A 61365-nucleotide genomic window follows, 5' to 3' on the forward strand; every position below is an offset into this window, starting at 1 on the left:
TGGAATGGCTTTGAATTGGCAAAAATGGGTGGAAATGTTGTGAAGTTGGATGAAAAATTGATATAAACTGTCAAAAAGGGTTAACTGAGAAAGAAAAAATAGGCAGAAATTGGTTAAACTAGCAAACGTGGGCATATCAAATGGTGAAATGTGGTTAAAATGGGGAAAATGGCATAAAAAATGATTTTAAAAAAATTGGTTGATAGCAGGAATAATGGGTCAACAGAGGCAACATTAAGCTTAAGTAGCAAGACTTAGTTCAGAAGTGGCGAAAACAGGCAGAAAAAAGTTGTGGAAAGATTTGAAAAAATGGACAAAAATATGTGTAAAATGGAAAGAAATGTGTGGGAATTGTGGGGGGAAAATGACCAAAAGGAGTTAAAATTTGACAAAATTGTTATGAAGGGGCAACAGACAACAAACATTTGTTCAAACAAACATTCTCAGTTTTTTAGGGCATCTGGAGACCCCCTCTCAGTGTCTCGTGACCCCCAAGGGGGTCCTGACCCCAAGGTTGAGAACCAGTGTAATACAGAACCATGCTGCTAAGCTGTATGGGTCACCTGGCTCCAGATATGCCAGTGGAAAGATTCAGTTGGTTTAGCTTGGTTTCAGCCTGTAGGAGGCAGTCATTACACATTATTTTAACATAAACATTTAGAATTTAAATACTTTGGACATTAATGGTTCAACAAAATTACTTAACACCCATGTACACAGGTGTGTAGCCGAAAAACAACTGTTTGGGGGTTCAATGAATGTTTAAACAATAAAAACTGACGATGATGGATATTCTGCCATAACTTGATTTTTCCTCAGTAATCTTGTTTGTGCCTGTCTCTCCCTCTCTCCACCGGTCTGGTTGGCTCTCTCTCTCTCTCTCTCTCTCTGTGTGGGTGTCTCTCTCTCACTCTGCTCTCTCCTGTTCAACCTGCTGGTATCACCACTGGCAGCAGCGATGCAGAGGAAACACACTGAAGCGGCTCCAGCATTAAAATCCAAACATCAGTGAACAGCGGTGTTTCATGTTTGACTGCGCGTCTCTCTACTTTAACAATCCTGGAGCTGAGGGGGATGGTGTCGCCCTCTGAAGCCGGATAATCAGACGCAGAGGCCGGCGGCGGCAGGGCGCTAGCTGGCTGGAGTTGAAGTCAGCCCTCCTGCGTGAATCTCGGCCTCCGTGCAGGAATTTATCCGGACATTTTTTGTGGGATAGCCCGGCCAGCTTTGAGGTGGTTCTCTTGGCTGCGGTGGTGAACCATTCTGGCTTCGGTTGTGCTCAATCCTTGATGCCCCGGAGGCCCGGAGAAGGCGAGACTGCGGAGCCCCAGAGCAGGGCTCGGACACCGGGGAAGTAGAGGAGGTATGTTGGTTATGGGAGGAATTCCATTTGTAACCCCCGTGTCTTTGTGTGATAGGTGAGATTAAATGTTTACATTACTGGGAATTCATCGTTACTTACACCACACGTATAATTCAGCGTGAATCCACATGCAAGATCATATTAGGTAAATGTTTTGTGTTGTAGAAAGGGCTAGCTGGCTTAGCTGAGTAGCATTCCATTGTCACAGCCGTTGGGGCTAGCTAGGCTAACAGGCTAGCTTCCTTTCAACCGAGAAAGGGGAAAACATCTTAACTAAATACGGTGGAATTTAAAAAATATTTCACTCTTAATTAATACTAAGCGACCAATCAAGTAACAGTGCCTGATAAAGTATTTTCTTCCCCTTTAACGTAGTGAACGGTTGTCGCCTCGTTAGCATGCTAATGCTAACAGCAATGCTATCAACGGCAAGGAAAAGCCTCATTTCCCTGCGAGCACAGGCAGCGATCGGCTAGCCTGTTAGCGTTAGCTACTACCTGATTGCAACACTACAAGGAATCTCAAAATGTCTCCTCTGACACTGTCATTTTGTTTTTCATTTCACCGGCCAAACAGAGATGTGAGGACGGCATTCATGGGATAATTTATCCCTGTTGTTTTAGATTTGTGTTTCATACATTAGCAACAACTTTATCTTTATTATTATTAGACGCGTGCATGAAACGTGCACGCGGCTATGAGTCGGAGGGGTTGGTAGTTTGAAGTCCAGACAGTGAAACTGAAGTTAAACTGTTGATTTAATACACTTTATTCACAGTTTAAAGTCCTTGTCTTCACTTTCACGCGTATTTTTACTTAATCTGTGTATAATTTTTACTACAACGTTAGATATGATACCAGAATATGAAACTTAGATGTGATACTAGTGATAATCAGGTGCTATCAGTACCTGCTTTATAACAATGTCAGTACAGATAGTCCAAAGCTGGGTAATTTCTGGGGTTTTCCTCAACCATTTGGGTGGGGGGGGGTAACTAAATGCATTTACTCAGATTACTGTAATTGAGTACTTTTTTGTGCATTTGTACTTTTTAATATCAGTACTTTTATTTCTACTTAAGTAAGTTATAACCACAGTAACTGTACTTTTATTTGAATACAATACTCCTGTACTTCTCCACCTTTGTTTACTACGTAGTAGTACATAGTGAGAGACTGATTCCTCATCACATCCCAAAACAGTAAAAACTAGAGTGTTTTTATGATCTCATGGTTAAAGATTTTGGAGCTGATTTTAACTCCCAAAGTGTAATTTTAACTCTGCTCTGAGTGAAATGGTCTTCACTCAGTACAGTGATCCCTGCTGGGGTTCTTTTGCTCGTGTTTCTGGTGGATTGTTTTTGTTGATGTTAGACACAATTGCATCATGAGTAAAGTTATCCACACAGTTAGAATTTTATGGTAGATGTTCCTAAAGGACGCATAGTTCATATTCTTCATTAGTATGCGTTACCTTGCTATGAGGTTGACCCTCTGCTCTGTTTTTACCAGAGGAAACCCACTTTATGTCAGATTTTCAAGTTACTGCAGCTCTGTCAAGTTATTAATTATTTGAGTCTTTCAGAAGTTTAACTACAAGTAGGGAGGGACAGCAAAAATTCCATCAGCTAAAATAGTGTTCACAGTGCAGCTGGTTGAACGGTCCCCCAGATCTAGAAACAGCTTGCACCGTCAACTAAAGGAAACAGACCTATTACTAAGACTAATAGGGATTATGGCAATGGGGGAATTTGCCAAAATGTTGAAATATCCCTTTAAGGCTGGACCAGTAGACCTATGTCTGCTGAAGTTTTTCCCTTCGTCCATCATCATTCCTTACACTTTAAAGTGGGGTTAAAGGACTTAAAATGTCTTCCTTTGTTCATCCTCAAACTTTAAATTGCATGTTTTAAGGACTCGAGTTTTGAGTCTGATCTACATTTAAATATCTGCATCGATAGCAATATCTGATAAAATAATTTAATAGATATCAGCAAAAATTCAATGTCAGACATCTAAATGTGATTACTAACCATTTTCCTTATGCCCACTTACAATGGTGATATTTAGTCCAATGATCTTCCAGTTGTTTGTGTTATGTAGAGATAAATAACTTAAAGGTTTATACCTAGCTATTCTGTTTTGTTTTGTTTTTTAAGCTAGCAGCTTTCTGTATTGTGGAATATGGTTATAATGTCACAATTAGGGATGCCTGTTATTGGATTGGAGTAGCTAAAACTGAGTTTATTTATCAGGACATGACACAGAAGGTACCTAGATGAAGAATCGACTAAATATTACCATGCAGAATTAACATTTAAGTAACTAAAGGCTTGAGCATGCCTTGAATTTTAATCTCATTAAGTTATTGTGGAACCAATGATGCTGGAAATGAAAGGAAATGTAAAATACATGTTCTTAATAAAGGGATATCCCCATGTTAACTAACCTGGCATGTAAACCACTCATACACAGCGGTTGGGAAAGGGGAGAGTCTTTGAAAAAAAACTCAGAGGGTGATTGGATGAATGTTCTGTCTGTCACATCTTTATGGGCCAATCAGAGCAACAAAACATGTGATGTAGCCGCTGCTGAGCTGCACCCCTACTGAAGGAGTAAACTCCATAGAGAACTGCATAACACGAGCCATGGCAACTGTAGACATGTCAGTACACGACTTTTGTTGTTTCTGAAAAGAAAACAACTCACTGCTGTTCTTTGTTCTTCTTTTAATGAAGAAATGTTGTCAAGTTCTGATAACACTGGCACTTTAGCAGCATCCACACTAAGCTCTTCCGCCATTACTCCACCGGCCTCTTGTTGCTGCTTGTTTACGTCACGACTCCGCCGCGCCTGAAAATACAACCCCTAGTCGCTGATTGGTCCTGCCACTTTCTAACCGGGCCCGAACGGTTCAGATGGGAGCTTTGCAGGATGGATTCGCCACTGAGAAACAGAAATGGGCGGATCCATCTGTTTTGCAAGATTACATGTTAACATGAAACACACATTTTGCCATGAGGTGCAGAGTAACAGCAACGCAAAGCAGAAGTAAAAGCAGAGCAAATTTCAGACAGACTTTAAATTGTAGGAATGAGGATGAATAAAGAGCATCACTTCAGGCGTTGGTCTGTTAGTCCAGCCTAAAACTCCACAAACTTAATTGTTCCTATTGCCAATATTTACAGCTGATAATGGTTTTATAGCCAAATACTGGCAGAAAAGGTCATAATTGCCAATACTAATAATTCACTGTTTAAGCTAATGTCTACTGATACTGATATCGTACTGATAATATGGTGCATCCCTAAAAGAAATACACTAAACCCCTAATAACTGATACAAATGACTGTATGACCTCAGTAAGTTCAGTAGTTCTGTGTAATTCTGAGGTCTAACTCTTATATTGTAAAGGACTTTGATCGAAAGTACTGGAGGTTCTTCTTTAAGGATTACATTAAAATGGATAGGTTGATACTGATCAATGTTCTGTGAGTCATGCTTTGGAGAAAATGGACAAATATATGTAAAAATAGCCATGTAACACCCTCATGTAGCTGGATTAGAATGGTAGTTGTTTCATAAGCAGATGTTCGACAGTTTGGCAGCTGAATGAAGCTTTTTTGAAAAAGTCAAATCTTTGACTTTATAGGCATATCTTACTGTAGATATTTCTCATATTTGTGAATATTTATTCGTTTGTGTTGTAATGAAGCAGGTTTTTTTTTTTTAAGATTTATTTTTGGCCTTTTTCATGCCTTTATTTGATAGAGGAAGGACAGTGGATAGATTCAGAAACAGGGAAGAGAGTGGGGAGAGACATGGGGTAAAGGGCCACAGGCCGGATTCGAACCCGGGCCGCCCGCACACATGGGTAGCACCTTAAACCACTTGACCATCTGCACTCCATGAAGCAGTTTATAGAGAATATTCAGTCTCTTCCTCTCTGTGTTTACATCTTCTGACGCACTTCATAACAAAGTCCATTCACAAATCCACCAATTAAAGTCGACCTTTACCTACAGTACAGAACTACACGCCCAGAGAGAGAGTCCAGATGTGTTTTTATTTTCACTCTTTCTTCTGAGTCTTCAGGGAAATACACAGACTTCTGTGTCAAACAGGGAGACCATTTACTGGTTAAGCGCTGCACGGTTTATCAGCTGTAGATCATTAATACTGTAAATTGCTCAGCTGTCAGCTGCTGTCTGCTTACACAAAGATGGTTTATAATACAAGGGAGAGGCATCGCTCTGCTTTGTTTCCTGACGACAATAACAAAGGAGTGGTGATGAGTAATCTAATGACAAACAAGCTCATTGCATGTTTTAATTATTTACCTTTTTCCATTCCAATGAGTACAACACCCACACGCCTCAGCTGCTGCAGCTATAAAGGAGAAACAGAGTGGATTCTCTACTTTTACTTGAGTAAATTTATAGACCAGTACTTGTACTTGTAATTCTAACCAGAGTAACTCTACTTTTACATGAGTACAGTAAGCTTGTGATTTTTCAAGCTTTGCATAAGGCTGTTAAGATGTTTGGACTTCCATACTTTTTGCAGACTTTTTCAAAGCAAGGGTAAATGATAATTCATAGTGGTAAATTAAGGGGTAAAACAACAACAATGGTCTTATTTTGATGGCAGTAGCTTTAGTGTTAAATGCATTTATTTGAAAATGTGTATCATTATCCATCTTTTAAAGTTAAATTGGATGCTAGACACTAAATCACTGGACAATAGAATCCCAGATTATTTAAATAATATAAAAGACACCCATGAAATAAAAATGTGTGAGGTACTGTTGAAACCTTTAGAGATAATTGCAATGATTTTTTTTAGAATGAATAAAAGGAAACTACATACACTATATTGCCAAAAGTATTCGCTCACCTGCATTGACTCACATATGAACTTAAGTGACATCCCATTCTTAATCCATAGGGTTTAATATGACATCGATCCACCCTTTGCAGCTATAACAGCTTCAACTCTTCTGGGAAGGCTTTCCACAAGGTTTAGGAGTGTGTTTATGGGAGTTTCTGACCATTCTTCCAGAAGTGCATTTGTGAGGTCACACACTGATGTTGAACAAGAAGGCCTGGCTCTCAGTCTCTGCTCTAATTTATCCCAAAGGTGGTCTATCAGGTTGAGGTCAGGACTCTGTGCAGGCCAGTCAAGTTGATCCACACCAGACTCTCTCATCCATGTCTTCATGGACCTTGCTTTGTGCACTGGTGCACAGTCATGTTGGAACAGGAAGGGGCCATCCCCAAACTGTTCCCACAAAGTCGGGAATGGAATTGTCCAAAATCTCTTGGTATGCTGAAGCATTCAGAGTTCCTTTCACTGGAACTAAGGGGCCAAGCCCAGCTCCTGAAAAACAAGCCCACACCATAATCCCCCCTCCACCAAACTTTGCACTTGGCACAATGCAGTCAGACAAGTACAGTTTTCCTGACAACCACCAAACCCAGACTCGTCCATCAGATTGCCAGATGGAGAAGTGCAATCCGTCACTCGAGAGAACGTGTCTCCACTGCTCCAGAGTCCAGTGGCGGCATGCTTTACACCACTGCATCCGATGCTTTGCATTGCACTTGGTGATGTATGGCTTGGATGCAGCTGCTCAGCCATGGAAACCCATTCCATGAAGCTCTCTACGCACTGTTCTTGAGCTAATCTGAAGACCACATGAAGTTTGGAGGTCTGTAGCCATTGACTCGGCAGAAAGTTGGCCACCTCTGCGCACTATGCGCCTCAGCATCCACTGACCCTGCTCTGTCATTTTACGTGGCCTACCACTTGGTGGTTGAGTTACTGTCATTCCCAATCGCTTCCACTTTGTTATAATACCACTGACAGTTGACTGTGGAATTTTTAGGAGCGAAGAAATTTCATGACTTGTTGCACAGGTGGCATCCTATCATGCTGGAATTCACTGAGCTCCTGAGAGCGAGCCATTCTTTCACAAATGTTTGTAAAAACAGTCTGCATGCCTAGGTGCTTGATTTTATACACCTGTGGCCATGGAAGTGATTGGAACACCTGATTTCAGTTATTTGGATGGGTGAGTGAATACTTCTGGCAATATAATGTATATTTTGGCAAATTCATGATTATGTCCCTGCATAGTCTTTGGGTGTTTAAATTACAAAATTTGTTAAAAAAAAAAAACCTTGAATAGATTTTAAAGTCATAAGTTTTTACAAATAAAACTGGCTAAAAGACACTGCTCCACATGGAAAGACATGTTTTACATCTGTTTGGAGAAGGCAGAATGAGACATCTTTATAAGAAAAAGTCCCATTTTTCTGCTTCATTTCCTCAGAATTTCTGTCGATAAACTCACAAAGAACTGCTCCCACTGTGTTAGTTGTTTTAGTTGTGACTCAGGTTTCATTCAGACGAAAATCTAAATATCACCGATGATGAAGTTGATGACGCTTTCAATGACACAGAACCATCTAGGAAAGTTGAATCATGAAACTGAGTGAGTCACTGAAACACAAACGTTATCAGAGCGAGTGATTGAATGATTAATTTGTTTATGTAATGTTTACCTCTGTTCAGAGTTATTTTTGTGGTCCATCAGCAGAGGATCAAATAGATAATTTCATTAATTTGAGAGGGATGGATAATCATGATGATTATCAGTCAAAGAAAAGTAAACATACCAGACTTGTTAGAATGATGATTTTCACACAGTCTCTCTTCAGCTGAGGCCAGAGGCATCATATTTGCAGGTACCATGCATCTGTCTATATTTTTTGTAAAGTCTAGGGGTCATTCTTGATGTATATAGACATTTTCTGATAATTGCAGCATTCCGATCCATTTAGAGCTTTCAAGTACTAACTTTTCTCCATTTCCCATTCACTCCTATGGCTGTGCCTCACTTCCTGATCCCCCATGCAGTATTCAGGATCATGTGATTGCAAACAACCTATGAGTCTTTACACGATGTTCACTCTCACTTAGTGATGAAATAGATTCTATTTTGGAGGTCAAAGGTCATTAGGTCTCCTGGTCAAACCTTAGTTATAACATTTATAGCACCAAAACAGCCAAGCCCCTCTACTAGACCCATCTCTGTACTTTGACTGTCCATCAGTTCAAAACATCACAGAGGCATGTAACTGTCAGGTGGTAGTCCTAGTCAGTGTAGTTTATTATAGCAACATACAGAGCCGTGAAAAAGTATCTGTTCTTCTTCAGATTCCTTTTTTTTTTTTTTCGCATATTTATCACACTTAAATGTTCGGTTCATCAAACAAATTTTAATATCTCACAAAGACAACCCAAGTAAATCCAAAATCCGGTTTCTAAATGATGATTTTATTTATTAAAGGGAAAAAAATTCCAAACCTATCAGGCCCTGTGTGAAAAAGTAAATCCCCCCTGAATCTAAGAACTGGTTGTTCCACCCTTTGCAGCAATAACTGAAATCAAGCGTTTGTGATAACAGGTGGTGAGTCTTTCGCATCGCTGTGGAGGAATTTTGACCCACTCTTCCTCACAGAATTGTTTTAACTCAGCCATACTGGAGGGTTTTCCAGCATGAACTGCCCATTTAAGGTCACACCAGGGCATCTCAATTGGATTTAAGTCTGGACTTTAACTTGGCCACTCCAAAACCTTAATTTTGATTAAATTGAGCCATTTAGAGGTGGACTTGCTGGTTTGTTTCGGGTCGTCGTCCTGCTGCATAACCCAAGAGCACTTGAGCTTGAGGGCAGGAACTAATATCCGGACGTTGGCCTATGGGACTTTCTGGTAGACAGCAGAATTCATGGTTCCATCAATCACAGCAAGTGGTCCAGGTCCTGAAGCGGCAAAGCAGCCCCAGACCATCACACTGCCACCACCATGTTTGACTGTTGGCATGATGTTCTTTTTTTAACTGCTGTGTTATTTTTACTCCAGATGTAACGGGCCGCACACCGTCCAGAAAGTTAACTTTTGTCTGGTCAGTCCACAGAATATTTCTCCAAAAGTCTTGGGGATCATCAAGATGTTTCTTGGCGAATGTAAGACGAGCCTTTGTGTCCTTTTTTGTCAGCAGTGGTTTTGGCCTTGGAACCCATGATGTAATTTTTTCCCCAGTGTCTTTCTTTTGGTTGAGTCATGAACACTAGGGCTGGGCAATTAAATTAGATTAAATTGCAATATGGCCTGTCACAATTTTCAAATCGCAGAAGGTGCAATATTTCTTTGACCTGAAATTTGTGTCAAAATAGCAGTTTTAAACTTTATTGCAGCAGAGATGCTATGCATTACAGATCATGCAATCATTCAAGTGCCAGCGTTTTTAGAATAGTCTATAAAAAACATCCTACCTTGACATTTGTACTGTTTTCATATTAAATATGAGGATGACAAAAACCCTTCAATGCAACAATTATATCCAATTTGCAGTATGAGTCCAAATCATCAGAATTAGATATTTACAAAGAATTTTTCAGCCCTAGTTTAGGAATAAAAGAGAGTTAAGGAATAATCGCATATCAAATCGCAGTATTGGAGAAAAACATTGCTATTAGATTATTTTCCCATCATTCAGACTGTAACAAACACTGACCTTAATTGAGGCCAGTGAGGCCTGCAGGTCTTTGGATGTGCTTCTAGGTTCTTTTGGGACCTCCTGGATGAGTCATCATTGCACTCTTGGAGTCATTTTGGTTGGCCGACCACTCATGGGAAGGTTCACCACTGCTCCCAGTTTTCTCCATTTGTGGATACTGGCTCTGACCATGATTCGCTGGAGTCCCAAAGCCTTGGAAATGGCTTTGTAACCTTTTCCAGACCGATAGATTTCAGTCACTTTGTTTCTCATCGTGACATGATGTGTTTCTTTCTGAGATCTTGTAGCCTGGTTCACTTTGTCTGACAGCTTCTATTTAAAGGATTTCTTCATTCAGCAAATCTGGTGGTAATCAGGCCTGGGTGTGGTCAGTGAAATTGAACTCAGCTTTCAAAGAACTGTAGTTAATCACGGGTAACTCATGATTTAACAAGGGGGGCTATTACTTTTTCACAAAGAGCCAGAGAGGTTTGGATTTTTTCCCCCCTTAATAAATAAAATCATCATTTAGAAACTGCTTTTTCTGTTTACTTGGGTTGTCTTTGTGAGATATTAAAATAGGTTTGATGATCTGAAACATTTAAGTGTGATAAATGTGCAAAAAAAAAACAACAAAGGGAGCAAAAACGTTTTCACAGCACTGTATAACATTCAGTACCATTAAAACTCTTCTCTACCTGTAGGATTTTTTTTCTCGTGGTTGTTTAAATCACTTTATAGATTGCTGAGAATATTCAGGATATACTCTGGATGTGACATTTCAATTATTGTTTATTTATGGGTAACACTCATGCAGAGAAAAGAGTTATCGCCGAACCAGATCTCTAAACTTCAATATAATAGAAGTGTAAAAATCAAACGATATTTATGTTTTTTAAATGCTATGGCTGTAGGAGCCATGCTAGGAGGCCATAAGATATAATGTACAGATCTCTCCAGGAGATGTCACTGTTGGGTACAGGTAGAGCACATTTAGGTAGGAACCTTAATCCAGGTGTCAGGTGTTGCTAGACGGAGGAGCACATACCGTTTTTCGACCGCCATGCCGGTAAACACTAATAATGGTTGTGAGTCTTTGAATGGAAGTTTATGGATTTATTGGAATCTCGCATGTGAAGAACATCGAAGACCACTGTTGGATTACAAATAAATCTTCTGTCAAAGAAGGAGAATGTCTCATTTCACAATACGCTCAGGATCGGTGCCACAGTGAGCGCGTCAATTAGTAAATTATTCCGTCTATGTAGCACCACTGGCTTTAAGTTTAGATTTATCTCCTTTAATGGCAACAAAGTAAAAGTCTTAACTGTCTATTACTGAGCATTCTTTTGTGTTCAGTGAACGGGTAGACTCCTTCACATGGTCTTATTTTCACACAAACATTGGCAGCATTTCTCCACTGAAACATTGCCAGTGTTCCTGTCAAAGTTGGGCTGTGCTCTCTTTCTTTTCAGGCGGCTTTTGGTAAAAGTTGTGACTGAAGATTGAACGCTTTCATTCAAGTTTCATGACTTCTTGATACAGTCAATTACAGACATGATAAACTAACTTGAATACTCAGTGTTTACTTTGAAAGAGCAGGTATTGAAAGTAAAGGTTGTGGAGTAGTTTGTCTCTAAAAACATTTGTGTCTCTATGGATACTCATCTAAATACTGTAATTAAATCAGTGTAAAATCAAGTTTGAAAAATTGTCCCTCTTGGTATCAAACAGAGGCTGTTAGTAAAAATCGCGTTTCTGCCATTAATCATGTTATAGTTTTATCAGCGTGTCGGTCAGACGCTGACCTCTGTGTCTGAATGATTCTTCTGTTTGTGCATCAGCTGATCTGCAGCTGTCATGTTGATCTGGTAAAGCTTCTTCATGCTTTATTAGTGCGAGTTTGTAAAACAGATCAGACTGAACATGCTCTCTCCTCCTCCATGTTTCCAGAGTTTTCTTTGGAGCTTTTATCAAATAATTCCCAGAATATCAGCTTAACTAAAGTGTTCCATCCATGAGTCACCACTGGTGCTGTGATATGAAGAGAGCGTCGTGTTCTTACAAATAAAATAACAAACATGTTTTTCAGCACGGCGGCGTATACCTGCAGAGTTGAGACACTCAGGTTCTCAACAATCTCCTCAATAAGTAAATGATACCTGTGTTTGTCGTAAGTCTGCAGTGTGTTAGTGAAGCGTATCAGCACTGTCTGATCAGCGTAATGTGTGTGTGAGCATGTGATAAAGCGTGTGTGTGACCTAATAACACTGCAGTCTGATCCCAGACTCTGAACTCTAACAGAGGAGAAAGCAGCTCATTTCGCAGAAATATTCCACTCAAATTTATGATTATTCAGAATGTAAAACATGTTATGAGAATGAACTTTGTCCTGAGTTTAGAGTCAGAAATGTTGCGTTTTGCAGCAGTGCTGGGCAATTAATCAAGATTCAATTTCAACTTGACCGCGACCGTGAAAACAGAATAATCAACGACAGTGCTGCATGCCATGTTGCACTCTTTTATCCATAGGTTTTTTTTTCTTATTGTAGCCTCCCTTCCTTTACAGCACAGCTTTAAAAAGCTGCATTTTCATGAACATTTCTGCTGTTAATTATCAGAGATGTACAATTATCAGAATTATATTAGCAGATATGGCCTTAAAAGGTCAGATAACTGTTCCAGCAGATATGAAAATTGTTACAACAAATATATTGGCATATCTGCAAATATTCTGTCGTGTTTTAGGGCTTATGTCTGCTGTCAGTGCTGCAAAGTGACAGTGCTCACAGCCTTAGTTTCAGAGCACTTCCCATTGGCTTTTATCACACAGTTTGCTTTTGCTTTCCTCTGGAGTAACCTTAACATCTTTTTTAAATAGCTCCATGTGCTTCCTACTCCTTTTCAAGGAAGTGCCACCAAGAAAACATGAAGACAATGTAAAAGAATCCTGTCCTTACATAGGTAGCAGTTGTAGTTGTGAAACTTTAGCATTGAAAAAACAGGTTGGATTGGTTTCTGTCCCGCTATTAACAGGATTTCTGCCCATTGTTTTCAACAGGGGTGCATGCTGTTGGAATTTTGCTGATTAAGAAATCAATACAGATATATGAATGTAGCTAAGATCTAAAACTACAGTCTTTACAATGCATTTTAAAGTTTAAGGTTGAACAAAGATACTAAAGTTAAGGGAGTAAGGATGAACAAAGAAAGACTCAAGATGGTGCATGTCTGTTGGTCCTGCTCACGTTTATTTACACATTTAGCCTATATTTATAGTCTGTATTGGCATATATACAGTCATGCAAATGTTTTAGGCATATAGTGCACCAAGGATTCTTCACGGGCCTGATGTGCCACAGAGGGGGACAGGGTACAGCCAGGGTCAAGCTGGGGACATTTCTGCACACATCGGCGGTTTCCGGGCCTTTGGGACATCCACAGCAGGACGAGCCTACACTAAGGCAGAACGATTATAAATAATAATAATCTAATAATAAATAATCTAATTGCGTTTTTTTTCCCACAATTTTGCAATTGCGATTTGATATGTGATTATTCTTTAACTTTCTTTTATTTCTAAAGAAGGGCTAAACAATTCTTTAAAAGACTCCTCTTCTGATGATTTTGACTGGTATTGCAAATTTGATATGAATTATTGCAGGGTTTTTGTCATTCTTATATTTAGAAGGAAAAAAGTACAAAAACGAAGAAGGTAGGATTTTTGTAGACAATTCTAAAAAAAAATTGGCACCTGAATGATTGCATATGTCAGACATAACATCTCCTGCAAAAAAAAAAAAGTTGAAAAAAACTGGCATTTTGACACAAATTTCAGGTCAATGAAATATTGCACCTTTAGACATTTAACATTTAGAACAGTCAAATACATTTTTTTCTCACACATTCAAAACTTCCACGAAGGGCAAAATGATGTCGGGGTGGGGATGGGGGCTTGGTAAGGTGAAATTAAAAAAAAAATACACCATTTTGCACAGTTTCCAACGCAGGGCTGATTTTTAGGGATGGAGATCGTTAATTTTTATTGATATTGATACCCTTATCGATACCCCTTATTGATCCGAGTCCTTATTGATACCGCTATCGATACTTTTCTATAGTTTGGTGGAAAGACAAAAGGAGGACAAATACTTACACTCAAAGTGGTCTATTCTGAGTAGTGCTTGAGTTAAAAAGACTCACATCTATTTTTTTTTCAAATACAAGCACATTCTTCATATTCACCACTATATTTATTGAAGTTTCTCATCAAAAACTAAATTTTCCCATTTTATGTGACATTTAAACATATCATAACATGTAGAGTCTTGTCGTCTAATATACTGACGTTAACTAAATACGTCATATTCTCCATCCTCCAGCTCGTTAAGTTCGCTAACTAACTTTAATTCTGCTGTTTCCACCATGCAGTTCTACATTGGATTAATACTTTTAACAAACAGGACTTGCTACAAAGTTTGGGAGCACTTTTCAGCATTTAACTGAGCAGCTGAAGAAGAGAATCAGCTGGAGAGAGTGAAATGAGTGTCTATTACTCCCAGCGCATGCGAGTATGATTGCATGCGACTCGCAGGCGTTTTTTCCTCAATTCGACAGATGAAGGTACCACACTCTGTTGATGGACAATATTGAGGTGCTTTTAGTTTATGTTCCCCTTGAAAGAACTGATGTATTTTTTTACACCAGTTGCATCTTAAAATGACGTTGTGTCACAGAGCCTGTGTGACTCGATAGCAGTATCAATAAGCTAAAACGTTATGGATTTTCTGGTGTTATAAAAATACAGAACCAGGTTTCGATCCCTATCCCTACTGATTTTGTGAGATGACTTCCAGGTAAATGTAGGGCCAACACTACATCTAAACCAGGCATCATGACTGATAAAAGACTAAATATGACAGGATATATCTTGCACAGCCTACCTGCATAAGACAGGTTTCTGTAGATATAAATAAAAGCATTTGTGTTGGTGTGTATGGTTGGAGTTTTAAACAAACGTTCTCCACTGCAGAAGGGATGTGTTTTTAGTATCCTTAGTGTGGATTAATAATCATTTTTCTGTTTGTGTGTCTCTGCAGGAGTTGGTGAGTCTGATTGGACCCCTCCCATCATGAACCCTCTGAACCAGATGAAGGCTGGACTGGCCAACAACCCGCACAGGTACCACACCTAACAGTGATGTCACAATATTCAGACACACCCTGAAGTACATTCCAGCACCGCCACAGGAAGAGTGCAGTCTTAATCCACTGAAACTCAGCAGGAATGAAACACAGAAGCTTTAATGCTGATCATGAAGACTGAATGAGGAGGAGTTTCGTGTCTTTTTTTCCTAAGTGGATCTCAGTTCCAAACCTGCTGTTTCTTGTTAAACCCTTCAAACCAAATCAGCATTTAGTTTCTGTGTAGTTTTCCTTCAAACAGATACAGACATATGTTTGAGGTGTCATGAATTTAGAAAAAAAATCTAACCCTCAAAGTGTGATCTGTGTGTCTGCAGTGATGGTTCGTACCCTTATGACCCTTCCAGCTGGCAGCAACAGACCAATCAGCCAACAGGATCCCTCTCTGTGGTAACCACCGTCTGGGGAGTGACCAATCCCTCAGCCAGTCAGGTATGACATCATCAAACAGGAAGAAAAACAGGAAATCCTTTACAGTTACACCCATTTAGTCCGGCTGTTATACTTAATTTTATTGTGTTTCTCTTTTATGTGTAAGGAGCTGATCCTCTTAAAAATTACTTTAAGATGTTTTATTAAATATTTTATCATAATCATCCACATTTGAGCTTTAGAGAGTCTTAAACCAGAATTTTGTGTGACCCGAAGTGTATGTCTGAAACCATCAGGGTCTGGGTGGAGGTGTGATGGGACCTGGGGCGAACCCAGGAGGAGGGCCTATGATGCAGGGCCCTGGGGGTCCAGGTATGACAGGGGGGCCTGGAGGCTACATGGGCCAGCAGGGCTATGGAGAGCCCAGCAAAGGCTACATGAATCAGGGCATGTACGGCCGGACGAGTGGGGGCTACGCTGGAGGACCAGGGGGGTACACGGGGAGGTGAGTGACTGTTGGTTAGATTAAATTTTAAATTTATGAAGTTTAATGGGAATCATGGGATTTAACATGATTACAGTATAAAGCACAAAACTGATGAGCTGCACTTAGAGTTATAGCTTTTTTGCCCCAGGTGGCCTTTACCTGTACACTTTCAGGAATTTTCCTGGCTCAAATTGAATCAGAGGGAGTATCATGCTAATCTTGCTCACTCTGCACTTTCTACAGGAGCAAGCTCCCCCAGAAGAAACACTTGTACATTTTAAAAAATAATAGCATTAATCCAGTGCACTTCAAGAGCAGAACTAAGAGGCAAAATATATGAAAAATTGTTTGTTTTTTTAAACAATTTTGTGCTTTTATAATACTTAAACCAGAGATGCACTGATTCCCATTTTGACTGGCCCTTTCTAATTTCCAGCTTTGTCCTGTCCATAATAAAACATTGGTTGTCAATTTTTTTTAAACAAAATCCTAAAAATTGGTCTGATAGGGTGTAACTAAACCCCTGTTTTTTGCTGTTCCTACTGACGTTATGAGCAAACCTATATCCATGTCCCTGAGTCAGAGTAAGTGTTATTTTTGTCAACTACAGCTATGACTGAAAATGATCATCGACAGCCTTTTTTTCCATGACAAAAACTAGACTAAGACTAACAAAACTGAAAAAACTGACAAAAAGTAGGTTTAGTTTTCATCAAGATGACTAAAACTAGACTAAAATGTAATTTAGTTTTTGTCGGAAATTCAAAATTCATGATATTCCTCCCCTGTGGGTAAATCTGTCAAAAAACAATGCAGCTGTATTTCTTCTGCCTCTCATCTGTAGAAAGCAGGGACCCCAGGTTTGGCAGAGTGCATAGAACACACTACCATGATTTGGTACCAGATTTAGGTAAGAGAATAAATGCTTGGACTAAAAGTAAAGACTAAAATGTGAGGACTTTTTATGGACTAAAACTAAACTAAAATTAAAAAGGATAGAAATGACTAAAATATGACTAAAACTAAAATGCATTTCATTTAAAGACTAAAACTAAGACTAAAATTTAAAATAGCTGATAAAATTAACACTGGTTAAAGCTGTCAAATGTTTACAGGCTGCTGTGTGCTGGGAGAGTAGTCTTCACTGCAACTAGTATATCTGCTAAAGTTGTGTTTGAAACACTGTCTTGTTTGTCGCAATTCAAGAAAGTCTGAATTTTGGCTTTAGACTGCAACAAAAGCACAAAGAATACCAAAGTCTAGAGAGTCTGAAATCAATAATGCAGGAAATTGCCAATGAATGTACAGTAGGAAGCACAGCAAACATTTTGTGCAGTTTTACATGAGCGACAGTTTGGATTATTTGTGCAACACCTCCTTATTAAATAGCCTACAACTTAAATACAGTAAGAGCAGCGTTAATTTTGGCAGCTATTTTTAATTTTAGTCTTAGTTTTTAAATAAAATGTCTTTTAGTTTTAGTCATGTTTTAGTCAACGAAAACTCCAAAACACGTTGGTCTAGTATTAGTCCAAGCATTTATTTTCTTGCCTAAATCTGGTACCAAATCATGGTAGTGTGTTCTCTGCACTCTGCCAAACCTGGGATCCCTGCTTTCTACAGCTGAGAGGCAGAAGAGATACAGCTGCATTGTTTTTTGACAGATTTACCACCAGTAGAGAAATATCACAGATTTTGAATGTCCGACAAAAACTAAATTACATTTAATTCTAGTTTTAGTCATCTTTACAAAAACTAAACTTACCTTTTGTCAGTTTTAGTCATCACAGATCTATTTTTGTTAGTCTTGGTCTAGTTTTTGTCATGAAAAAAAGGCTGTCGACGAACATTTTTAGTCATAGTTTTAGTCGACAAAATCAACACTGAAAGGGTAGCAGGTGGCCTAGTGGTTGAAGGCGCTCCCCATGTGCGCGGGCGGCCCGGGTTCGAGTCCGGCCTGGGGCCCTTTGCCGCATGTCTCTCCCCCACTCTTGATCCTGTTTCGGACTCTATCCACTGTCCTCCACTATCCAAGAAGAGCGCAAAAATGCCCAAAAACAAATATTAAAAAAAAAAAAATCAACACTGAATAAGACTTGATTTTAATAAAATATCTCATTCAATAGTGCTGCTTGTTAGAATAGAGTGGTTGGTAAAAACTACTTCTGGCTGGTAGTTATTTGAATCCAACAGTGGCAGGTAGAGTTTAATTCCAGCCTTGATGCAGAGTGGGTGGTATCCAAATAAACATGCTGTAGCTTTAGGCTTTCACTGTATAAAACAAAACAGTACTGGAGAGGATAACATTTAAAACAAACAGCATCACTGTAATATAAACAAAATCTTGTCTACAGTTACCCATCGAACCCTGGAGGCTCCCGAGGCTCGGCTGACTTCACTCAGGCTGCTGCTGCCGCCGCTGTCGCTGCTGCTGCTGCCACAGCAACCGCTACCGCCACGGCTACCGTTGCCGCCATCCAGGAAAAACAAAACCAGGAAATGAGCTACGGACAGGTGAGGAGAAAAGAGAGGCTACAGGTAGTGCTCCCTCTGCTGGAGACTTCAGGTGATATCAGGAGTTTATTAAAATTAATTTAGATTGATTATTTATTCATGTTCACACCTGTGAGACACCATCTGTGCTGCAGGTGGATCAAGTTTCACCTGGAACTCTGTCAGTGATGATTCAATGTGTTTCAGATGGGAGGGCCGGCCTATAACAATCAGTTCATGGCTCATTCTGGCCCCAGAGGGCCCCCTGGCATGGCTCCTGGAGGTATGGGTCCTGGGCCTGGACCTAACAGAGGACCCCCCCCAATGGGCCCCATGTATGGACCTGGAGGTGGCCCCCAGAGGGTCGCTCAGCATCCAAACTATGGCCCTGGACCTCAGCAGGGCCACCTAAGGCCCACACAGGGTCTGAAACGGCCGTACAGCTCTGACGTGAGTAAATCACTCAGGAACATGAAAATTAGAAAATAAATCTGGTTTATGTGATGATATCATAATTAGGCCATCTACACCAGCTTTGTAAACACTCTAGCTGAAAGGTAGTTCCAATATTTTCAAGCCTTTTTTTTTAGTTCAGGGGATGGAAGCTGGTACATCATTAGCCTGGATAAAGTTCTGCCTGTTTTTTTACAGTCCACACAGAGTGTTCTTTTTAATACAGAAGTTTTCAATACACAGTATAAACAAATTTAGCTGTCAAGGCAGCAGTGGGCTAATACATTAATTTACGATTATTTCTGATCATTATCAGATTCTTCACGTGAGTCAATCTGTGTTAAAATTGTTGAAACAAACATTTTCAAAAAACTAAATATGATCTTTTGCATTTCACTCCAAATATTACTCATATTACATGACACATTGTTTAGATCTGCCAGCTTTTTATTATTGGAGATATTTCTATACCAAATGTGCCTACCATCTATTAAGACCTTAAAAATATGGAATAGTATCATTTATGTCAGATAGATAATTCACATATTCCTCTTTTTTCCTCTCTATGGTCCTCAGTCATTCCCAGGAATGTCTCAGCAGTACGGCGTCCCGGTTGGTTCAAATGTGAACGTGATGCCCGGTTCTGGTGGTTCTGGTGGTTCAATCCCCGGTGCAGGTGGGGGTCATGGAGGACCTGGACCATACTCTGGCCCTGGCATGCAGTACCACCCAGGTGAGATGTTTGCAACAGACATTAATGGCACTTTAAAAAGCTCACTGCACAGAAATGTTTGTGCAATAGAATCATGTTATGAATTAGCTTTATTTATTTATTTATTTATTTAGTTAGTTAGTTAGTTAGTTAGTTAGTTAGTACATGTATTTTAGATTGTTTTTATGCCATTATCAGGAAATGAATGCTACAGATGAAATAAAATGACCATGGCTAAGATGGCAGTCCAGACTTAGTGGGATGTAATTTGTAGTTTAAATATGACTGGCAGATAAGAGACTGTGAAGTTTACGTCTTCATGCAGTCTTCAGGTGTGAAGGTCGTGTTTCAGGGTCTTCTCTGTCTGCAGGTCCTGGTGGGCCAGGCCCCGCCCAGCAGCGCTCTGGCTCATCCCCCTCTTATCAGAGCCATAAGATGCCTCTCCAGCAGTACCCGCCGTCTGGACCCCCAAACTCCCAGTACTACAAGGTGAGGAATGTTTAACAGAGCAGCGCACAATCAGTTGGCATGGAGAGGCTTTTTCTCAGGCAGTTTGTTTAATTACGATGACCCTTTGTTAGCCCCCTAACGTGGGCCACTGGTTCATGCAGAGAAGGTGGTGCTGAATGAAGGGCTGTGAAAGGGAAACACTACGTGTGGGTTTTCCTCTTTCCAACCACCTTTTATGATTATCTTCCAAGGCTTCTTTGCCTTTTGTTCTGCTCTCTAAGATTTTTTTTCCTCTGCAAACATAAAACAGAGAATCCCCTCTTTCAGCTTTTTATGGAGGTGTATAATAATGTCTCAGCTGTCAAAGCTACAGAGCACAGATCACACAATCCATCTTAGACAACATTACAAGATTATCATCGCCTTCAGACACTTCAGCTTCTCTATGTTAAGTTTGGAAGTTTTCAAGGTGGAGCAGTGGAAAGGCAACAAATTCATTCAGAGTGTTCTTGTAAAAAAAAAAAAACAGGGCAGTTTGCTTTTCCTTCAGGCAGCTGTTAGTTGCTGCACACACCCACTCTTCATTTGATACAACTGAAAAAAGGCACATAGTGCACACTGAACCTTTATCAATCCTCTCTGCTCAGCTGCTTTCACATATGTGTTCCTCAAAGTGTTGAGATGATTCAGACAGGAAGCTTCTCAATTTTCAGTTGCTTGTTCACACATGTATCTCACGGCAGGAGCCCTAACCTGTCTCTAAAGTAGCAGAAAAAGCAGCATAGACCGACAATGTGATGCCAAGTTTTGTAGAAAATGTCACAAGGCAGTTTCATTACATGCTTGGGATCACATGTACACTGTCTAGAGCTGTGCACCCATTGCAGGATAAACAGGATGTTATGAAAACAGGATAAGTGACAGTATAGAAATGATCACTCCATTCCTAGATGAATTTTTCTGATTATTTCCTGATCTGTTTTCATATTTGCTCACACTGGTTTAATGAGCAGAATTAAAGCCTGCCAACGACATAAAGATTTTTAAAATCTTAACAGATTTTTTCAAAGTTGGAGACCCAACTGATAGTCACAAATAATCCCTGATTCTCCAGTTTTGTCCGTATGGTGTGTGGACTAGAACGAGAGGATCAGCTCTGCACACCGCACACGTAATGGAGCCTGTTCACAGACTACCAGAGTCTCAACCTGGTCTTGTCACTCAAAAACACAAGTCTTGCATGGTCAAACGAGACTTTAACCACTGATGTGGTTAGCTGTTGGCTACATACTAAGTCTATTGCAGTTGTAATTTTGGTGAGGCTCCCTCCCTCCCGTGTGACTAACAACAAGTACTGACTTGTTGTCAGTCACTCGTTTTGTTGCCACAAATCAACAAGTTGCTCCTCAATTTTTTGACATTCATCCAACTTTTTGCTTCCCGTTTACCAGTGCCATCTATAGCACTGTGTTGTTGTTTTACTTCCTCCTTCAGTCAGCCTGCTTCCTGATTGGCTATTCCTCCATAGTGCATCATTAATCTGCTTGTATCTTGTTCTTGATGCTCACCACACACAACAAGATTTTAGGTTGTAAATATTGAACGTGTAACATTCAAGATCTCGAATCAAAGTGGCTCTTATCAGGTGGATCGAATAGAGGGGAAAATTTCCCTCGTAATACACCACACGCTACAGGATAATGTGGCAAGATAATCTTAAGAACAGTCTGATAATTCAGCCCAACAATCGGCACGATTGTTGTCCAGTGTGTGGCTCCACTTTTCTTAAGGGCTGCAGGGAAAATTCCAGGCTAATTCTGTCTGAAAGTTTGTCTGTTTGATTTCACACATGCAGCTTATTTTAAAAATTTCATTTCGTTCTGAGGACTGTTGTGCTCAAGAAAAGGGCTAGAATCTGTTTTTTTTTTACATGTTAATTGACTCGGAGGCTGTCTCCAGTTTCTTTGCAGTACTGTTATTTTCCCTCAAGCCTGGTACACATATATTTTTAACCAAATTTGAGATTGTGATGGACCCCACACATGCCAGATTTTAGTCTGTACTCTCAGAACTCGAACAGTCTCGCACAGTCAAACATCGCTTTAGAGTAAAGAAGCTAAATATGGCTAGCTGTTTGCCTATTTCATCCATTAGTTCAGCTCCTCTCCTTGTCACTTTGTTTATGGTATTTTTCACAGGTCACATTGTATAAACAATTGTGTTGTTGCCTCAAATCAACAAGCCAGTCCTCCGTTCCTGACGTGAACCTAACTCTACATTTACTGTCGTCACCTTGGCTGTGTTTGTTGTGCTTCCTGATTGGCTATCTTTCCGGTCAATGTCCACAGAGTTCTTGCTCAGCTCCCCTCTGTGTTTCCCCCACACAACAATGTTTCTAACCATGAATACTGAACATCTTTTGAGGAAATCAGAGAGAGAAAGATCACTCTTTACACACCAAACCTCACAGGGAAGGAATCATGCCCAAAATTAGCGCAATTAATGCCTTTAAACACAAAATCTGCTACATTGTGACAAATAGATATAAATGCATGTAAAAATGCAATAAAGAATGCAACAGTGCCAAGATAAACATGGTTATCTATCAGGTTTCTGTACATACAAGAGGCTGGATTTCAATAGCCTGGACACTGAAAACAAACATTTTTCCTTGTGGTTCTTTGTTTGTGCAGCAGGACCAGTTTAATGGTCAAGGTGGAAGTTTGAATGCTCTGACAGCAGGGGGCGCCGGTGGTGTGTACAACTCCTTCAACCAACCATCAGGGGTAAGATGAACTCTCCATGAATGTGAGGAGAAATTTTAATTTGTATTTTCTGTGGAAATTAGAAAAATGTCACACTATAACTGATAATGTTCTGCATTCTTACATATTAGGATGATACAGTGTGGCACAGAAAGAGCTGAGTTCTTCAACAACATGAAACTACATGATTAAGACGTGCTTACATGTTTATTCCCAAGTGTTGAGAACAAAATTATTTTGATTGGTAAACTTTAACCACTTATAACCAGATACTATAAACTAAGTAGTTGAAATGCGTTTTTGCCATGGTGTATAATAATCACTCAGGGACAGCACAGTCTTGCTGTGAATGAAAGAAATGTTGTATTTTTGTTACTTTTGTTCCCAAAGCCTTTTCTGGCTGTAGCATCTAAAAGGTTACTTTGATGATTATCCTCTAAACTTCCTGTGGCTTTTGCCTGCCCCATTGTAACACTGTCCCACGTGCATCATCATAGTTTTAACTTCATCTCCCTCTCTCTTTCTCTCTTCTCTCTCAGCCGGGTCGAGGGTTGCCGGGTTATCCCTCCTCCCCCGTGCCTGGGAACCCGACCCCTCCCATCACCCCCAGCAGCTCCATGGCCCCGCCCTACATGTCGCCCGGCAACAGTGACGTCAAGCCAAACCCAGCTTCCTTCCTGCCCGACATCAAACCCAACATGGCCGGGCTGCCGCCACCTCCTCCTACAGGTACACAGAGACACAAGCGCACATCATAAATAATGGAACAGGAGTGTTGTATTCACATCTTTGATTCTGCTTCAAGTAGACAAAGAAAAAAGGTCCTGAATATGTTTTGGTTAATCCAGATTATCACATAATCATCATATTATTGGCTTTCTCCTTTTCACGAGTGCTACCAATAAACCAGTATAGGTTGTTTGCAGTCACATGATCAAGAATGTCAGTTGAGCGACAGATAAAAGGGAATGAATAGGAATGGAGGAAAATCAGTACTTAACAGTTCTAAATGGATCTCTACGCTGCAGTTATCAGAAAATTCCTACAAATAGCATAGATTGTAGCCACTTGATTTTTCCTCTGAAAGCTCTGTGTTGTGCCGGTCTAATGATGCTATCCACGCCTGTGTAGCTTTTACAGAACATTTGTTCACGAGCCTGGAACTTGGCCGACTTTCTGGGGTCTTTAAAGATGAAATCCGCACAAGTAACTCTGATATTGGACGTCTTAATATCCATTCATAATCTATTCGTTCCTTCAGCTAGCATGTTTTCTGTTTTTATCCCAGAATGCATTGCAACTGGGCTTTGACAACCAATGGCAGACTGTTCCGTCGTCATGCTTTGCTGAACAGCGCATGTCCACAGACTTAGAACTGAAGGAGAGAGCCTAAATGCCTCATAACAGAGAGAAAGACACGGTGAAGCTGTGATTTGTCCCTCAGACAGGAACTGCTTTAAATAATAAATCAAATTCCCAAAAAGTGCTCTGACTCTTTTGTTAAAAAAATAGATATTTTGAAGACTTTTTGTCACAGAATTTTTTTTTTGTCTCAAAGAGATGGGAGAATAAGTTTGTGCAAAAATAACCTTTAGTCATTAATATTTTCTGTGTTAAATAAATAAAAATCTTTGTTTTTTTAATTTCCAGTTGTTTTGTTTTTTTGTCTTTATAGTCCAAAAAACATTTTAAAATTCCAGTGACATTACTGCAGCACACATATTCTTAAAACCCAGGTCGCCTGAAGAAAAGGATGTTTAGTGCTTGACTGTTCACCACAGTGTTAATGTTTTGCAAACTTTTAAGACAAAATAGTTAAAAAACAGCTTAGGGCTCAGAGGGTTAAGCATTTTTTTTCCTGAAAGAGTCTGGCTATCAGAAATACATAGAATTATTTTCAAAAGTACCCTAAACTATTTACCTTAACACTCAGATTCTCAGGCATGTTTGTTTCTCAGAATGTATGCTGGTGCCTGACTGCATTTACTTCCTGTTTACAGGTAACCCTAGTGACGACCTACGGCTGACCTTCCCGGTGCGAGATGGTGTGGTTTTAGAGCCGTTCAGATTAGAGCACAACTTGGCTGTCAGCAACCACGTCTTCCAGCTGAGAGACTCCGTCTACAAAACACTCATCATGAGGTGAGTCGCTGCTTTTGTTTGATTTTTTTGTCTTTATTGTTCCCCAGAAAGGAAGTTTCTAGTGTCTTACTACAGTACAAGTTTGTACAGCTTGTTTCTTGAACGTGAAATAAATGTTAAGTTTAGTTGCATCACAGTCATCACATTTAAATGCACAATATTAGGGCTGAAGAATTTAGAAAAAATGTCTAATTGGGATTATTTTGACTTGTATTGCAAATGTGAAACAAGTTGTACTGAAGGGAATGATCGATTTTATGTCATTCCCATTTTGATTTAGAAAAAAACATACAAAAATAAGGACAGCAAAAATTTTTTGTCAACTTCTCCAAAAAAAACATGTTTGTTGTATAAAGCAGAACATCTCTGCTGCACAAAAAAGTTTTGAACTGGTGTTTTTATGCACATATTTCAGGTAAAAGAAATGCTACACATTCTGTAACTTGAATATTGCAGTATGACATTGTTGTTTAATATGAATTTATAGTAATTGCTCAGCCTTTCACAACACAGTTGATCCCAGGTATAGCTTGTTTAGACTATTGAACTGGACTTCCTGTAAGTGTTGAAGTGTACATGCACATCAACAATAGCTGGCATCATGTCCCCTTTCAGCTAGTTACTGTGGACCCTCTTCCTGTTGATCTTGCTAATAAGATATTGGGCTTAATAAATGGACTTGAGCTTGTATAGCACTTTTCTAGCTGTCTGGCAACTCAAAGTGCTTTTACACCCAAGGTCACACCTACCCATTCACGTCCTTTCACTCCATTCAGATGGCAGAGTTTGCTTTGGAGAATTGGCCATCGGTATTAGCTAATTCCACTCATGCACATCCATACCCATTTACACACCACTGACTAAGCAGTGGGAGCAAATTGGGGTTAAGTGTCTTGCCCAAGGACACATCCATATGTGACTGCAGGAGCTGGGATTGAGCCTACAACCTTCCAATTACAGTCAACCAACTCTACCTACTGAGGCACAGTTGCACCAAGAAAGTAAGCAGCTTGATGTTGGATGGTGAAAACATTGACAGCCTTTACAGCCCGTTGCACTTCACTAACCTTTTAGTTTTGGTGCAAACAAGAGGAACACCATATTTCTAGCTCAGTGTTACTCAACCCAGCTCAACCAAAGAGTCAAATTGTTGAAAAATACCTTTGCAAGAGCCACAATCTAAGTGGTGAAAAGTGGCAAACCATCTTGAAGTAGCAATAAAAACAAGCTGAAGATGGCAAAAATGGTCAAAAAGCAGCAAAAATGGATAAAAAGGGGAAAAAGAGTCAGAAAGTAGCAAAACATGGGTGAGAAGTTACCAAAAAAATGAGTTATAGGTGGCAAAAAATGGTCCAATAGTGGCAAAAACAAGGAAACAAAATGAGTGAAAAGTGGCTAAAAAGCAGTCAAGATTGGCAAAAATGGCAGAAAAAAAATAGGAAACTAGCAGTATATAATGGCAATGGCAAAAAGTGGCAGAAAAAAAATGGTGAAAAGGGGCAAAAATTGGGGAAAAAATGGGGGGAAGTGGCAAAAAGAAGTGGCAAAAATGGGCAAAAAGTGAGAAAAAAGTGGTATTTAATGACAAAACGTAGCTTAAAATTGATGAAAAGTGGCAAAAAAAAATGGTAAAAAGGAGCAAAAAAGTTTCACTCTTTCAAGGTTTTCTGGGGGAGTAATATTTAAAATTAAGGCATAAAAGAGCCACAAATAATCACAAAAGAGCCACATGTGGCTCTGGAGTCACGGCTCTAGCTTTAGCCAGAGGTTACCAGCCAATGCTTACCAGCATTATGGTAAGCATTATCGTTACCATATTGCTCTTCCACCTCTGGTTATAAAGCCCAGTGTGGAGAATGTGAAGCATGAGAGAACATCAGTCCCCAACCACATAATCTAGGTGTTAGTCAGACTTGAATTCAACTTAGGCAAGATTCCAGTTGCAATAACACAAAAAATATCAAATCATCTCTTGTGCCAACTGTGAAGTTTGGTGGAGGAGGGATAATGGTACAGGGCTGTTTTTCAGGGTTTGGGCTTGGCCCCTTATCTCCAGTGAAGGCGTATCTTAAGCTTCAGCATACATTTATTTACAAAACCACCCTAGGTTCAAGTCCAATTTTTGGATTGTGGCTCCTTTCCCAGTTGTCAATCCCCACTTTGTCATCCTTGTTTCCAACTCTATCCAATGCATAAAAATTCACAGAAAAATGACTCTATGGGATAAGGCATTTTAGGAGCATGAGAGAGCACAATACAGCAGGAGCTCCACATACATTTGGACATTCACCGACTGTGTCGCTCCTGTTTTCTCCTCTGTTACTGCCTCTGAAGGTAGCACAGAGAAGGGATCACTTCACCCTCCATTAACACCCCCACAAGGTCCAGAAAGGAGGCGAAATATCAGAGACATAAATATCACACCTTGAAACAGCATTATGAATCAGACATGACTCTTGTAATCTTCTGCAAGGAGCTTGACGTTCAGCATCTCTGAGAGGCTTTACTTTAGTTAGAAGGTCTTTTTTTGATATTTTTAAGGCTGAATAACTGTTTGTTTGTGTTTCTGTTTCAGACCGGACCTGGAGCTCCAGTTTAAGTGTTACCACCATGAGGACCGACAGATGAACACCAACTGGCCTGCCTCTGTCCAGGTCAGATGTCCATCTTTTGTTCTTTTCATTGTTCCAATAGTTAAAAAATCTTGATCCTGTCCTCAGTTTGTTGTTTTATCTTGTTTTTGCTTACCCGCCTCTATCCTCCTCTTCCTACTCAGGTGAGTGTCAATGCCACTCCTCTCACCATCGAGCGCGGCGACAACAAAACCTCCCATAAGCCTTTGTACCTGAAGCAAGTCTGCCAGCCTGGCAGGAACACGATCCAGATCACTGTCACTGCCTGCTGCTGTGTAAGGCCTCCTCATATTTCCCACGTGTTCAGGTAAACCTGCTGTTGCAGTGTCTTTAACGTACCTGTCTCTCTCTGTCTGCAGTCTCACCTGTTTGTGCTCCAGCTGGTTCACCGTCCGTCGGTCCGCTCAGTGCTGCAGGGTCTGATGAAGAAGAGGCTGCTGCCTGCAGAGCACTGTGTCACTAAGAGTAAGTGACAAAAGTGTACAACAAACCAGATCAATAAAAAGTTTTACTTCGTACTACGCTAGACTTTCATGTTTTTGAATTCATGTGTGCTTCAGTTAAGAGGAACTTCAGCAGCGGCTCCATCCCAGGGACTCCAGGGTTAAACGGAGAAGACGGTGTGGAGCAGACCGCCATTAGAGTCTCGTTAAAATGTCCAATCACGTTCAGACGCATCCAGCTGCCCGCCAGAGGCCACGACTGCAGACACATACAGGTTAGAGCTGCTGCACGTGCTTCAAGATGGATTTAATTTAACCTTTCTTTGGTCAATCTGCAGAAGAGCCTGCAACACATACTTTTTAAATGTTATGAAATGTGTAGAATGGGAAAGTTGAAAGAAGCACTGTATGATATTTGGTCTAAACTGCCTGTGTTTCTGCAGTGTTTTGATCTGGAGTCGTACCTTCAGCTGAACTGTGAGAGAGGAACGTGGAGATGTCCTGTGTGCAAGTACGTCACATTCACACAAACACTCTTTAAATGCAAACATGAATTCACATCTAAACTCCTTTATAATCTGTGTCTCTGCAGTAAAACAGCTCTGTTAGAGGGTCTGGAGGTGGATCAGTACATGCTGGGGATCCTCATCTACGTTCAAAAGTAAGAAATTTAACATCTGATGTTATTTTTGCACAAGCTCTGCGGTTAATTGTCAAATCTTTCCATCTTATATGCTTCATGTCTGATATTTTTGGATGCTGGCAAGGAGATGTGACTTGTTGTATGTCTACCTCCAGCTGTTAATCTCATTTTAGCTCAAGGCACATCTAAGATCAAGCCAAAATCTCAAGGCACACCATTTTCATATCTGTAGTAGTGTGACGCATGGTTGAAGCACAGTGCACACCTAGACACGCCTCACTCCACAATTTGGGAGCAACTGAATTACACATACAAATGCTAACATTTACATTTTTGCAGCCTAAATTTTAGCCATACCAGCCGTATTCACAGTTGCTGATTTAAGCAATCTGCTGCAGTCAATCCAAACTTTTTTGTACCTGTTTTTAGTCATTTTTACTCCAAATTCTCCAAAATACATGCATACTAAATAAAGGCACAGTGATGATTAGCTGTCTAATTTTTTAATATTTTGATGCTTTATGATACTGTGAGTTTTAAAAGAGTTTTAAAAATTATCTTAAGCATTGATAGAATCCAGCAATACCAGTGCAAATATATGTAAAAGTATCTTTGGTTGTTGTTTAGCCATTTTAATCGGGCATGGTTGTACAAATTCCCAGGCACACCTTAACTTGCCTCAAGGCGCACCAGTGTGCCTTGCCACACATGTTGAGAACCACTGCTGTAGCGTACACACATTGGCCCTCAGTTATCAAACCTGTGTAGAAACCAGCACAGATTTGGGTGTAGAGTCATCCTTTAACAAGGTCCCCGTCTGATTTATGAAATGTGCATATCTGGCCAATCACAGCATACAACTGAGCGGATGTTAATAATTACAGCAGCTCAGTTAAAGTAAATTCACAGTTCACCCCCCTGAGTTTACATCATGAGATACCTTATACCCCCCGCCCCATTAGTGTGGCGATTTCCAGGTCAGTGAAGTGACAGGAAAGGGAATCAGAAACACTGATATGGAAGGATTGTGGACTAGAGGTGGGCAGCAAGGCCGAAACGATTTGGGACCGTAATCTAATTGCAATTTTTCCCCCCAATATGGGGATTGCAGTCTCATCTTACGTCTTTCTCAACGAACACAAATTATCCTGCATTACATCTAGGGCTGGGCAAATAATTGCAAATTAGATTAAATCGCAATACAGCTTGCTGCAATTTTCAAATCACAGTCAGTGCAGTATTTCTATAACCTGAAATGTGTCAAAAGGCCAGTTTGATACAATTTTATGCTCTACACATTATGCAAACATCCAAGGCTGTTTATGGGACTTTTTTCTTTTTTTACAAAAATCCTACTTTTCTTCTTCATGTACATGTTTTTCTTATTCAAAACAAGAATAACAAAGAAATCATAGTCCCCTTCAATATAACAATTGATATCAGGCTAGAATTGTGTGATCCAAAATTGCAATTAGAATGTTTTTTGAAATTGTTTATCCCTTGTTTGATTGACCTAATATTGTGCTGGTTATGATAAAGAATGATTCTTGCTTGTGTTTGTTGAACAACACATTAGATCAGGAACCTAAAATTAATCGCATATTAAATTGCAATGGCAATATTGGGGAAAAATATCGCAATTCGATTGTTTTCGCAAATCATTCAGCCCTAAGTGCAACAAAAACAGTATTTGGTTGATTAAACTAAGGCTGAACAATTTTGAGAGAATATCTGATCGCCATTATTTTGACTCATTGGAAATCCGATAAAAATTGGTGTATTGAAGGCTGTGATTATTTTGTCTTCATTATTTTTGATAAAAAAAGATAAGGATTTTTTTGCAAATTATTCTAGAAAAAATGACTTCTGAATGTTTGCATGATGTGTGCAGAATCAAGCAAACATGTTTTCCACATCAAACAATGCATTAGATTGATATTGTGAATGGATTTCAGGATAAAAGAATATTAAAAAATTCTGCGATTTGCAAATTGCAGTGGGACATATTGCAATTCAACCTGAATTTTGATTAGTTTCCCTGCCCTAGATAGCAATATGGACAAAATTTCATATCATGATTTTTTTATGGTAAAATTACAATCTTGTTTTTTTTGTTCTACAGTTCTTTTTCATTCTGATATTACAGCTTATTTGTAAGTTACAGACAAAGACAAGTTGAAAATGCACAAATATTATACTTAAAAGTCAAGTATATTCATTTTTTTCCTTTTTTATTCTTCAACACCCTGATGGTTGGTGCATGAAATATTTATGTTTGTTATTTATGTGTGAAAACATGCTGTAATCTAGGGATGTGCATGGTTAAACAGTTTACTTGTTGTATCACATTAGCAAGCACAAGATCAACGAGTCGGTTGAACTAATAACCTATCCTTTTTTATAAACGCAGGCTTGAAATCCCTTTTTATAATGCTTTTTTAGAACTGTGATGAACCTCTCGCCACTAGAGGCCGCTGTAGCTTCAGTCATTGGCCCCTGCCTTTCTGTCCAAGCTTTGCCCCAGCTCAGCGATAGCTTAGCTAGCGTGTAGTAGGGACAGCACAGTGTCACAGTTTTTTGAAGTATTCAATGGAAATAAAGGGGTGTGTAGGCTATAAAGGTTTGAACTTAGGTAAAACTACTTAACTGAAGTGAAAAGAGGCCACATATCAAAGTACAATATTAATCTGCAAAGCGGAACGAAGGCTGGCGGAGCTAGCTTGTAGTGTTAGCCACGCTGTAGAGAGTATGTCAGGCTAACATCACACCTGCTAACACAATGACCCTGTGAGGAATTTGACTGTTTTCATCATGGCATGTTCTATCACCAGACATAAATATCCTTCTTGACAGCAAGCTGCTGACTTATAATGGTGGTCTCTTTTAACTGAATAATAAACAGACCTTGTGATTAAAACCAATGAGATTAAAATAATTACATAAATCTTAACTAGTTTAGCTCAGTAGGTAGAGCAAGCACTCATACACAGGGGCTGCTGTCCTCAATGCACTAGTTTGCTGCCGTTTGGTGCACATCTTCCCCCACTCTGTCATCCCATATTTCCTGTCTGTCTTCAGTGGTTCTAAGACAAAAACAGTGTTTGAAAAAGAATAGTAATAGAAAGTTGCCAGAATCGTTGTCTCACTCACCTCTTTTTGTCCTCAGCTCAGAGTACGAGGAGATCACCATCGACCCGGTCTGCAGCTGGAAGCCGGTCCCTGTGAAGCCCGACATCCACGTGAAGGAGGAGTCAGACGGTCCCGTGCTGAAGCGCTGCCGGACGCTCAGCCCGAGTCACATGGTGCTGCCCAGTGTCATGGAGATGATCGCATCACTCGGCCCCTCCTCCTCTAACCCCACTCCTGCTGCCTCAGCCTCCTCACCAATGCCCTACCCCTCCCTGCCTACAGGGGGCAGCAATAACAGCAACAACACACCAGACTACCCTGGACCAGGTAAACTGGAGCTTAGATTGATGCTGCATCATCCTTTAAAGTGATAACGGATGTTTTAACAGCAAACAAAAACAACAACATCCATTTATTGGTGTTTATCAGGATACGTCCAATAATCAATGTCATTAGTATGATCATGGTATCCTCCTGTAATGGATGTAGTACAGTTTAAATGGAGATGAAAGTACATTAATGTAAAGTAACAGAGGCTCTCTGATGAAATATTTAGGTAAAGGGGACGTTTTGATGTAAACAGGAGACTCTCTTAATGTCTAGTATGGACTGTAGACTCTATATGAGAAGAGACTGTAGACTGCTGTTTTAAAAACTAAAGTTTACAAATTAACTAATGGATTATTTCAGAAATAAGTGCATCTGATCTGTAGCTGCTGCGTTCAAACACATTACAATGGTAGGAAATTACAGTATCCTTGGTAAGATGATGAGACTGTGTGGTTGATCATTTTTACATTCCTGGATATTTCTTCGTCTCCTCCTCAGCTCCGTCCTATCCTGGTCAGCCTGCTAGTTTCTCAGATTTCAGCGGTCCTGGGACTCCAGGTGTTGGAGGGGATTTCTCCTCCCCTGGTCCTCCCCCTCTCTCTTACCAGTCTGAGCTCTCCAGTGCCCTCCTCACCCCCGACAAACCTCCTCCTCACCCGCTGGCTGGACAGGTACAGTGCTAATAAATCAGGATTTTAACTTCCTAGGATTATAAAAACAAGATAAGATGTTGTGTTTTTGTCATGTGGTCAGTTTTTAAAGTGTTTGTTGTTAATTTTTTTGACCTAAATTGTCTTTTTTATTTCTTCATTGTTATTATAAAGTATTATTAATTATATTTAGGATTTTTTTCTTCACTTTTTCATTTTCCCATATCACTAAAGAGCGTCTTGGGTCAATAAAAGCATGTGGTGCAGATGTTGAAAAATTAATGAGCAAATATCCTAACCTCCTTGCCTCCTCCTTTTGTCTCCTTTCTCTCTTCCCTTCTCTCCCACTTTTCCTACTTATTTTTCTCTCCTCCACTTGTGTTCCCTTTCTACTTCCTTTTTCTTTACTCTATTCATCTTCTCTGCTCTTTTTCCTCTTTTCTACCTCCCTTCCTCATACCTTTTCTTTTATTTGTCTTTTCTTTCTCCTTTCCTGATTCCTTCTTCTCCTGTCTTCCCACATATTAAATTTTTCTCCTCTCCTCTTTCCTTTCTTTCTTTCTTCTGTTTCTGTCTCCTTCCTTCTCGCCTTCCTTCCCTTCTTCCTTTCTTCTGGTTTTATCTCCTCCCTTCTCTTCTTCCTTCCCTGCTTCCTTTCTTCTGGTTTTATCTCCTTCATTCTTTCTTTCACCCCTTCCTTTTTTATTCTCTTTCCTTCCTTCCCTCATTCCTTCTGTCTTTCCTCCTTCTCTCCTTCCTTCCCTCTGTCTTCTCTTCCTTCTTTCTTTCATTCCTTCCTTTTTTAATCTCCTTCCTTCCTTCTTTAAAGATGTCAGTCCCAGGCCGTCTGGACTCCACTTCCCATGGTGCTCCTCTCTCACAACAGCAGTCGCAGGGTCTCCACGGCAACTCTCAGCTGGGGGCCAACAACCAGATGATGCAGCGTAGCAACCAGAATCCCCGTCTCCAAGGCGACAGCTCGTTTGGTCTGGGAGGGTCTTCAGAGGTTCCAGAACCTTCTCTGGATGTGAGTGAAAAACCAGATCTCCTGTCGCTGGGCTCTGTCATATATAAACAAACTTAAAATACCCACATTAGACTAGAATTTATTCATGTACTGGATTGATTTGATTCCTTTGTGGAGTTTTCAGGCACAATCAAGCCCATAAAAAAATGTTTTGTACACTGCAGTTATCAGAAATTGTATACAAACATTGAGTCCAATCAACACTACCTGGCGTGGAGGTGATTGATTTCCCTAATTATTTCTGGAGACCTCCTATCTGCACTGCCTCTCCAGGCCTTGGATGGAGGCTTTTATTCTGTGCCTGCTTCCTTTGTCTTCAATTTCTCCTGGAGCTTTCATACTTTTTGGAACACAAAAGCAGCTTAAGAATGTTTTTATTTTGCACTTTAAACAGTTGGTAGTCATGAATAGCACAAAACATGCTATTTTGGTAGCATTTCTCCATGTAGATATCACTTCTGGACCCCATCTGGAGTTCTCTGCTGCATCACCTGTTCTGGTTCTAACCGGGGAACGTCTGTCTGTTTCTGCAGTTGCTCCCAGAGTTGACCAACCCTGACGAGTTGCTGTCGTACCTCGGACCTCCAGACCTCCCGAACAACAACAATGACGACCTGCTGTCGCTGTTTGAGAACAACTGAACACACACTCTCTCTTGAGAGACTTACCTGTAAAATATGAACTCTTTCTCTCCTCGCCCGCCAAAACGACGAGTGGTCCAACATGGCCGCCGTCTGCACAGGATGGAGCGGACGATCAGAAGGAAACAAAACTGTTTCAAACTCGTTAATGTGTGACTATGAACTTGATGGTAACTTTATTTTATTGTTTTTTATCTTCTGAAACTGTATTTTGATGCATCATCCTTCATTCCCTGTCAACAGAATATTTAAAGTGATGACCATGCTGCTGCTTTAACTACACATACAAAAACACACGCTTTCGCTGCTGAAACTCCTCAAAGCAACCGTTTTGTAGATCTTATTCCAGGTTCAGTTCGTTTCTATACAAGATGCAGAGAGATTAACCGATCAATCATGTTAAGATGTTCAGCAGTGATGAGCAGCGACTGTGTGTGTGTAATTAAAGAGCGGTATGGTCCTTTAAAAGCAGAACATTTCTGCTCCATGTGAGTTTTAAATGTGTTGGTTTGAAAAGTAGAAGATGAGCTTTAAAGGAGCGAACGTGAGACACTGAAGAGGAAGATATGTTGAGTCCATAAAAGTTGAAAAACTCAATTTACACTCAGCCACAGAGAGAAGCTTAAGCTGGAAACATTCTTAAATATTAAAATCAACAAGTTTGTATTTTATCGAACTGCAACTGAACTGTAGATGAGTATCAGGAATCTTCTTGTCTTGTAAAAGAAGTTTCTTAAAAGGTGTTTTTGGGTTTCTCTTAAAAGACGGTGTAAAAAAAAAAAAAAAGAAGCACATTTCCAAGAAAGAGCTTTTGAGATTATGAAGTTTTAAATTTACAAGAAACAAAAATTAGAATTTGTTTTTTTATCTTGGAGATTTACAGCTTTATAATGTCTTTATTACCCTTACATTTACAGCTTAACATCCTTGCATAGTGTCTTTTTTTGGATGTGTTTTTCAGATCAATAATGCCATAAAAACAGCTGCACAGAAACATGCACAATGAAACCCATGCATCCCCTTAAAGTGCGTCTCTTCTTATGGGAAGCTGCTGGCTCTGCTGATCCCATTTTTCCTCTCTTCTGATTCTACCTCCCAGGACAGCACAGGAGGGCTCACCTCATCCCCTGTTTAAGCCTCTGCCAGGGTTGTAGTGACACCATACCTCCCAGGCTTAAATATTACAGCTATGAATAGCACTATGACCCGGCTACTGAGTCCATCTACCCTTACAGAGCCCTTTATATGTTTTGGTTATTTGCCCAAGCTTATGCATCATGGTGCTGTGCCAAGTACTAAAAAGCCTACTGGAGAGGTATTTGGTCATAAGTACAATTTTTTGCCTTTTTAAAATTGTATTTCATGGTTGAAATCCACAGAATGGGTACAGCACGGTGTTTAAAGTGATGTAGAGAGAGAGAAAGGGAGCAACAGCTGCTGCTCTGAATAGTCAAACAACGATCTGAATAATAAAAAGAGCCCTGACAGCCTAGGTAGTCAGGTGTCGGTCGGTTACAGTAAATATAGAAGAGAACCAATCCACTTCACACTGAAAATTACTTTACTTTGGCGTTTTAAGAGAGAACAGCGTGCTTCGCCTGCAGCCTCTTCAGGCCCAGCATCTCAAGAAGCACTCTGAATACCTTGGGGATGCACAATATTGAATTTTTGCTAATATTCAATATGCTGATAATTACTATTTAATTCTAGTCGATACTGATATTTAAATGTAGTCCTGCCCTAAAACTTCAGACCTTAAAACACACAATTTGAAGTTTGAGGGTGAACAAATTAGGTCCAAATTAGGTCCTTAAAACAGAATTTTAAGTGTAAGAAATGATGAAGAATAAAGCAAGACTTAAACTGACGTAGGTCTGTTGGTCCAGCCTAAAACTCCACTAAATTATTTGTTAATGTGGCCATATCAGTAGATGTTTATAGCGAAAATATCGGTTGTAAATATCTGCAAAAAATGTCAGATGTTTCAACTTTTAAAGGGATATTTCAGTGTTTTTGAAGTTGAGTCGTATGAGGTACTTAGCAGTAGAAGTGGCCTTAGCCTTCAGGGATTTTGGTGAGTATTGCTCCTTAATAAAGACTCACTGGTTGTACCAGTGAGAATTTAGTGAGTTTTTGGTAAAAAATGGGCCACAAAATAAAGTTGGCTCAAACATGTGCCCTATCAAAAAAGTTTGAGATATTTTATTTATACCCAGAAAGCCTCTGTGTTTTGTCTCTGTTTTTGTAACAAGAAGTCAAAACCTGCAAAACAGCGAAAAAACAGAGGCTTTTTGGGTACAAATATAAAAGGCTTCAAAAGTTTTCAATAGTGCGTGCGTTAGAGCCAACATCATTTTGTAGCCCATTTTTACCAAAAACTCACTAAATTCTGTAGAGAAACTTTACCCATCTGTTACACTATAGCCTAGCTTCCTGGCTGGTACAACAAATGAGTCCTTATTAAAGGAGCAATGCTCACTAAAACCACTGGAGGCCACTACTACTGCTACGTACCTCATACAACTTGATTTCAGAAATTCTGAAATATCCCTTTAAGTCATTATCTGCCTATATCGATATCATGCCAGTGTTATCATGCATTCCTAGGAAAAAAGCATAAAATTGAACCTACTCTGAAAAAGTCATGACTGGTGATAGTTTCAGAGTCGATGTGCAAACATACTCTACACAACATCACCGCCTGTTTCTGTTTAGGTAGTATTTATAACTCTTTTTTATGTTTGAGATTACGTGGCTATATATTTAGAACATTTGAAAGATCATTTGAAAGAGCCTGAAATCTATGATAGAGTATTATTGCTGCATTAAAGGAGTAAAAAATCAGATTTTAAAGTCATGATTTTACAAAATTAAAAACATGAGAAAAAAAGCTGTAATATTTAAAGCCTTGAGTAGTGTAGGCGTCTGGCTGCTCTTCTGATATTACCCTTGTAATGTCTAATAAATAAGCTCCCCTTCCCTTTGAAATAACTTTAAGCTCGTTTTCTTTTTTTACTCAGAATTATGATTTAATCATGATTATATTACGGCTTTATTCTCTTACAACCCGTCATCATATTTAGACTTCACTTTCCATTGATGATTTTGAAAATTTTAGGGTTTTTTCCTCTAGTGTGGCCCTGATATTTTGTCCTACAAAATCACTGGAATAGATGCGCTAAACTTATTTTATTATCATTGCCTTAATGCTGGGAAATCCATCACATTCTGTATCTGTAGGCTTTGAGAGAAAGTGTAGAAATAAGGATGAAATTAACACAGAAAGCTACATCTGTATACATTTCATGGAGCTTAAAGAGGACATATTCTACCCTTTTAAGACAAGTTTATATTGGTCTCAGAGGTCCCCAAAACATGCCTGTGAAGTTTGTTGCTGAATCAAAAACTCTAGAATTGGATTTATGCATGTCTAAAAACCCCTCTGTTTCAGCCCTTTTCAGAACAAGCTGTTTCTGTGTCTGTGGCTTTAAATATTAATGAGCTGTCTGACTTTGCCCATGACCACACCCTCTCAGGAAATGTGGCATGTGGCACTCCTGATGTTACAGATACTTCTATCCAAAGTTTAGGACCTGACTGGGATTTGAACCATCAATCTTCCAGACCAAAGTCAGCAGGGTAACCCACTGAGCTATCCCGCATCTCAGCTGGCAGCTGAGAGGAGGATCAGGAGAGCAGCCTGGAACTTTCTTCCAAGCAGGGAGGGCCAACCAACCCTAGGGGCGGGTGTTTACTCCCCATGTGACATCATGAGGGTAAAATCTGAGAATGGCTTGTTTCAGCACACATTTTCTGAAAGGTGGAGAAAGAAAGGGGGGAAGGGCATGGATTTTTCTGGTACTTGAAGGGATTGTAGACAGGCCAGGGGCACATATTTTTGTTAGAAAAACCTGAAAAAGTGTTTCTTGCATAATATGTCCCTTTTAAATGAGCCTTTATTCTTTCACGTATATACTTCCCATTGGACCAGACAATCTGCACATCCTTCATGGTGTCCATGCAGGGTTTAACCTGAAGTTAATCAAGCATGAAGTCATGTGTCTGCCTTCAAATATTGCCAGGGAGAGCGTGCATTGCGTTAGTGTAAAGTTTCTACAACGTTTACAGAGCTGTAAAATGTGGCCATGAATACACAGTTTGACATACGGCCAGTTTACCAGGTCAACAGAATGTCCACAGTAACCAGCTGACTGGGGGCATACTGGTAAATTCGTTCTCCTGCTGTGTTTGTATTTGAGAACAAGGGCAGTAGTCCAGTTAAATGGTCTAATCCAGCTGTAGCCACAGCTCTACTTAGTTGTGCACCTAAACATACTGACTGGCATCATATTTGTGACTGTGTGCAGGAGCGTACCTCCATTTTTTGGCAATTAAACCCTAGAAATGACCACATACTGGTTTCATCCAACGTCGGTGTATGTTGCTGTGGTTTTAAAACCATCATGGATGTAGTTTAATGTTTACTAGAGACATCAGAGTTTATCATTCTGATTTCATGACAACCCTAGGGTCCTTATGTTGGTAACCACCACATTTATTTCACTAATAAGCCAAAAAACAAGATGGCATTAAGGAAAGACTTTAGAGAACAATGGTATCGTAAGAATATTTGGGATATGAACAAAGTAAACAAGAAGATTTTAACAAAAATCATCAGTGCATGTTCAGTTTTTTCTCACATTTCTGTGGCTGAGTTTAAATTAAATCTCAAGTCCTAAAACTTAATATGGATAATATAAAGGGGCCAAAATCTGCTTTTTTTTTCATCATTTACTCCAATCTTTGTAGTTAATGTCTTCACTTTTGCAGTCCAGCATCCAAGCAAGGGTTTTAGGGCAGATTTTTGAGGCAACTTTTCTAGACAAAGCTGCAAAGAAAGCATCCAAAGTGCTGAAAAAGTTGCCATCACTGCCTCAAAGTGTTGCCCTGAGATCTCAGCGCTCCACGACCAGTTTGTGTACATGTGAAACTACCAGGTGGTTCATCTTCATCGTCATCCTCCTCCTCCTCCTCCTCCTCGTTCTTCTATATGTCGTAAAGTGACTTGAGTCCAGACAAGTCGTGGTGTCTCCGTGTCCCAGCGAGTTCTCCGACTGCTGGAACAAATAAAAGTGTACATGATCACACTGTATGATTCAGTAATAATAACATAATAATATTAATAACCTTTGTAATTTAATAAACACACACTGGAAAGACACACTGAGGGGAAATGTGCTTACTGATTGGTGTGAAAGTGATGAGTGGAAGCATGAAGCCTTGACTGGAGTTTTAAAAGATGAAATGCAAGATTTTTTTCTGCAGCAGTTGCTCAACTTTCTTTAATATTTGCTTAAATTATTTGACACTACAGAAACTCAAATCTCAGCAGTTGAGGCTTTGGAATTTGTGAACATTCCTGCCTTTCAAGTAGGCAAAATTTAAGGGATTTTTCTCAGAAATTCTTCCAATCCAGGGAGTAAAGTTTTGACATTTATTTGGGTGCTGTTTAAAAATCATTCCTTTTTTGAAAATTCAGGCTGCTTGACATCTCTGCAGGAAATCCTCATTTTCATTTCGGAGTGCGGATGCTGCGGGGGTTGAGATGCTCCCTGTGAGCAAAGGTTGCTAAAGGTCACTGATCGATACCGGACACCCTGTGATCATCCGCAGGCTCCTATTTTAAAACCCACTGTTCAAATACTCTTTCTCCACCTGGGAACCTGAGAGAACCGCTGCTGTTTCTGAAAAGGCAAAAATGAATAAAAGCTGACTCACCAAAATATCAAGCCAGAACAGCTGGCATTACAAGTTGTACTGGTTCTGTTATTTAAGAACCTAGACGAAGAGAAGAGAGCTGGTGGAGCTGCAGGAATGATCCAAATAAGTAAAGGACACATAAAAACGTCCCTCAGGTGGGCACAATCCACTTAATGAAAGGCCAAATGACTTCTGATTTAGTTTTTGTTTGACTTTTTCTCACATTTCTGCATCTGCTCTCATAATCCAGTAGAGAAAGGTATCAACAGAGGTGTCAACAGTGATTACATCGGCTGTTGCTTGCATCAAATAAAATCAAAATAAGTTAGAGAACACCTGGAAAAATCACCATGATAATAATCTGTATAGTCATGTGACTGGCCAATAAGGGGGGATGTAGGGGAGAACTCTCTTGGGCCCAGCCAAACTGGGGGCCAACTGTGGTCAGCAAAATCATGGTCCATTCTAAAATTAAGCTGTAATAATCATATTGTATATTTTCAAATATAAAGTGCTTAACAAATGTATTAGACCACCTGTCATATTTGTCTCGGAGACCATCCAGCGTCATGAAGTGCTTTAATGCGGACTCTTTCATTTTCAGTGAGCTCTCCACGTTTTACCATTTTGAACAGGAATGAGGGATTTCAAACTGAATTCACCCAAATTTGAGCCGGCTCACTGGGCTTCTCTGAGAAGTCCGAAATGAATCAACCATAACATTCAACCACTAAAACTGATTTTTCTCTTCAGAATTGCAAGTACATAACTATAATTTGACATATTCATCAAGAAATAATAATGTCCTTTACTATTTTTTTTTTTTTATAAATCAGTAAATTTGAAAATTCATAGATAACAACAATAATTATATTTTAGCATTAAAAATATCATTTGGGTTAAAGAGCTTCTACATATTGGTGTATTAACCATTGCAGAAACATAAAAAAAGGTTTTGGTAATTACCAATGCTGTTAATTTAGGGCAGCTGTGGCATAAACCTTACTTTGGTTAGGGTTAGGGTGGTCTAATAAATTTGATATATATACTGTATATACAGTATATATATTTAAGTATATAAATGGGTTACAAGTATGAAAAATTGGCAAAAATGGGTTAAACCTGACAAGCAAAAGTTGCAAAAATGACCAGATACAGTAAACAGGACTACACGCTGACAAAAGGAAGGTAAAAGTGGAAAGAAATGGATTGGATGAAGGAAAAAATAGCAAAATTAATGGAAACAATGGTGAAAAGGGTTCAAAAGAGACAAAAAATGGGATTAATATGGCAAAAATTTGCTACCAAAAAAATGTAACAAGGAGGAGAAATGTGTGAAAAATGTTGAAAATTGGTTAAAGCGTGGCAAAAATGGCTGAAAATGGTCCAAATTGTGTTGAAGAGGCAAAATGTGCAACAAAGTGGCAAAAATGGGTTAAAGTGGGAAAAATAGCTTAAAGTAGCATAAAGTGATAGAATTTTTATTGAAGATAGGGAAAAATGGGTTAAAGAAATATATACAAAGGATTTAAAATGGGAGGAAGTTATGGAAAAGTGGTCAATAAGTGGCAAGAAGTTGCAAAAATGGCTAGATGAAGAAGGTAAATTGGGTTCAAAAGTGGCAAAAATGAGTTCAAAGTAGAAAACATGGGCTAAACACGGAAAAAATGGCATAAATGAGTCGGGAAAGTGATGACAAGGGGTTAAAAAGCCCAAATTCTTTGAATCCAGCACGTGTTGGTGTCATTAATAAACTGTGGAAGGAGAGGGCCCACTCACTTTGTTATTGTGTTGGGAAAAAATGAAAATAACTTTTGTAGTTAAATCTAATTGATTTTGACCTATGCTGTAAAAAATACACATGAAAATAGTGTTTTGCCCCCTCCCCCATCATTTTTTTAATAAGGACAACTGGGTGCGCATGGGTTAACCACCGTCCCATCTGTTAATATGGCTGATGAGGAGTTTATTACCATGATGCAGTCAGCCAGCAGGGGGAGCTCTAAATGACTGGGCCTCCCGGTGGCTGTCTTCATCCATCTTAAACACACAGAATGTACAGTGTTGAGAAAAAGCATTTGCCCCCTTTCTGATTCCTGACGTTTTTGCATATTTACCACACTTAAATGTTTTGGATCATCAAACTTATTTTTATACCTTACAAAGACAACCCAAGTAAACACAAAACTATGATTTTGTTCATCAAGGGAAAAGAAAACCAAACCTATCTGGTCCTTGGTGAAAAGGTAATCGCCACCCTTGTTAAATCACGAGTTAACTGTGATTAGCCACAGTTCTTTGAAAGCTGAGTTCAGTTTCACTGCCACACCCAGGCCTGATTACCACCAGATTTGTTGAATGTAGAAATCTCTTAAATAGAAGCTGTCAGACAAAGTGAAGTAGGCTACAAGATCTCAGAAAGAAATGCATCATGCCATGATGAGAAACAAAGTGACTGAAATCTATCAGTCTGGAAAAGGTTACAAAGCCATTTCCAAGGCTTTTGGACTCCAGCGAACCACGGTCAGAGCCATTATCCACAAATGGAGAAACCTGGGAACAGTGGTGAACCTTCCCAGGAGTGGTTGGCCAACCAAAATGACTCCAAGAGTGCAAAGATGACTCATCCAGGAGGTCACAAAAGAACCCAGAACCACATCCCAAGACCTGCAGGTCTCACTGGCCTCAGTTAAGGTCAGAGTTCATGACTCAACCATGAGAAAGACGCTGGGCAAACATGGCATCATGGAAGAGTTCCAAGGCCAAAACCACTGCTAACAAAAAAGAACACAAAGGCTCGTCTCACATTTGCCAAGTTAGTCCTGATGATCCCCAAGACTTTTGGAGAAATATTCTGTGGACTGTCGAGACAAAAGTTGAACTTTCTGGAAGGTGTGTGGCCCGTTACATCTGGAGAAAAAATAACACCATTTGATAAAAAGAACATCATGCCAACAGTCAGACATGATGGTGGCAGTGTGATGGTCTGGGGCTGCTTTGCTGCTTCAGGACCAGGACCACTTGCTGTGATTGATGGAACCATGAATTCTGCTGTCTACCAGAAATTCCCAAAGGCCTACGCCCGACCATCAGTTCTAGCTTTGAGTTTGCCAAAAACCTCAGTGTGAAAGTGAAGCAGGCTTTAATGTGTTTTGCACTGAGGAGCCACTCTGCCACAAAGCCCGGATCAGTGGAGGGCTGTGCCAATGGTTGTCCTTCTAGAACTTCGTTCCATCTCCACACAGGATCTCTGGAGCTCAGTCAGACTCAGAATGACGGTCAGGTTCTTTGTCTCCTCTCTTACTCCGGCCCCTCTCCCTCAGTTGCTTAGTTTGGTTGGATGACCAGCTCTTGGAAGTCCTGGTTATGCCAGACCTCTTCCATTGAGGATAATGGATGCCACCAGATCTGTGCCTTGCCAAAATCCTGTCTCTGAGCTCTGCAGGTAGTTCCTTTGACCTCATGTCCTTTAAGATTTGTAAACACAGAATTAAGTTTTTTGTAAAGCTTTTTTTTTTGTTAAAGTTAACTTCAAAGATTTTAAATTGTACTTTCAGTTTAGTGAGTTTTAGCTTACTATAATAATCGTGGACCACCTTTAGGGTAGAGTGAGGGGAGGATGTGGCGATGTAAGCATAGCCAAAGGCACTGTCTGGTCGGATAGTAGCGTTGCCACGAGCTCCTTCTCCTGCTGAGGATGTCTGAGGGCCAAAAGCCGCTGGCAGTCCCTGGGCATATTACAATGTGTGAAAAGTCCAAGACAAAAAAGATGCTGTCGAGTTTGACCTTGGAGGAGAGTGACATACATGTGTTGACGTGTCAAGCTTGACATTGAGGTAACAATCACTGTAAGAGGGATTTGTGTCTCCTGAACTAGAAATCTTGTTGAATTTCAGAGAGCCTAACAACTTATCTTGGTAAACCCATTGTGTAGGGCTAATTTGGGCTCTTTCAGTCACAGAATGAGATCTTTTCTTAAATTATTTGGCAGTGTGAAACTGTTCAAATGGTTCAAAAACTGGATTTTTTTTTTTTTTTACTGTGTTCACTGCACCAGCATTGGCATCAATATTGCAGCTTATATTACATTAGCTTCTTTAGGTGCTAAAGTGAAGCCAGCTAACATGAACCTGGATTCTTTTCTGTATGACAACCAAGCATAAACTGTGAAGATTTATGATTTTTGATAAATTTATCATTATTTTTTTTTCTAATTTAGGAGAGCCTGGCAGCTTCCATAGTAAATCCATTTTCCAGGCTGATTGTTGGCCCTTTGTTTGCTTATATGACATGAAATGTTTCATAGAAAATAGCCCCCTTAAATCACCACCCAGTCATGTTTTTACAGTTTCTGTGCAAATAAAGTTTGCTTGGATTTAATTATGCAAAATGGGAGTCAAAAACCATGGGCACAGATTGCATAACACTGTAGGACTTTGTACATTATAGTGACAGTAATAGCCGCCTACTTTTAAACACATACCCCTGCTCTTTCATAGGGTTTTTAATACACTTAAACAACAGCCAAATAAACAATAAACACATCCTTCTGTTTATTTCAAAATGCATTTATACAAAAAGGTACTTTAATAAAACAAGTAGTTGCCGCTTTCAGCTGGAAAAGACCAACTTTATAAGCTGCTGTTTGTCCTGTGGTATTTACTCTGCCGTGACAGCGCCTTTGCTGTGGGTGTTTTACGGTTTTAATCGTCAAGCTCAAACTTCTGACGGTAACTTTCCTCTTTCTAAATGCGGATAGCGGGGCAGACCGCGCCCAAACCGAGTGAACGCGCACCCACATTTTCCCTCGTCAGCGTGAACGCGCACCGGCTGCAGGACTTCATGTTCCACACCGCGTGCGCTGCACGTATTGGACGCTTGAGCTGTCAATGATGTATGGCGCGCGCTGGTCCTGAGTATTCGGGCTTCGGTTTTTGACCGGAGTGTCTGAGTGGGGCGGTGTTAAACTTACTGGGTCTTTGTGAAAAAGCCCGGTAACGTCCAATCTCCGCCGAGGCGGTACTGTGATATATACATCAAACATACCGTGACATGTGTCTATCCGTTTAGAGACCAGTAAACGAGAGAGTCCGCTATTCTGGCTGCTGATTCGCTGAGAGATGCGCCAATCAATTACTCAAGTTTCACCGATTGGCTTGCTCAGAGTTTACGCCGCCCACCGGCGTCTTATATAAAATTAATCCACTCCTTTCCATCTTTTTCGGATCCTTGTGGCCACCTGTATTCTCTCTCCGGAAAACCGTTATTCCATCCACTCCAGTTCAGCCTGCTGAAATGGCCAAGCCAAGAGTCTTCTTCGACATCACCGCCGACGGTAAATCCCTCGGCCGCATTGTGATGGAGGTGAGCCGGTCTCTGTACTTGAATGCACCGGTAGCGTGATGATTGTAGACAGTCTCGGTGGTGTTAGCCTGGGGCAGTTAAACGCTGCTGGTTCTTTGCCAACAACCTCCGCTATGTGTCTTTATGTGGGCTAAAACACTTCACGTCTTAAAAAGTAACGCCTCGGGTCTGTATTTATAGCTCGGTGATGTCGCATTGCCGTATCGCTGCTAACGTTAGCCGAGCTGTCACGAACACGATTGTCTTGGAGACCATGTGCACGTGTTTGTGGCTGGTAGCCAGCGCTGCTCGGTACAAGCTAACGGGAGCGGAAATGGTGTTTAAAGCCGTTATAGCTCATTAAGCTCAAAGTGGTTCATTAATTACTTACAATTAATGATATTAATTGTAGTTTTTTAAATGTTAAACAATTTGACAGTTATAACTCCGCACAAGGCAATACATTTAATGCCGTCAGCTGAAGTCCTTTCAGTATAAACGCTAACTAAAATGGAATTAACGTTTAATGCGGTTACCGTTACAGAATGTGCCGAGGCCCTCAAAGGTCCACGGGCCCTAATAGAGTTTTCATTCATGCTGCTAAACAGTAACAGACCCCTGGCTTAACCGATGCTAACTGAACCTCAGTCCGTCAGTGAGCTGCGCAGATGAGAGAAGGCTCGTGCGCAGCGAACAGCTCGAGCTGTTCTTTGTTGCAGCGTCTCGTGGCCTTCATCGAGCCCGGGAAACCCCGCTGCCTCAGCCGGGGGGGGGGGGGCGCCTTTATTCTACCGATATCTATGGAAGGTTAATTAATGACGTATTTCTTGATTGTAAAAACAAACGTAACATCTGCAGTCGTTTTTGAGAACGGTTACGGTTCCTGTTTGAATGGAGCAGTTCTGGAAAGTTCCACGGTGCTGGCGCGGTCGGACGGGGGGAGGGGTGGGCTATCTGCATGACTAAAAAATGCGGATGTAGGGAGATGGCCGATTCTACTGCGATACCTCCTGCCCTTTGTGTCCACCATGGACAAGCACGGCGTTGCATAACGGATTATATGTATCACAATGGCCCTGTTGCTGCTCGAACCCGCTCACTTACTGCAGCTGGCTGTAAGCTAAGAGCTGGTAGCATGCTAGCCAACCTCAGCCATTTTGTGCACACAGAAGAAGCTGTGCCCCATTATGGGCGTTACCGATATATGGCATACGCGTGATATAAACCCTCAGACCCCTGCTGAAATGTTGAACAGCTGCAGACAAACTCCAGGACATACTAGCAACCGTAGAGTGTAAATGTTGAGCCACATAAGTGTGTGATTCAATTAAAACTTCTATGGGGTTATTGGTTAAGCTGCTTTCTTTTTCGTTGCCTATGCCCGTGTAAGCTTGTATGTTTCTGTTTGTTCAAAAATGAAATTGGTATCTGGCGGCAATTCTGCAAGAATGATGCACAAATGGATATTCTTGTTTCCACTATTTGAGTTATGAAGAGATCTTTTATTGTACACTTTGTATACTGCACACTGGTGAACAAACTTGAAGATGTTTAGCATTCAGTAGGTACAAGTAGGTTATGATGTTTGAGAATACTACCAAAAGACCTGGAAAGTGCAGTGCAAAGGAAATGTTTAAATCCCAAAGTCTGAAAACTGATATGCCAACGTAATTCTTTGAAGAATAAAATCATTTTAGTCCTGTCCAACTCTGGACAAAGTGCTTGTCATTGCAGTCCATTGTAGAACCATTGGGTGCTACTCAGGACTAAAGCCATCAATATTATTGCACACAATTAACTTTAATAGTGCTTTAGTAAATGTTTCACATGGAGCTGTCGCTCTGTGTTGTCTGATCTGGACCTAGAGTTCCTTATAAAGTTTTGAATTGAAAGCTGCCTCACTTCAAGCAGCCAGCTCTTGAATTATAAATGTCTGGCTTCTGTTGCTGCTTAGCAGGTGGAAGGAAAGCTGTACCTCACACTGCTGTTTTCAGACCAGCTGCAGTACTTGCTGCACACTGGCCTGTCTGCTGCAGCCCCCGTGCACCCCCCCCTCCCCTCCCTCCAAACATACTTGCATGGTAACGTCACTGGTGTGCAGGGCATGCAGATACTCAGCGTGGTGCAATGCTGCATTCCTGTATCACCTTGACGTAGTAGTATTACCACAGACATGCAACGTATTACCCAAGCTGTTTTAATGGGCTTTAACTACTGCCCGCAGGCTACACCAAGAGTTTGATTTAATCTCGCTCCTATTTTGAACCGGTTTATGTAAATATAAGAAATGGTCTGGTTTACTTTCTAGAGTAAAGCCCCTGCAGGAAGCTTTTTTTTGGTGTGATTTTGCAATTCTGCAGTTTTCAAAAGTGGCTCATGGATGCTATTGTGTATATTTTCAAAGGTGATTTTCATTCATTTCCTGAGACTGGCTTCCTCTACCTTCCTGCTGCTAGAGTGCAGGCCACTGATTTTCTGGTTGTTGGTGTAGCAAATGATTTAACTTCTAATCTAGACCCACACAAAGGGGACAAAGTGCACGGTATCCGACAAACCTAGTTCAGTTTTGGCTTAATGCCGGGATGGCAGCAAGCCAAATGTAAAGTCAAGTGACTGGTGAAAGATTTCACAACTCTTCCACTGTTGAAGACACTAACAGCTGACTTCATGCTCTGTGAGCCTGACATATTTGACTGAACAAATGGTGTGATGCTTTTTATTTCTGCAGCTTGAGGCCGAAGTGGTGCCCAAGACCGCTGAGAACTTCCGTGCCCTCTGCACCGGCGAGAAGGGCTTCGGCTACAAGGGCTCCACCTTCCACCGTGTCATCCCCCAGTTTATGTGCCAGGTAATACAACCATGAATCCACTTTTTACTAGTGGTTCAACTGGGCCTTCCTGTTTGTAATGTTGAATTTAGCACTCATGTTTTTCTAGTTTAATGTTTTTGGCATTTAAAATTTACTTCTAATGTCTACTTATGCTTCAGTGAAATTTCAGACTATTTTTAATGTTTAGACAATCAGTTGCACCAATCTTAATGGTTAGTTTTAGTCTAAATCTGACTTCTTGAAGTTAAACCATTTAGGAAGCTTTTGACAAAGAAAATCAGGAAATGCACAAGTTGAAGAAAATAAAGGGACTTAAAACTTTTTAAACTAAGTCACCACCCAACAGATGAGCCAAACTTTAAACAAATAAATCCTGAAGCTCTGTGATGTGCTGTGCTGGTTACGTCATCTGCTATAATTGTGTAATACTAAACTAATGGTAGCTGAACTTTTCCTAATCCAGTTCAACAAGTGGGCCAGTTTATACCAGAGCTTAAGTGGCTTATGTCTAAGCTTGCACAGTTTATTGCAAAGGCATGCTGCTCTACTTCATTCCAACCTTAATTCGTTGCATCGCTTGCCTGTTGAGATCCATAGTCAGTCGGTGCACACACTGCAACCATTTAAAAGATATTCTGTCAAATTAAAGTGAGCGTTTTTCCTTCTAAGCACATTTTAGTTAGCAAAATTAAGTCTGTTTTAAATGGAGAACTGGTCACTTAAGTTTAACTTGTAGTGAAATAACTGAATGTCAAAAGGAGAATATAATTCCCAATTGAAACTTCATTTGAAACTCTTTCCAAAGCTTTTTTGTTTGTACCTTTTGAAGAACACAATCAACGCTAGAATCTGAAAAATGCTCAAACTTCATCAGTTTGTTTTAGATTAAAAAGATCAAACCTTACAAGCTTTTGAAGGAAACATGCTTTTATCCATTGATGGTCACTTTAAACATGGATATTGAGCAAAAGTTACGGCAATTCAACAAATAAACACTCCGCCCCATTTTTTTAAGCGCCATCTGCAAATAAACATGGTGCCCCATTCTTCTTCAGCCTTTAAAAACACGATATGATTACATACGGTGATGCAGCACTGAGAAGAAATGCACGAGTGTTAGGTTTACTGAGTACTTATGGTGGTGCTGTCATTTGTAATCTAAAGCATTAGAATAAACCACGTGGACCAGGAACATGTCTGGGTTTGTCAGCTTGATGTCGTAACACTTAGAAATTGCAATCATTGGGCTAAAAGATTTAACATGGGTGCATGAATCTTTTGTAACTGATAAATTTTGACTGGAAAGTAAAACATTGAATTAATCATTAACCTAAATGTTTGATTAAATTGAAATTTTAAGTTCAGAGACGTTGCATGTCTACTCTAATGCTGCAGTTGAGTGGCCTCCTAGACTACAGAAATCACAGGACAAAGCCTGAGTGACATGCTGTTTGGTCGCTGTATGGAGCTCTTGGGGCAAATTTATGCTGCCCTCCATATTAATAATGATGCCCCAAACTAACTTTACATCAACCCAGAAACTGAAGACCTGCAGCTGAGGCAGCTTTGTAGCCTTCTGACAAATAGCTGTAATATACTGGCATGGAGTCATTTCTGTGTGCCACTGTTTATGCATAGATATCCTTATTCGAACCAAAACCAACAAGTCTGATTAGAAATTATTCCCAATGGTCTACACCCTAGTATTTAAAGAGTCTGATTTAGAATAGTCTGTGTGGGCAAACGTGTTCATTTTGTTTAAGAGAAATCCATTTCAACATGGGTGTTTGACTTTTGGTGCTTGTGCAGATGGCCTCCATTCGGCATACAAGGAACTGTAGGTTTTTACACCTGTGTACTGTGCTTTTATTTTACAGCCAAGGAGGTTGTGTCTTGCCCAACTCTACCAATTTGCTTTTCTGTTATATCATGGCGGCTAGCAAATGGCATGTAGATGTGCTATAGCATGGCAGTGTGCTGCGTTACAAACAAAGACTGTTTAAAATAATAAAGTATTTAAGATGAGGTTAAAGTTGCATGTTTTTATGATGTCATTCTTTGAAAATGGTTTTATCCCTTTTTGTGATGTTAAACGATGATCTTTCACGCAGGGCGGTGACTTCACCAACCACAATGGAACCGGTGGAAAGTCCATCTACGGCAACAAATTTCAGGATGAGAACTTCACGCTGAAGCACACTGACAAAGGTATCCTGTCCATGGCCAATGCCGGACCAAACACCAACGGATCCCAGTTCTTCATCTGCACAGCCCCAACAGCATGGTAAATGCACTCGCCGCCATCAGTTTTCTAGAGTGCCAACCTGTTAACCTAATGCTCCCTGCTTCTAGCATGACTAACCCGTATCTGCTCAACTAGGCGCGTTTGTGCATTTCTTTAACTGTTAACTGATAGCAGCTTACTGAGTGTGCTAAACGATGTGTCTACTTTCAGGCTTGATGGAAAGCACGTGGTGTTCGGTAAGGTGGTCGAGGGCATGGATGTCGTAAGTGCCATGGAGAGCCTTGGCAGCCAGAGTGGCAAAACCTCGAAGAAGATCATCATTGCTGACTGCGGACAGCTCTGAGCTCCAGCACTTAACCCTCTCTGCGCGCCCTGTAGCCACATCCCTGTAGGCTCCAGCCCTGCCCCCACCCTCCCCCCTCCAATTCAACATTCCTATTGATGGAGATTCAGCTGATTCCCCCCTCCCCAGTCCCTCTACCCCCTTTTATATTCTGTTGTTAAGACCATGTTGTTGCATTTGTGACTTTGCCTTTAAAGTTTCTTTTGCATTAACGTTTTTTTCCACAAAGTCCCAACGGTTTTTTGTTAAGTCAAAAAATGAAATGAGAGAAATAAAAAGTTGCCTTGACAATTGAAATCTGTGCTTTTGTTGTGTTTGTTTCAACAAGTCATAGAAGCAGGCGGTCGTGGAGGATGGTGTTAAAGCTATGGTGTGAAGGAAAATGCATCCTACTAATTATGCTAAGACAAATAAGTCTAGGTAAATTAGGCTGCAGCGGCAAGAGAACGTGTAGCTAAGGTATTCAGAAAACTGGCATTTTTAACTTAATGTTACAGAATAAATTATGAGTATTTTATCCAGTAACTGCAGAAGCTCTATATAATTTCTGCTACAATGTATCTGTAGTTGGTCACTATATTGCAGAAATGGCTGGGTCTGAAAGCCAAGTAAAAGGAGCAGCAGATGGCTCAAACAAACGCATGCATTAAGTGATGCAGTGCTAGCCTCCTGGCTGGCATTTGACACTTTGGACAGTGATCAGATTTGAATTTTGTAGTAAGTTACCAGGGCCTTGGCCTGTGGTTTTCTTGTCTTAGGTAAATAAAGATTCCCCTCTTTAAGAAAAGGAGCATTTTACTTTATGAAACCAGCAACAATAGGTCTACTTTTTCCTTTCATCAATTATAATGAATATTTAGGCTTAAGCGATGAAATTTGGTAATCACTGCTAAATGATCGGCTGTTTTACTTGCCGCCCCCCTTATTCTGCTGGGTTTCCCTATTTCTCCCTTTAGGGCATTTTCAGTTACTGTTACCTAAAGCCTGTGTAATATTTGGTCTGTTTTGTTTTGTCCTTCCTGAAACTGTGACATTAATTGTCCCAAACTACATAAAAAAAGGCATTTATGCGTTTCCATGAAGATCAATAATGCACCTCAGCGTCCAGCAGAGGGCGCTCTTTAGCTACTGTTCTGTTAGTTGACCATTTAACATGAAAGCCAGAAAAGTCTGGTTCATCTTCTGAAATGTAAACAGCTTTAAGACTTACATTTACACAGCTAAGACGTGTTTTAACCTTTACAAATTAATGAATGTATTTCATTTATTATCCAAAGGTCAAAATTTACTCCTCTGTCAAGGATTTAGAAAAGTCAATAAAGGAGAAATGTGGTTGCCAGTGGTGGACACGGGATGTTGGAGGGGTAGAAGCAATGATGATAAGAAGGGCACCAATGAGGGCTCAAATTTTGTCCACTTAGACAGCACCAATTTGGGAAGCACTGGCAAAATTTGGGGGCATCTTGTCATGTTAATCTACCATAAAGGCATCAAAAGATCACTTTTGCTGTGATTTTTCTAACACTAGGGCAAGGTTGTTAAAGTTTACTAAAACTAAAATTTGAATATCATTTTAGTTAACTGAAACTAAATAAAAACTAAGCTTTACCTAAAAACAAAAACTAACTAAAACTGCGTGGTGTGCTAACAAAATGAACTAAAATGAAATAACACTAGAGACAAAATATCCTTAGTTTTAATCTTTGACACAACCATACTGACTGGCAGCTACACCCAAGTCTGGGGAGTGTAAAAGTTGGCTGATTTGATTGGTTAAGACTTCACACAGTTTTAGTTTTTATGTTGGGAATTGTATTCAAACATCATCTTTAAAATATATTTATATTAGTGAAGAGGAGCCTGTTTGAATATGTTTTTAAAAATGTATGATGTTCACTCCTTTCTGTGTGGAGTGTGCACGTTCTCCCCGTGAATGTGTGGTTCTCTACTCCCACCACCAAAAACATGTTGTTAGGTTAATTGATGACTCTAAATTGATAAAAATCAAAACTAATGAAAAATACAGAACTATTATAACCTTACACTAGTGGTTGTAAATGAAAGTTTAAAGAACTCACACCAAGGTGCATTCTAATCGTGTATCAATATAAATTACAAACTTAAAAAGAAAAAAATGATTTTTGTTTTCTTATAAAAACTAACTATATCTTTATTTTATAAATTTAGAAAGAAAAAACAGAAACAACATCTCTCATCTAGCACTACCAATGAAAAATAAACCACTCACTATTCTGTTTCAGTGGTGGGCGGAGCTTCAGTGGCCCCCTGCTTTTGATTGCCTTAAGTGTTCCTGCAATCATGTCACTGTACCCTTCAAAATAAAGGTACTCTGTCTAAATAAAGCCACAAATGATCAGTCTTTTCTGTTATTATACCTTGGTCATATAACCTGACACACCAGATAGACTGCTTCTTACACCAATTGTGTGGATGTATTTCACATTCATCTGGGAAAGCCCCCTTAGAAAATGTTTAGAAAGGGCAGAACTTTTCAAAAAAGCCTTGGAAGGTGATTGGACAAACATTCTGTCCGTCACATTCATGTCCGGCCAATCAGCGCAGCAAGACAAAGTGAGGTAGCAGGCATGCACAGCTCCAGTACAAATGCTGCCGTAATTTATGAACAGTAGAGCAAGATTTATGAAACTTATGCTGAGGCCGGTTAGGAGAAGAGCAAAACATCTTCTCTGCCAACAGAATCTTACAAGGTTTCCTCTTATTTTAGTAAGTTGAAATTATGAGATAAAAAGTCAAATTTTGACCTTTTATCTCATAATTTTGACTTTTTATCTAAAAAAATGCTGACTTTTTTCATCTCATAATTAAGACTTAGGACTTTTTTTTTTAAAGAATTGCCTTAATTTCACATTTTTTCTTTATTTTGCAGAAATGTGCTTCCATTATTCCTTCCTCTTTATTTCATACAGAAATGTGTTCCAGTTCTGATTAAAATTGCTGCTACACCATAGCTACATCTAGTTAATTGCTACACCGCTGTGAGCCACTGCTTTTGGCTTCCTGTCCAACTAAACCCCGCCTATAAACACCACCTTCTTCTCCTCAAAGGATGCTGATTGGTCAGGCCCATTCTCAGGTCTGGCACAAATGTCGCAGATTGGAGCTTTGCAAGATACACTATATTGCCAAAAGTATTCACTCACCCATCCAAATAACTGATATCAGGTGTTCCAATCACTTCCATGGCCACAGGTGTATAAAATCAAGCACCCAGGCATGCAGACTGTTTCTACAAACATTTGTGAAAGAAAGGGTCGTTCTCAGGAGCTCAGTGAATTTGTGTGGTACTGTGATAGGATGCCACCTGTGCAACAAGTCCAGTGGTGAAATGTCCTCACTCCTAAATATTCCACAGTCAACTGTCAGTGGTATTATAACAAAGTGGAAGTGATTGGGAATGACAGCAACTCAGCCATGAAGTGGTAGGTCACGTAAAATGATGGAGCAGGGTCAGCAGAGTCAATGGCTACAGACCTCCAAACTTCATGTGGCCTTCAGATTAGCTCAAGAACAGTGTGTAGAGAACTTCATGGATGAGTTTCCATGGCTGAGCAGCAATGCAAAGCGTCAGATGCAGTGGTGTAAAGCATACCACCACTGGACTCTGGAGCAGTGGAGACGTGTTCTCTGGAGTGATGAATCACACTTCTCCATCTGGCAATCTGATGGACCAGTCTAGGTTTGGCGGTTGCCAGGAGAACGGTACTTGTCTGACTGCATTGTTCTAAGTGTAAAGTTTGGTGGAGGGGGGATTATGGTGTGGGCTTGTTTTTCAGGAGCTGGGCTTGGCCCCTTAGTTCCAGTGAAAGGAACTCTGAGTGCTTCAGCATACCAAGAGATTTTGGACAATTCCATGCTCCCAACTTTGTGGGAACAGTTTGGGGAAGCCCCTTCCTGTTCCAACATGACTGTGCACCAGTGCACAAAGCAAGGTCCATAAAGACATGGATGAGAGAGTTTGGTGTGGATGAACTTGACTGGCCTGCACAGAGTCCTGACCTCAACCCGATAGACCACCTTTGGGATGAATTAGAGTGGAGACTGAGAGCCAGGCCTTCTCGTCCAACATCAGTGTGTGACCTCACAAATGTGCTTCTGGAAGAATGGTCAAAAATTCCCATCAACACACTCCTAAACCTTGTGGAAAGCCTTCCCAAGAGCTGAAGCTGTTACAGCTGCAAAGGGTGGACTGATGTCATATTAAACAATATGGATTAAGAATGGGATGTCACTTAAATTCATATGCGAGTCAAGGCAAGTGAGCAAATACTTCTGGCAATATAGCGTAGATTTGCCTGTTAACACTTTCAGTGCTAAAATCTGCTGATACAGATAGCATGCTGTGTTTGTGCATACATAATGCATCCCTAGTAGTGGTTTAACCTGTAGGAAGTAAAACTAGAGGCCTATCATAAAACTTTTCCTTAAGTTGTGCTGATGGTGAAGGTCAGGCAAATTTGCCTTCATATCTGATAATGCTGTTGAAACTGCAGGTCTAAACTAAAAGTGAAAAACAGACAGACAGATGCAGTCAGAGCATGCTATTGCTTTATTTTAATAGACTAAAGTGCTAAAATAACAGTAACAGAGAAAATGCTTGCAACATTTACTGAGAGGAACATTCAAAGGCCACAGACCTCAGGATGAGATTTTTTTTTTTTTGCTGAGAAATGCTGAAAATGTTACAACTGTTAACTTCTATTCCATTGATCTACGTCTTCTCTACATCACCAGTTTTGCTACAAACTATGGGAAAATCCCTGGGCATGGGATTTATGTATGAACTCCCTTGAGAAAGGCAAATATAGAGTCTTAAAGTCCAGAAAAGGGCCTTAATAATCAGAATATTTTGATGGAGGAGCCATCAGTCCTCAAGCGCTTTACAACATTGATCCTCCAAGTTTCAGTCTTTAAATGTGGGGATCATCTCTTTGCATTTGATGCCAGAAAAAAAAGAGTGAGTTTGAGTTTCAGATGGAGGGAAGGCAGTTTGACAACATCTACTGTAGAGCTGAATGATATCAGGAAAAAAATGACATTGCATTATCTCTACTTTCTGCAAAAACAGTCTGAAAAAGTACAGTGAGTTTCTATAGGCTGAATATGGACCATTAACTATAAAATCTTAGAATCATAACTTACTTTTTAAAAACTTTAGTTCTGAGGTTTAATAAATAATCAAGTGTTTAAAAAATCTGTTATCTTTTGGCATACATAGCTATTTGGAACTTGTTTCAGTGAAATTTAAAACAACTCAAACATTTTCAAAACCACTAAATTTGCAATGATTATTCTGGAGTTCACTGATACAACACATGGACAAAAGTATTTGGCCACACCTGTTCATTATTGAATTCAGCTGTTTCTATCAGGCTTTTTGCCACAGGTGTGACTTTAAGCGGGGCACTGTGTGCAATAAGACGGTTTGTCAAATTTCACCCCTGCTGGATATTCCACAGTCAACTGTAAGTGATATTATTAGAAAGTGGAAATGGAAGCATTTAGGAGCAACAGCAACTCAGCCACTAAGCAGAAGACCGTGTAAAATCACAGAACTAAGGCAACACTGCTGATTCCATAGCTGGAGAGTTTTGAACTTCTACAGGCATTAATGTGAACACAAAAACTGTGCAGTGGGAGCTTCATGAATGGACTTCCATGGCCGAGCAGCTGCATGCATGCCTCACAACACCAAGTCTAATGTTAAGCGTCAGATGGAGTAGAGTAAAGCACATTGACACCGGACTGTGGAGAAGTGGAAACTTGTTCTTCGGAGTGATGAATCATGCTACTCTGTTTGGCAGTCAAATAGGTGAATTGGCGAATGCTGGAAGAACATTACCTGCCTGCCTGCAGTGTTCTGACTATGAAGTTTAGTGGAGGAGATAATGGTATTGGGCTGTTTTTCAGGGGTTGGGCTAGACCCCTTATCTCCAGTGAAGGCCGATCTTAATGCTTCAGCATACCAAGATATTTGGACAATGCTCTGCTTCCAACTTTGTGGCAACAGTTTGGGGAAGGTCCTTTTCTATGCCAACATGACTGCCACAGTGCACAAAGATGGACTATAAAGACGTGGTTTAATGAGTTCAGTGGGGAAGAACTGGACTGGCCTGCACAGATCCCTGACCTCAACACCACTAAGCACCTTTGGGGTGATCTGGAAAGGAAATTGTGAGCTAGGCCTTCTGGCTGAATGAATGGACACAAACTCCCTCAGAAACACTCTAAATCTTATGGAAGAGTGGAGTCTGTTATTACAGCAAAAGGGGGCCAACTCTAAATTAAAGCATTTGAATACAATATCATTACAGTCCAAATACTTTTGTCCATAGAGAATAGCTTGCTTGAGTTTCATCTGGCCACATGAAAATGCTTTAGGAGTGTGTTTAATGTACACAAATTGATTAGCTGGTTTGCCTAAAATAGATTTTCTTATTATTTACTGCAACAAATGCAGATTTTTGTTGTGTTTATTGTAAGATTTACCTGAAAACAGCTCAGTTTAACTCCTCACATCACGTTTCACTTTGGCTTGGTATTGCTCCAGCTATCAACCTATTTGTGTTGTAGTTTTGGCTGGAGTAGGTTTGTAGTTAAATTATGTTGTTCACTTTTTAAATTTGCCACTTCCTGGCGTTGTTAAGGGCAGATAAAGTACCATTAGGCTGTGTAAATAAGTTAAGCAATGCTAGTTATATTCATTAATGAAATCAACATTGACTTGGTTTCATAGTGGGCTCTAAACCTGTGTGAAACACGTCAAAAACATCATTGCTACAAAGTGAGCCAAGTTAAATTAAATATGTTCCAAAGCTACAGAGTTTATCGGTCAGCAGCTCGTCTCTGCCGTCCTCCTCTTCTTCCCAGAATTCCTCATGTTCCTCCGGCTCTGACTGGGCAGACACACCCCTTGACCTTTGGCCTTTCCTGACTCTGCTCGGTTGACGGCGGTGCAGCTCAGCCCCACGTCGCAGTCGCAGCGCCCGAGCTTGCTCCTCCGTTTGGTGGACCCTCGTAGCAGACAGGCCTCGCCCTCAACCGGGATCCTCTGACACCGCTTACCGGTCAGATACCGGACGCAGCACAGACCGTCTGCACAGTCGCCGGACCGCACACAGCTGGACATCTCTGGAGCTGCAACACACAGACACACACGGTACTCACTGTAAAGTTGAACTTACTGTAACACCAAGTCATGTACTTGTTTTTATCAGTGTGGAGATTACTGCTGTGAAAAACAAGCTAAGAAAAAGCTGCATAGATTAAAGCAATGTTAGAAAACAACGGTTATCAACAGATCATGTGACGGTACCAGCAGTGTATTTTAAATTCTACTAAGCAGCATTAGGGGGGACCAAGTATGTTAGTATGGAACCAAATAAAAGATACCCCTCTAAAGACATCTTGGTTCAGTATACTTCCTGCAGACAGGGGCGTAGCTAGGGATTTTGGGCCCCCAGAGAGAATTTTACACAGGGCCCCCTTGAACCGGCTAGCCAGTCAACAAATGTTGCGTCATTTTTACATTATCTATGCATTTAAATGTTTTTTTTTTTCTGAACCATACTTTCCCTCTGTAAGAGCAATATTTTTACTTTGGTTAAATTAAATATACTTGCATTATTTCATGGTGCTGGACTACACCGTTTGGACATTTAAAAGGGAGGTGCAGGGGCTCCAGTATTTTATTTCACTCTATTTGATAAAAATTTCAGTCTGTTGACCAATTCATTTAGTTGCTTTTGATTCAATAATAACAATTATTACTTAGAAAAAATGAAAAAAACAAACAAACAAACAAACAAAAAAAAAATACTTGTTATTGCAGTCTTCTTAAGGGTCCCTCCCTACTGGGAGCCCAGGTAATCGGTACCCTTTTTCCCCCCTGTGCTACACCCATGACTGCAGATGATGTTATGATGCTGGACCCCAGGCTCCTAATAACCCCATAACTATATTTTTTTAAGTTTTAACTTTTACATTTCTGAAGACCTCATCTTTCTACGGAAGATAAATAACAATACTGTCATTTTTTTAGACAAATATATACAGTGCTTATTTGAGTATAAAGTGCTTATTTGATTCAATAATGAATTCAGTTTGAAATTCCTCATTGCTGTTCAAAATGATGAAACGTGGAGAGCTGACTGAAAATGAAAGAGTCCGCATTAAAGCACTTCATGATGCTGGATGGTCTCTGAGACAAATATGACAGGTGGTCTAATAAATTTGTTAAGCACTGTATATATACAGTTGAAACCAGAAGTTTACATACACTATATAAAAAGGCACATAAACTTTTTTTCTCACCGTCTAACATTAAATCAGATTAAACTTTTCCTGTTTTTGGTCAACTAGGATTACCAAAATTATTTCTATTTGCTAAATGCCAGAATAATGAGAGAGATCATTTTTTGGACATTTTTTTTATTATTTTCTTGAGAGTCAGAAGTTTACATACACTAAGATTACTATGCCTTTAAACAATTTGGGAAAGCCCAGATGATGATGTCATGTCTTTGGAAGCCTCTGATAGGTTTATTGACAACATTTGAGTTAATTAGAGGCACACCTGTGGATGTATTTTAAGGTACACCTGAAACACACTGCTTCTTTGTGTAACATCATGGGAAAATCAAAAGAAATCAGCCAAGATATCAGGAAGAGAATTGTGGACTTGCACAAGTCTGGTTCATCCTTGGGTGCAATTTCCAGATGCCTGAAAATGCCACGTTCATCTGTTCAAACAATTATACACAAGTATAAACACCATGGGAATGTCCAGCCATCATACCGCTCAGGAAGGAGACGGGTTCTGTGTCCCAGAGACGATCGTGCTTTGGTCCGAAAAGTGCATCTCAACCCAAGAACAAAAGCAAAAGACCTTATGAAGATGCTGGCTGAAGCTGGTAAGAGTGTGTCATTATCAACAGTCAAACAAGTCCTGTACCGACATGGGCTGAAAGGCCACTCTCCCAGGAAGAAGCCATTACTCCAAAAGAAACATAAAAAAGCCAGATTACAGTTTGCAAATGCACACAGGGACAAAGACCTTAATTTTTGGAGACATGTTCTGTGGTCTGACGAAACTAAAATTGAACTTTTTGGCCATAATGACCATCGTTACATTTGGAGAAAAAAAGGGGAAGCTTGCAATCCCGAGAACACCATCCCAACTGTGAAACATGGGGGTGGCAGCATCATGTTGTGGGGTTGTTTTGCTGCAGGAGGGACTGGTGCACTTCACAAAATAAATGGCATCATGAGGAAAGAACATTATGTGGAAATACTGAAGCAACATCTCAAGACATCAGACAGGAAGTTAAAGCTTGAGCGCAAATGGGTTTTCCAAATGGACAGTGACCCTAAGCATACTGCCAAACTGGTTACAAAGTGGCTTAAGGATAACAAAGTCAATGTTTTGTAGTGGCCATCACAAAGCCCTGATCTCAATCCCACTGAAAATTTATGGGCAGAGCTGAAAAGGCATGTGCGAGCAAGGCGGCCTACAAACTTGGCTCAGTTACACCAGTTCTGCCAGGAGGAATGGGCCAAAATTCCTGCAAACTATTGTGAAAAGCTTGTGGAAGCATATCCAAAACATTTGACCCAAGTCATACAGTTTAAAGGCAATGCTACCAAATACTAATGAAATGTATGTAAACTTATATATTATATTATATATATAATATATATATTATATATTATATATACTTATATACTATATATATATATTTTCACTTGCGAGGATAAAAAAATAATTCTGACTTTTAATCTCAGAATTCTGACTTTTTTTCTAAAAATTCTGACTTTAATCTCACAAGTCTGACTTTTTTCTCACAATTCGAACTTCAATCTCAAAATTCCGACTTTAATCTCAGCATTCTGACTTTTTTTCCTCACAAGTCTGACTTTTTTCTCAGAATTCTGACTTTAATCTCAGAATTCTGACTTTGATCTCAAAATTCCGACTTTGATCCCATAATACTGACTTTTTCTTGCAAATAAAAAAGAAAAATTTCATCTCAAATGTTTTTTTTTCAGTGGCCCTAATCCTCTTCCATATTCTCTCCCATTTACTCCAGTTTATTTTGATGGAATGTTTACATCCAGTTAGAGGTGGGTCCAGCATTGTTCAGGCAAACTATCCAGATGGATTACTCTTATGACTCAAATTCCAAAAAAGTTGGGTCGCTGTGTAAAATGTAAATAAAAGAGAATACAAGGATTTTCAAATCTCATCAACCCATATTTTATTTACAATAGAACATAATCAACATGTCAGATGTTGAAAATTAG

General features: G+C 40.0%; 2 protein-coding genes across 3 annotated transcripts; both read left to right on the forward strand.

The window, feature by feature from the left end:
* Positions 1-900: 900 nt before the first annotated feature.
* Positions 901-38170, forward strand: LOC121509696 (zinc finger MIZ domain-containing protein 2-like). 2 transcript variants are annotated; one of them, XM_041787285.1, is made up of 21 exons: positions 901-1363; positions 15029-15110; positions 15451-15565; positions 15802-16010; positions 18347-18506; positions 18693-18935; positions 19515-19671; positions 20021-20139; positions 22797-22886; positions 23405-23594; positions 24866-25007; positions 27583-27661; positions 27784-27915; positions 28000-28105; positions 28201-28358; positions 28527-28594; positions 28676-28744; positions 31893-32182; positions 32684-32856; positions 33665-33862; positions 34396-38170. In XM_041787285.1, exons 2-21 carry the CDS (start codon positions 15061-15063, stop codon positions 34501-34503), a joined length of 2856 nt encoding a protein of 951 aa, XP_041643219.1. In that variant the 5' UTR covers positions 901-1363; positions 15029-15060; the 3' UTR covers positions 34504-38170. The 2 variants fall into 2 exon arrangements, with proteins under 2 accessions (XP_041643219.1, XP_041643218.1); XM_041787284.1 differs by having other exon boundaries at positions 902-1363; positions 22794-22886.
* Positions 38171-45469: 7299 nt separating this feature from the next.
* On the forward strand, positions 45470-51321 carry LOC121509913 (peptidyl-prolyl cis-trans isomerase-like). The gene is made up of 4 exons (XM_041787702.1): positions 45470-45627; positions 48335-48454; positions 50548-50720; positions 50892-51321. The coding sequence occupies exons 1-4, from the start codon at positions 45559-45561 to the stop codon at positions 51022-51024; spliced, it is 495 nt and encodes a 164-aa protein (XP_041643636.1). The 5' UTR covers positions 45470-45558; the 3' UTR covers positions 51025-51321.
* The last annotated feature ends 10044 nt before the right edge of the window (positions 51322-61365 follow it).

This window comes from Cheilinus undulatus, linkage group 5 (assembly GCF_018320785.1).
Source record: "Cheilinus undulatus linkage group 5, ASM1832078v1, whole genome shotgun sequence".
Taxonomy (NCBI): domain Eukaryota; kingdom Metazoa; phylum Chordata; class Actinopteri; order Labriformes; family Labridae; genus Cheilinus; species Cheilinus undulatus.

Coding starts and splice junctions, on each gene's coding strand:
- LOC121509696 (XM_041787284.1), top strand. CDS start 15,061: ATGAACCCTCTGAACCAGATGAAGGCTGGACTGGCCAACAACCCGCAC. Junction 22,887..23,404: donor CCTTCAACCAACCATCAGGG/GTAAGATGAACT, acceptor CTTCTCTCTCAG/CCGGGTCGAGGGTTGCCGGG. Junction 27,662..27,783: donor ACTGGCCTGCCTCTGTCCAG/GTCAGATGTCCA, acceptor CTTCCTACTCAG/GTGAGTGTCAATGCCACTCC.
- LOC121509913 (XM_041787702.1), top strand. CDS start 45,559: ATGGCCAAGCCAAGAGTCTTCTTCGACATCACCGCCGACGGTAAATCC. Junction 45,628..48,334: donor TCGGCCGCATTGTGATGGAG/GTGAGCCGGTCT, acceptor TTATTTCTGCAG/CTTGAGGCCGAAGTGGTGCC. Junction 48,455..50,547: donor TCCCCCAGTTTATGTGCCAG/GTAATACAACCA, acceptor TCTTTCACGCAG/GGCGGTGACTTCACCAACCA.